Source organism: Asterias rubens, unplaced genomic scaffold (genome assembly GCF_902459465.1).
Source record: "Asterias rubens unplaced genomic scaffold, eAstRub1.3, whole genome shotgun sequence".
In the NCBI taxonomy this organism is placed as follows: domain Eukaryota; kingdom Metazoa; phylum Echinodermata; class Asteroidea; order Forcipulatida; family Asteriidae; genus Asterias; species Asterias rubens.
Genome location: NW_022985728.1, coordinates 26,355 through 98,443, shown reverse-complemented (window position 1 = coordinate 98,443; position 72,089 = coordinate 26,355). Strand labels below are relative to the sequence as shown.

At 37.9% G+C, this 72,089-nt stretch overlaps 1 protein-coding gene and 2 long non-coding RNA genes across 3 annotated transcripts in view; 2 read left to right on the top strand and 1 right to left on the bottom strand.

The window, feature by feature from the left end:
- Positions 1-19,493: 19,493 nt before the first annotated feature.
- LOC117306430 lies at positions 19,494-22,466 on the top strand. The gene is made up of 3 exons (XR_004520936.1): positions 19,494-19,657; positions 20,502-20,594; positions 21,460-22,466. It is a non-coding gene; the product is annotated as an uncharacterized LOC117306430 (long non-coding RNA).
- A 21,400-nt stretch (positions 22,467-43,866) lies between these two features.
- On the top strand, positions 43,867-46,530 carry LOC117306427 (putative nuclease HARBI1). The gene is made up of 2 exons (XM_033791008.1): positions 43,867-44,621; positions 46,257-46,530. Exons 1-2 carry the CDS (start codon positions 43,867-43,869, stop codon positions 46,528-46,530), a joined length of 1,029 nt encoding a protein of 342 aa, XP_033646899.1.
- Positions 46,531-68,791: 22,261 nt separating this feature from the next.
- LOC117306429 overlaps positions 68,792-72,089 on the bottom strand; it is a 5,705-nt gene continuing 2,407 nt past the window's right edge. Inside the window, exons 2-4 of the long non-coding RNA XR_004520935.1 lie at positions 71,550-71,659; positions 71,140-71,208; positions 68,792-69,964 (exon numbers count right to left, since the gene is read on the bottom strand). This is a non-coding gene — a long non-coding RNA (uncharacterized LOC117306429). The remainder of the gene's footprint in view (positions 69,965-71,139; positions 71,209-71,549; positions 71,660-72,089) is intronic.

Here is a 72,089-nt window from a genome sequence, read left to right as displayed (position 1 = left end):
TGTTTCGATCAAAACTGTTCAACGTTAATATTTTTTGCCTGCAATAATTGCGATGTTTCTTTAACATGTGTACTTACCGCTCCTGGAGAGGATGGTACAAGAGTAGTATGTCTTGTTAAGTGGGTCATATGCACTTGTCCCATCTTCATCGGTTTGTTTGATTAGATGCTCTGGAACAACTCGCTTCACTCCATCCTCATGAAATACGATGAGGGCATACTCTGTGAAAAAGTTGGAAATAAGTTCAACATTTGTAACACACAAGTTATCCTATGTTAACGTTTTAACGTTAGGCCTAAAATTTCAAACGAAATGTAAGTGAAGGCCTAACGTCGATAACATTAGGCGTAAAACTTTGATTTACATGACATGACAACATAAGGTAAAAATAGGGGAAGATAAACTCATGTAATTTTGTTCGCATGGTATTTTAAAGAAGCTTTATAAATTACCCAGGACGTCAGCAGTGGCAGTGGTGTGCAACAGACTGACGTCCTACTAGTACATGTACATGTCCTACCTGGGCTATAGAACAAACCTACTTCTAGAAACTATAAGGCTCCCCCGTGAGCCTTAAAGGAACACGTTGCCTTCAGATTTCAAAAAAATTTCACGTTTGAGGGTGTTCCTTATACTTATTAAGAGTTGTTCTTGCAATAAAACACATTTAATGTGTTGTAATTAGTGAATGGTAATTAAAAAAAACAAACACTGACCTCTGACCCCAAAACATGGCCCGCGAAATATATACGTTTTTCAAGCCGTCAAAACGATCGTCCGTTTATGCGCGATGCACAGCAGTTAGGCTGGCGCCGTAGCCAATGGCCTGGTAAACCTACCAGAAGAACACAAGGTAATATACCGTTCTCTACCATACGACGTTGTGTGAAATGTAAACACACCATTTTGCTGTCAAAATGGATCGCCGAAAAACACAGATTCAGCTCATTGCTCTACGCAAAGAGATGATTGAAGACACGTCCAAAAAGAAGGAAAGGACACCTCGCCAATCAGGGTAAGAATAATGTAGTGGGACATGGACTAGCCGACGAGAGAGAGAGAACGGACCGTGATTGTTTATACCCAATGCAATGTTATTGTTAGTTATTATTGTGGACATGACACGTAAATTCACAGCCATGAGACAGCCGCAGCACTGAGTTGTGAGAGTACATAATGTACATGTACTATGACTAGTTTACATATAATTTTGTAGATCTATTCACTCGGTGCAAAGATGGGGGTGGGGATTTGAATCGAGTGCCCAGCGTACTAATGACTTGGCATAATTTACCCTAATTTACTTTGATGCTACAATTAAAAGAGTCGTTTATCTGGCTGGGAAGGGGAGGGCTTTTGTAAAAATTGTAGAAGTACATTTTAAAAATAGTACAGATTTATGAAATGTTTTTTGTATATTTTTAACAGTTTACCCAAAATATTGTTCCCAAGTCAACTCGTACCCAAGTCAACCCGAATTCTTTCAAAGAAGTGTGACCTTTCAAACAATAAAAAATAAAATTTTCGAGAACTAATATAATAAGTTATATCATTGGTTTTCAATTTCTTGTTGAAGGTACTATGTGAGCAGATGCCAGGACTTGGCGTAAACATCTTGGAGACCTCATCAAACCCGGCACCTCCAAGTCCACATCATCCACCTCCGCAAAGCTCTTGCCAAGCTGGTGGGTTTGTACCAACTGTAGGGAGATGCCAACACAACAGGACAGGTCATGCTGCAAACAAAGGCCGGATGAATGCTTCTCAAACTTGGCAGTAAGAAACTGATTATTTCATACTGTCAATGGCATGTGCATGTATAACAATATACACATGTACTGTCAAAGCAGTCCAGTTTTGTTACATGATATTTTGATCTGTGTCCCCCCCCCCAAAAAAAAAGGAAACAAAGTAAATGTGTAAACAAACATTTAATAAGGAAACACAAATTTAAGCTTTCATTCATTGTAGTTACTTGTAAACAGCCTCCTTCGCCAACGTTGCATTACCAAAATACTTCACACTGAACAGCCACATCCTAATAACATGTCTTTGACCAGCAGCCGATTTCACGAAACTTTACGCAACTGCGTAAGTCCACTTGTGCAACATTTATGGAGCAACTTGCGCCATTAAAATTGCGCAAGTGGACTCACGCAGTTGCGTAAAGTTTCGTGAAATCGGCTGCAGGGAGGTAGTATTTGCTAAAATGTCACTTTAATGAATCAACATCAAGTGCATGGGTTTTATATTCCATATACATGTACAAATAACCAATTTTTATTTTGTTAATTGTTTCAAAAATGTTTGTGTTTATATTTGAAAAGATCTTGAGGCACCTTGTTCTGGACCACCATTAGAGTTGGCACGACATCACAGGAATGACATGTACACCAGGGCAGCATGATGTACACAACAAATGACTTTGCCACCCAGCCAGCCTTCACAGACAACATGATGTGTCATGTCAGAATGGTACTGGAAATAGAGTAACACTACCTGGTTACTGTGTTTGTAAAATCAGGGGTATATTTCCAGATAGTTTCAACTTTCATTTACACATTATTTATGCAAAACAGGTTTAACAAATGGCAATATTTCCCGTTGTCAACAAGTAGATTCTTATTCCTAAATTAACACATGTCAATACTTAAACTTGTTATTATTTTTTTTTTGCACATTACTTATGTCAACAAATCATTGAATGTGATGTGAGCAGAGTTTGTTTTCATCACAACGACATATGATTAAGTTTATTTGAAGTACATGGCCAATTGTTTATACAATCATATTTATTGTATTATTTGAGATTTCGATATTTTGTAACAAAAAACACAAGAACAACAAAATGCAAAAACATAAACAATCTGTATTCAAATAAATTTATCTGAAATATCTTTATTCTGTATTCATAAAGAGTTATGGATCATAGATGCAACAAGTTTGATAAACACAGTGCCATTTCAATTTTTTAACCTTAACCCTTGCAAGTGTATTTTGATTTCAAACCACATGCCTGTTATGAAATGCTGTTTTAGAATGATGTTTTAGAACTAGTCATATTGTTGACTAGCAGACCATGTTAGTTCGAATAAGTAAAAGTCTAAAGGAAAACCACCCAGTTTCAAGTCATACTTGTGTTGATCATTCTATTCTACTTTTAAAACATCCTTTCTAACCATACAATGCATTTTACAACCAAATCACTCGATTTAAGGCATTGGTCTCTCTAAAGGGACTTTATACCTTAGATGTTGGTAATTACTAATTTGTGATCATAAAACTCACTTGATAAAGTCTACATGATGAGAGGCATGTCAAAGGACTTGTTTCTATACTGCAATGGTGTTTTTCTTTCACTGTTTCTTGCAGCTTTAATTGCCAAATTTAGCCCAAATTGTCACAGGTTTATTATTTTTATGCATAAATATTGAGGAGATACACCAACTATTACTAAGGATACTGCATGGGACTATAGTGTTCTTTGACAAAGGACAAATTTAATTAATGTTTGCAAATACATCGTGTACTGCTGTGAATTGTAAAAACATGTCTCAATAAATTGACCATATTGTTTTATAAAGTTCCTATAAATTTGTGACAAAGATTCTATTTGATTACATACAAACTCTAGAACTTGCCAATAATGCTAATAATGCACTGACCTTATGTCTTATGCACACCTGTACAGACATTTTTGTAGCCAAATTGTGGAAATTAAATTTAAGAAGTGGAAAATCTGGATTTGTGTTTTGCTACAAGTTCTTCTGTTGGTAGTAGTGGTGGTGGTATTAGGGGGGGGGGGATGGCGGCTGTGGGTAGAAGCCATCCTTGCACCATTAGCAGTAAGCCTGGGCGACTAGTGTCGGACTCCAACTATTGAATCCTTAGTCGAGTCGCGACTATTGTTTTCAACTATCCGGTTAAACGTGCTACAAAAATAGTTTAAAAAAAATTGTGTCTACCTGTTTGGTGAACCAATTTAGTCGCTCATTACTATTCATGACAACATAATTTACTTACAGAACACAGTCAGACATCAGTGACACAAATCTTCAATCTTTTCCGCTTGAATTAGACTATATTGTGCTTGCGGCAGACATTGCCACAGTGCATCGTGATAATTAAAAATTTGTCGCGACTAGTGTCGTAGTCGCAACTATTGGATGGAGGTGCGACTAGTCGATTAGTAATTTTCACTGGTCGCCCAGGCCTAATTAGCAGAGTTTTCCTGTCCTGCGAAGAAGCTGGTTGTCATCTAACCGTGCTTGGAAAACTTCTTTGATGTACGTGTACTCTTTCTTGTCCATACCGGCTTCAATAATCACATCACCACCCAACTTTCACTGTGACCTGGCAATCAAGTATCAATACAAAAATGTTACAAAATAATAAAATTGTTCCCCGTTTCTGATTTTGTTTTGTAATTTTTGAAAAGAGTTCTTCTAGACTATGGCCCTTTTTGAAACCACTGCTTTGGCTTTGGATTCAGCTCGGGCTAGCTTGGCCCCGCAGATGTTTGGACAATACTGAGCGTGCTTTGCGTAGGGATTCAGACAAGAGGACGGAGTCTGAAGCCGAATCCAAAGCCGAAGCCGTGGTTTCGAAAAGGGCCTATGGAAGCTTCATTTTTGTGGACAAGAGTATTACTTTATTTTAGCTTTCCTTGCCAACTACCATTTGCAGTATGTGCTCCCTGTTCAGATGCATCGCACAGTAAATTTTGCTGTCAAATGATTCTGAGCAATGTAAACAGGAGCTACCTCAAATAGTACCGTCCAAGACCAAGGTCAAGGAATTACATCCCCATAATAGACATAAACATTATTTTATAAAACATTGAATGTACACCCCGAAGAAAGGATCATGTTGGCAAATAAGACAAGTGACATCTATCCTATGGCGATGGACTAGTATTAGATAGACACCACTGTCCTGTTGCCCTGTGACTCTACATGTACATGCAAACAGCATAGAGAAAGGACAGAGAAGTAAAGTCCCTGTAATTTTGTATCTAAAAACGAACTGTGGGGTATATGTGACTCGCAATTGCATACTATACTTACGCGGTAAACACGGTAAACGCCTCTCCGACATGTCTGAGCAGATGTTTTATGAGAGGATGAATTCTCTAGCTGTAGTTTTGTTTCAACTCCACTCGCTAGTTGGTATTAAATATTCTCGTCTTTTTGCTGCAAAGGCCCGAGGCAAAAAGAGACACACGACTACAGAATCACATGCACTATTAGTATTAGTAAAACGGGTACTAGACATTCTTTCGTGTACAAAGTATTCGCATTACTAGACTGGCCCCGCTAAAATCCTACATCGTACGAGCAAGAACGGGGAGTTCAGTGCGTCTGGGGAGGTCTGGCCGCGGGGGATGATGGCCCGCTGGACGGCAGCCGCTCGGCCCCGGGACGTGGGCTGAACTTGCTGCTTAGATAGATTTATAAAAAGTTAATTCAACGTAGGCCCTTTTATTTTTGTTCATGAACTGTTTTTTGTTGTTGGTAACCATGGAGGAAGAGATAGATACAAATGGGGTTCGTAAAATGGTTAATAATTGCTCAGTCGTATAGTTCAAAGGCTGCGACTGGAAATAAGACTAGTGAATTTGGCGGCCATTCATGGGAGTGAAAATCTTGACCCCCATAAATGGCGGAGCGTTTTGTTTCGAGAAAGTTAGCAAAAGCGAAGCATTTCTAAGGCATGTTTGTGTAGATCAATATATTCTACTTTTTTAACATCTTTCCAACCGTAATCATTTTACATCAAACGCTTGTCATAGCCCAAAAACGCCCAATAAAGCGCAACCCGAAGCCAACGTGTCCCTTTAATAGGGGTCTAACATTTTGGGTCTCCGTAACGCTAAACGCTATACGTTTTCAAAATGGTCGTTGATAGGTGAACATTTCAATGGTCGTTAGCCAGCAATAACTTCAGTTTTGTTTATACTACACAGCTAAAACTTTCCCATCACACTAAATATACATTCACGATGCTTGTGAGGCCTTTTTGTTGAGTTACATGCAAAAACATCTTCAAAAAATGAAATTTACCCCGCAATACTCACGGTTGTTTTTTCCTCATCGCGGCACTCGCGCGGCGTTCGCGATTTGCGCAAAAAGTTAAGACTGCGCGGTGTGCGCGGAGCAAGAGGGCGCGGTGTGCGCCGTAGAAGCCAAGCGGAAGGCTCCGCGCGCGCACACCGCGCAGTCTTAACTTTTTGCGTAAATCGCGAACGCCGCGCGAGTGCCGCGATGACATGGATGGATGAGCAAAAAACAACCGCGAGTATTGTGGTAAATTTCAGTTTTTGAGGATGTTTCTTTTTCAATTGATGATAATATGACAAACATGACAACGGTTAACCCGCGTCATCTTGTTCAAAAAATCATTTATCAAGGATAAGGAACAGAAGTTGGAGGATTTTTAAGTACTTATGCTTTAAGTTTAAACGTTAATGTTACAAAAGTATAAAAAAAATAAGTAGGGCTTTTGCATGGTCATCATTGGATGGAAGTTTTGTGTAAGGAATTACCTACCTGGTTCATCTGAAAATCGCGATGGTTTGGAAGTGTTTCTATGTCGACTGGAAGTGTTGCTATCCCTCGTTGACATTGTGCTGCAGATCTTGGATTGTTCAATATTTCGAAAAAACACAAACTGTTCTCAACTGTTTTAAATAACGTTAAAATTGAACCCTTTATAAAATACGTATGCAACCCGAACATAATCTCATAAAGTTTTATGTCTCCTCAACGTTACTCGCGCCTTTTGTTTCAATTGGTTGAGGTATGTCACATGGCCAGTTTACGTATAAAGCCGTAGCATAATATGTATACACAGTCGAGACACCAGTGAAGGTAGCGCGGGGATAAAGTTTCCCTATTAGATAACACTAGGACAGTGGCAAAATTGCAGCCGAGCGGGGGGTGGGGGGCGGGCTGCACAACACCGTGAAAACGAGGTTTATATTACGACCATTGATTGATCACGAACTTGTGACGTCCACGGCCTCGTTCACAATCATCCAGAAGCTTGATGATGCATCCTTTCACGTTTGAGATTGACCATTCACACAGTATGCAGTGAAAAAAATTCCAATATTGTACTTTTTTTAATAATCAGGACACCATCTTGAAAGTAGTTCCGTTTATTTTTATGAATGAAACGATTAACATGGGTTAAATCTATATCCCTCCGCACCACCGATCTCTCTATAGCGCTGTACACGTTGAGGTGGTCACAGTTTCCCATTAACAAAAAGTGGCTGCGCGGTGAACAGCGCCCTCACTCGGTAGTGATTGACACTAACTTACCCCATCCATCAATGACCAGAATCTATTTTAGGCATTATATAAAGTAAATATAGAACATTTTCATTCTGTAAAAGATGGAATGTTCCATTCAGCTTGGCTCCGCCTCATTGAATGGAATATTCCATCTTTCAACACATGAAAATGTTCTTGTTACCTTGTAATGAAACTCATAAACAATCATTATTTGTATACTAAATTAGTTAATTAATGGTGGTGTCAATTCGAGGGTAAAAGTTTAGCGAGTTCATGTGGTGGGTACATTAGGCCCCTATTGTGTCCAAATTTCGGGTAAAATCTGAATGAACTGTTGTTCGTAAAACCAAATGGGTGGCGCGCATGTGACTGACAATCACACATTACAGCGGTGGTCACCAGCAACTGTCAAATGGAGCATTTTTCAGTCACCATTTGTTTTGGCTATGCATGTAGTGTCCATTATTCGAATTATAACAAATTTTATATTATAGGACTATAGGCTGAAATGATATTGAACTTTGCAATTTACTTTAATTCACAGGTGTAACAACTTTCAGTTTCCACCATCATGAGCGAAACAGTGCCAGGCAATGGCTTACCATCAAGTAGGAAACGTCATTACAGGGACTACTTATCACAACCAAATGCTAATATTCTACACAATGGCGCATCAGTATTGGAACATGTGACACAGAAGAGATGGATGGAATGGAGTCATGTATGTCACCGATGGATCAAGATATATCTGATGGAAGTGAAGTTGATACATCACAAAATTGTATTCGTTCTAGTGACCCTGATGATCAGCACAGTGAACTTTTTACAGAAGAGGATGTATCATCAATACAGTTTGATAGTGAAAGTGAAGGAGGCCAAGATGACCATGAGAACTTTGATGAAAACTTTGTGAACTGTGAAACCATAGAGTCCGACTCTGAGGATGAAGTGGACAAACCGGATAGCACCAGCAACTTCAGTGATGCTGATCAATACATCTACCCGGGTGCCCAAATAACCATTGCAACAAGTATGCTTTTGACTGTAGCATTTGTATGTAGGCATGGTATATCTGGGCAGGCACTGCTGGACCTCCTGACATATGTGGAACTACACTGCATGGCTGGTAATCTGTGCGCTGGCTCAATGAAGTTGCTGCGACAGTTTTTCAGAAGAAGCAGAGCACCAATGGAGTGTCATTTTTATTCTTCTAACACTACATGCAAACTTTATTTTGGGAATGACAAGGACAAAGTACCAAGCGTATGTAAAGCTTGTAACTCAAGGCAAGACAAAGAATCACCACGTTACTTCCTGATGAATCCACTTGATTTGTCATTGAAGAACTTTTTTGCAAGTAAGTTAAAATCATTGTACTTTGTATAATTTTTATCTTAATAACTATTTTTTTCTCAGTGTGAAATGCAGGAGTAGTGTGCTAGTTTGATGTACATCATTTATTTTTAAACAAACTGTTTTTTCTGTAACAAATCAAGTATAAAGCTAAAAACAGCACAAATGGTTGAGTGCATTGTACCAAAAAGAAATTGCATCCAAAAGAAAATGCTAGGCAAAATTTGGTTGGGTAAGGTTATTTCTCCCAGAATTCATCAGTATTTACCACAACTGTTTATATATTTTCAGGGAAAAGACATAATAAAACATTGGGAAATTGTAAACCGACTTTTAACCTGTTGATAATTTGACCAGCGTTGGGCAACATATCAACCGAAATTGCCAAATTTTTATTAGAGTGTATTATATCCCTCCTTCATGTATGTCTTGAGGTTTATTTTGGATTTTTGCAAATGTTTGTTACCTCTTATATGCTGAAATGCCATCTTTATGCGTAAAAGTATTCTTGGCAATAAATAAATAATTTCAATCAAATCACCAACAGCTGCAGGTTTTGCAGAGCTCCTGAAGTATCGTTTCACACGATCCAAGAAGAAAGCGTCAAACATTGAAGATGTTTATGATGGCAGGTGGTATCAGGAACACTTCACATCTGATGGATTTTTCAAGAGTCAGCCCAACAGTTGGGGCAGTACAGATGAGGTGCACATTTCTCTCCAACTAAATACCGATGGTGTTTCAATCTTCAATAGCAGCAAGTTCTCTGTGTGGCCAGTATTCTTGGTTATTAATGAGCTACATCCAAAACTTCGGTAAATCTAAATGCTTTTGTTGGACATTTTTGTAGATCCAATAGACAAAATTATTAAAGTCAAGTACATGAAAGTTTGCAACAGATCAATTGTTCAAATGCAATTAAACTAAAGTCAATTGTTTCCGTATTTATATTTTGTGCAAGCTCATTATATTGATGAGGCAGTGCCAGAGTCTATATGCTTTCTGCTGATTATATTAACACTTATCTAAATCACTTTTCTCCTTTATATGTGTGCAGGTATTCAAGATCCTACCGAATACTTATGGGCATGTGGTTTGGTGCTGACAAGCCTGATTTTGAGACGTTTATGATGCCATTTGCCAAGTCTTTTAATCAACTTTACACAAAAGGTAAGACTTTTTGTCTTGTAAACTTATTGAACATGGCCCTGTGGCTCATAAAACACACCACATATACTGGAAAGAGCAGTGGAAACTAAAACCAATGTTTGAAACTTTGTATTAGTCCTATAATTTTACTGAAATTGTTGTTAGAAGCAGACCTGTTCACAATATACAATTGAATAATACTACATGTATGAACATGTATGCATTAGCATGTCCAAGAAAAAAAACAATACTTGCTCCATAAGATCAAGTGATAAAGGTTCACAACTTTATATTACAGTACTACATTGCTTTTCATGAACCAGTTTATTTGATGCTGAGATGCTCTACTGAACACTTTTTGTACTTAACACTGAGAAACTTGAGAGCACTCATGACTTTTAATGACTTGTAATAGTTTTTGAAAGAAAAATATAGACAGATAAAAAAGGAAATGAGATCATTTCTTATTTTTACACCAACAAAAAAGTAGCTGACAGTTTTAAAACTTTACCCTCTTGAACATAAACATTTGCATGGGTGCTTAAAGAGAGTAAAGCTTAATTGAATGGATTGTATTTTTGATACATTTTCTTTAAGGAGTTGAAGTGACCCTACCAGATGGATGTCAGAAGATTGTAAAGGCAATTGTGTTGAGCTCTGTGTTTGATTCTCCAGCACGCTGCCTCTTTCAGAACTTCACTCAATTCAATGGCTATTCAGGATGCCCGTTTTGTTTGACTGTGGGGGAGACAGTACAAACCAGTGCACGAGGCCACACACAAACCTACCCATTTGATTTGAATTCTGATACAGGTCATGGACCTCCAAGGACACATAAGAATACGACAGAATTTTTGCAAGAGATGCATAATCACATGCTGAGAACAGGAACAAAAAAAACATTACATGGTGTCAAAGGGTACAGTTGTTTTATTTTTGTTAAGAAGTTTGATATAATCCGTAGTGTAGCATTAGACTATATGCATGGTGTTATGCTTGGTGTTGTAAAAATGTGCACAAAACTTTGGTTTGACAGTTCGTTTAGAGGGAAACCATTCAGTATTTACAAAAAGTTGAAAGATGTTGATATCAGACTTATGAATATTAAACCTCCAACTGTATTTCAAGACCCCCAAGACCCATTTCCTCACACATCAAATTCTGGAAAGCTTCCGAATATCGGTCATTTCTACTTTATTATTCAATTCCCTGTCTCTGGGGAATTTTACCATCAGAATATGTTGAACATTTGCTTTTACTTGTGCAAGCTTTATTTCTACTTCTGTCAGACAGTATAAGTGTGATCGACTTGAAAACTGCAAATACACTTCTAAAGCTTTACTGTTTGAAGATTGGTCAACTGTATGGTGCAAGGTATCGTACCTCTAATGTACATAGTTTATTACATTATACCGATAAGGTACGTGATCTTGGGCCACTTTGGTGTAACTCTTGCTTTCCATATGAGGATTTTAATGGGGATATTTCTAAATTGTTTCATGGCACAAGAGGTGTACAAACGCAGGTTTTGTCAGCTTACGCAATCAATCAGCAAATACCACTTTTAGCTCTAAATTTAAAAAAAGGGTCACAAGAGTTTGAATTTTATAACGCGATGGTCTCACATGGCAGAAACATAAAACTAAGGGAAGAGCTTTCTGAAGGGACTTATCTAGTTGGTTCATTTACGGCAACACATGACTCTGGTGATTATTTTGCAGTTTTATTTCAAAAATATGGTCAAATTAAAAATACAAAGTATTTCAAAAGAGTTTCTATCAGAGGAGTTGTATATCATAGTAAAAGTTATAAAATAGTAACAAAAAGAAACAGTTTCACCATGATGTTCCAGGCGAATGACAAACAAATGTTTGGTATGGTGTGTATATATGTAAAGTTTTTCCTGCAATGTGTAAACCAAACTTCCTGTTCAGGTAAATGTAAATGCAAATTGCCTAAATATGCCGCCATTGTTGAAGGGTTGAAGCCAGATGAAACGCTGCAGTTGACAGGTAATACCCTTAGCAATACTGTAACCAAATGTATTGTGCCAGTTGTAAAAAATTACAGAAAGTTGGTGGTGGTAGAACTCAAAGATATCCTTCAGAAATGTGTCTGGTTAGATGTTGGGCTAACACAAAATAACTTCATTGCTGTTTTTCCAAACACTTATGAGAAAGACTAAGGGTATGTACTAGGCGTTTTATTAAAGCTCACTTATTATGTTACAAATTGTTGACACTACTACCGTACACCTTTTATTTAAATTGGAGGATGTTTCTACAATTGTAAATGAGTGCTCATCATTTATAATCTTAATTTTATAAGCTGTCTGTCTAAATTTTGAAACTTTCTTGTAAAACCTAAACTTTGGCTAAAAATACATGTAGGAGAACTTCAGTTCTTTATTAACAAGTTTTTGTAACTCTGATTTTTTGTATGCTTTTATGTGACCTCACATGTATTTGTCAAGCATGTATGCAAAAAAGTTTTTAGAAGTTTTAACTGTTGTAGACTCGAATACCACCTCAAAAGCAGCACTATTGTAGGACAGACCCTATGCGCGTGAAGCAAGTATCAATGAAGCACGCAGTATTCCTGGTTTGATTTTTATGGCACGCACATGCCCACAGACGCTTTGTTGTAAGTCAGACAGTTGAGTCGTATAGTCATTTTTGATACGGTCTAAATATGAAACATTTACCTGTCATTTTCTTAACAATTGATAATTGTTTGTAATTTTTCTGAGGATTGTTTATTTACATGTAGCATACCCATAAACCACACAACAGGTCAGAATATAATTGTTTCACAGATTCCTTATAACCAGTCCAGAATCATTACAGTATACAATGAACCTTGTCGTATAATAAAACGGATAGTTTTGAGACTTTGTGCAAAAAATATAATCTGTGGTTTCATCTCAGGTTTTCATTAAGTTAAAATCCGAACATACGTAAACCAAAATTTGACTTATTGTGTGTTAATGATATCACACTTCACATATATTATTTTCGTTAAAAAGTTAATGCAAACTCATTTAACATTTTCAGCTGATTTTTGTATGAGGGTTAGTCATGCATGTAGGATTTAATTCTATTTGGTACAAATTTCAGAAAACAAGACAGCAGGATTCAGAGGAAAATTGCAAAATCAACCTGCAAACAGGACCACAGGCTTCAGAAAAATTCTAAGTCTAAAAAAACAGTTAGAAAACAGCACAGCGAGCTTCACAAAATTTCTAAGTCCCAAAAAACAGTCAGAAAACAGCACAGCAGGCTTCAGAAAGATTCTAAGTCCAAAAAAAACAGTCAGAAAATAGCACAGCAGGCTTCAAAAAAATTTTAAGTCCCCCAAAAACAGTAAGAAAACACAGTGACTTGGGGAAAAACAGGAATAAAACAGGTTTCTGTATGAAAAACAGGGTGAAAACAGGGTCTAAACTTGTAGTATTTCCATGCAAACAGGATAAAAACATGTTCTTATCCTGTTTTTGAAGACAAAAACAGGATAAAAACATATTCTTATCCTGTTTTTGAAGACAAAAACAGGATAAAAACCTGTTTGAAACAGACAAAAAATAGGATTTTGTACAGCGATTTCTGCGAGGGTACTTACAATAACCAGCCAAAATCAGACTCGGATGAAACTTGTATCCCAGATACATCAGAGAGTGATGGTGAATTGGTTTGTAAAGAGGAGTTAACATTCATTCCTGAAACCATTGTGGACTCTGACCTAACATCAGACGAGGGTCAGGTAATATTTTTTTGCATGTTGATTTTTGAACCTCAAAAATAACATACTCACTACTTCAGTAAAAAAAATCTGTATTCAATTACCATTGAAATACAAATTCAATGTAGGTGTGTTTTATATTACAGCCACCGAAAAAGGTGTTTAAGCCGAGTGGTGAATCTGGTCAAGAGGACAGCTTATCTGGTCAAGAGGAAAGCTTGTCGGTTGAGAAACTGAGCGGTGAGTGTGGTAGTGAAGCAAAAGGCATTGTGTTCATCAGCAAAGAGGACTTCAGTCAACTGACCTGGGAAGAAAAGGTGACTATACATAATTATAAACAGTACACTTAATAGTAATATTGAAAGGTGCATTTTGAGAATAACATCCTACACTTTCTCCACAAAATATTGAGATTTTTACACCATAATAAGATGTACGAGATGTTTACCAGTTGTTTTAACCTGTATTGTATTATATGTACTTCCCTTTGTAAAAAGGGCACAAAGACAACCGCACCCTTCTTTGAAGAAGCAACTGTGAACCATCTCATCGAAGAAAATAGGAAACTGAAAGAAGTACTGAGTGCTTTGAAGTGTCAACTTGACAAGTTCAATTAAAAACCCTAACAATAATACAAGATGAAGAACAAAGTAGTTGTAGATATGTTAAAGAGCAAATCTAATGCTCGTGTTGTTGATTTTATAATGCAAGCTCATGAAGTGGACCACAAAGCAACCAGATCATCCTACCAGAAAAATCTAAACATTTTGAAAGTTAAGCTTAAGACCCTAAAAAAAAACAATCCAGAGAAGGACCGGAAAAGATGAAGCATTTGCTAAAAACTGACTTTGTGTTTCCAACAAAAGCTGAACAGCCTAGTCAAAGAAAAAAGATTTCTGGAACACAAACTCTTATCTCAGGATCTACACCTACACGGTATATTCAATCCCGCAACAAGGTCCTTGAAACAAGAATAGCCAGGAAAAATAAAGAATTGAAGCGAAAATCATCCCAGATTACACATTTGATAAAGAAAAATTCAAAATTAGAAGAGAAGCTGATAAAAAGAAGAAGCACTGTGAAAGAGATAAAAACCAAATGTGAAGATATGAAAGAGATGGTAGAGAACACAGAGCAAAAATTGAAAGACACAGTAGATGAAAACGAATGGTTGAGAGAAATGGTACAGAATGACTTAGTAACTATAGATAATGGCGGCAACTTTACGGTACAGATGAAGGACTGTGTTTGTCAACTTTTAAGTTGCAACGTTTCAACTGGACAAATCCCACCAGTAGTTGAAAGTGTGCTAAAACTGGCAAGTAAAAAAGCAACTGATCTCCCCTGCAAAACAACTATCAATGATTGGAACGTAATGAGACGGTCCATTTCCCAGCAACAGTTGGCAGAGGAAATGCCACAAAAAACACACATGGCACTTCTCTCCGATGAAACTCCCAAGTATGGCCAGAAATTTGAAGGGTTTCATGCTGCAGATGAAAGCGGACGAATGTACGTACTTGGGCTGAGAAATATTGCGTCTAAGTCAGGAAAAGATGTTTTAAGTACATTGCAATAAATTTTGAGAGACATTGAAGATCAGTCAAATGATAGTCGGAATGACGTTTACAAGCAAATATTGCTGAGGATTACCAGCACTATGTCAGACAGGGCATCCACGCAAATAAAGTTCAATGAACTTCTCGAGGAGTACAGGAAAACACTTTTGCCAGCAATTGTGGGCAATTATGAAACCCTTTCAGAAGAAGAATGTAAATCACTTGGAAAGTTGTGCAACTTCTTCTTTGGTCTGCACGCCTTAGTCCACCTCGCTGAGACTGCATCTGCATCATTAGTACAAAAACAGACAATGCAAACTTCCAGGAAGAGCCCCAAATCATGGACAAGAACTTCAGGAACAAGAAGGAACCTGGAGCAACACGGTTGGTACGCACAGCATGTAAGGCCATAGCAGAAGGGGGTGACGAGAAAAGTGGTTGTCACGGTTCCTTTCTAGAATTTTTTCGGCCTACACTGAAGGAACAAGGATTCCGCAGCTTGCCAATACAACCTTTCAGAGGAAACAGATTCAATATTTTATTTCAGAATGCCGCTAGTACATTCTACTTGGCAGAACACATTGAACAATACCTGGAAGGTGCAGCAAGCAACAAACTTCTGAAAGCTGTGCTGTTTGACATTAAGATCCCAGAGTATCAAGCAGGCTGCAAAGCACTTGGACTTGTGTCGTTCCTGGTAACAGTACCTTTGTGGGCATCAATTGAGGACTCAACCATCCATGTGCTGGATATTGGGACACGATATCAAGAAGTAATACATTTCTTGATGATGGCCAGCAACCGCTCTCAAGAATTTATCAGTGGAGATCTTCACCTGTCTTTCAGCAACCTTCATGCCCTGGAAAACAGTGTCATCTATTGTCATCTGATAAAAGCATGGGATCATGATGACAAAGTGGACGTAATACTCCAAGTCATGCTTCCAGCAATGGCTAGACTACTGCAACGCATTTTCAGTGATCACCTTGAAGGAGGAGAATGGAGTGACGTGTCTGCAGAAGAGAGAACACGCTTAATAGGTGTACCAAAACACAATAAATACTCAGAGAGTATATTTGGCCACTTAGACCGCATCATGAAGGAGAAGCCTAACATATCTGCCATAGCCAGTGAAGCATACATAATGTTCTCACATAATAAAACAATGGAATGGCTGGATGCTAAGACAGCAAATGAGAAGGTACACATTTTTCAAAATGCTAGAAGATCACTGAAAGATGTCAGGAAATCCTTCCAGGCACGCAAACTTGAAATTCAAGCAGCATGTCGGGCTAGTGTTATGAAAAAGTTGGCACATGGTGAAGAACTCAATCGTAAACGGCTTCAGAGGAAAGACAAACAAACACTGGCCATCATGTACTGGGGACTATGGCAGAGCGTGAATCAGGTCGACGAATACCTAGCAACACTACAAAAGAAGTCTGAGGAAAAAAAAGCACTGACAGCCCAGCTGAACTTCCGCAAGAATGTCCTAAAACAAAAAGCGGCTGAACAAACAGATAACCTGTACGCGTTTTCAAAGAACAAGAAAGCTTTGACTGTGGAAGAGTTGGCATTCAATCTGAAGAAGCTCATAAGTCAATCACTGCAAGAGAGTCAACTTGGCAGCAGCAGTGGTGATACCTCTACAGGACATGATCCAATCCTGGTTGGGAAACGCATCCGGCATCTTTGTTCCACTGATGATGGTGAAGAAGCCTGGTGGACAGGAAAAGTCATCTCTCAGGTTAGCTGCAGCAGAAGTTTAACAGTTCCTGTTCCTGTTATTTCCACACCACCATCAACATGGATTCATCTCTTCATCGTCATATGTTATGGTTCACAGTTTAATATGTTTTATGATAACGTATGCGATTTATAGTTAAATAAATTGTTTTTCAAAATTTTTCCTTTTTATTTACTTAACAAAATGTTTAGCATTGATTTTATAATGTTTTTGGCTTGTTGTCACTAACATGTTGCAGAAAGAAAAAAAACGTGTTACCTTGAATAAGTGTTGTATTTTTAACTGTTTCACTAACAATGTTCAATTAATAACCCCAAAATGTTCTTGCTTTGAATGTGTTATTTAAAAATTATGTGTTCTACTAACATGTTTCAGTTGTTAATGTGATAATGCATAGAATTGGTGAGTATTATACTGTTTATGGTGTTATTGATACATTTCTATTTTCTACGTACATAGAGATTTACATCTCATGACGATTGTTTGAATTTAAGCACGAGTTGTTATGTTCTTTGCTGCTGTTTGAACATTCATAGCACTACATATCTGCAGAATGGGATAGAATGAGGTAGATATGAAAGGGGAGAATTATACAGAGCAAAAATCTTTTGAAATAATTTGTTGTTCTTAATGCATGTTTTGTTATACAGGTTCCTGGCTACCCGGAATGTTTCAATACCAAGTATGACAGTGATCCTCAGGTGTACACATTCAAACTCATGGAAGACTACCGCAACGAAGACCTGGAAATACTAGTTCAATAAAAAAAAAAAACGGTAATTACTAAACAAGTAATTTTCTTTATTGAAATTTATCAAATATCGGGCCATCATTAACGTACCAAAGTGAATTGAAAAAAATAACCTACATTAAAAAATAATTCTCATAAAGAAAAAGAACTATAATGCAAGTGGGTATGTAGTTGATTTGTACACTAACTGATGCCTTTCTCATTCTCGTTTACTGTGAAAAAAAAACATAACAAAATAAATTGACATTTAGGAGGAGGTAAAGTAACACTTAAGGAATAAAAACGGCAGATGTAAACCGCCCATTTTTCAAATTGGATTTCATTTTAAATTCTCTTTCCAGTGATGCTAAACTTGATAGGGTTGTTAAAAAAAATAGGAACAAGTGTCGGACTCACTACTTATGGGGTACCTATATTGTTAGTTCTATTATTCCTTCTCTTTAGAATTCTCCTGTTGGTACAAATTTTTCTAACAAATTTTTCTAATTCCTTGTAACCTACCAGGTTACTTATGGGGTCCAAAACGCAATATTGTGTTTTGGACCCCATAAGTAACCTGGTAGGTTTGCACTATTTGTCCAAGCGATAACTCAATGATTGTGGATTGGTATTGGGATCCTTTAGCAGTCAGTTGATTTTGGACCCCCAACCCAACAAACATTGGGTAATGGGCCCCGTACGGGTAATGTTAGGGCGCGTACCGGCAGTACCGCTACGGTACTGCCCTTACTCAACCCGTAAAAAGCCAGTATAGGTTTGATTGTGGCGGACGTTGCAGGACCTGTTAGGGCACACCGTAAAGGTTCGTTACAGGCCCCGTAACCGTAACGCGGCACGGCAGATCGACCCTCAGCAGCTGAATCAAGCTACGGACGATACCATTATCAGACTGAGCTAGGGGCGGGTGATGGCAACTTCAAATGCTATGACATTTTAATGCCGTTAATAATGTCTTTGTTTACCATGCACATTAAAAGAAGAAACAAATTTTTATATTGTGAAGTTTTGAAATATTGTGCATTTTTGGTGTCTAAAAACAATAATTGTTGTTTGACTTATTTTCTATACCCCTTTCAATAATGCTTTGATTCACAAATTAGGCCCCGCCCCTTGACCGATTTTGTTGTAAACATACGGCACCGTTCCCGTAAGGGACCTGATCGAGTATTTCGGTACTTGCCAAAAAAAGAATGCGCAGCACCGTATTGCGCGTTGAGTAGCGCGCGTATACGGGCGCAGGCCATAGATACAGAATATAGTGTTCTATATCTATGGCGCACGCACGGACGCAGGCGTGCAAATTCAAATTCGTGCGCTGGGCGGTAGTTTTTTCCTCACTTTTCTGCCGAACTTTAGATTTGCGCACGTACGTTCACCCGAAATCTGACAGAATTGTCCTCTTGTCCTCTGTATGACCCTGTTCTCTCCAACTGCTTCGTGACACCTGCTTTGGGAACATCAACACGGCAATATTTGGTGAGTTGGTCACGTTGTCGTGACGTTAACTGACAGAAGTTTTTGGTATACACAGTCATTGACGGTTGTTGATGATGCATGCATTCATAGTTGGTTGTTCTGTGACACACTGACGTTCTATCACTCTAAGTATTTACTCGGGCTCAGCTTGTTATTTTTTAACTATTTTATTGTGTTTAATCGTTTTACTAAGCTGTTGTGTTTCGAAAGTCTTCGTATTATTTACGGTTGTGTTAAAAATTTCATTAAAGTTGTAAAACGAACCTAACTAAAGTATTAAATAAATATATAGGAAGATAATATTTCTAAGCCACTGCTCTTTGTTGGTATAATAAGACCTAGAGGGCGCACTCGGCTGTATGCTGTGCCGACAAGGACGTCGCGTCGACATTTGGAAACCGGGCATAAAATTCAATCGCGTGTGTTTTGCCCGTATCTGTTGTTCATGTGAACCATTGATTGAACGTAGGAAAGCCACTAATTTTTCCCGCACAGTCTAACAAATCGTTAGTAAAATGCCTGAAAGTTGTGCAGCTTATGACTGCACCATCCGTCGAGTCATGGGAGGTGTTGTCTCATTTAATAAGTGAGTATTTCAAGGTACTTTTCACACTAATTAATAAGAATAAAATATGAACGTTTTTTTCCCCGTGTCCGAAAACTGGACAGAATTGCCGTATGAAAATGTACTAGGCCTATCATGACTATATGTAACTTTCTTGTTGAGAAAGTTCGCGGATGATGGGTCCTTCCTCCATTGTTAAACATGACATATTTTTACTAGAGTTATAAACTATGTGGTACATTTTTAACGTTTTGGGCTAAGTTTAATTGTTGATGGCAAGCAGTGGCAAGTTCTATTCAAATCAATTCTGAAGTGCTGAACAATGAATGTTGTACAGAAACAGATAAACATGTAGATCCTTAGCACGGAAATCATGGCCATGCATGCATATGGGGAGGACTATAGACAAATTATGTTGACAAATCCCTGCCTTGGTTGGTCGTTTTTATTTATCCGAGTTCATATACTCATCATACAAATAAAATGAGTGAACTGTTACTGTTGAAAAAGGATTTTGTCAAATTTAATTGAATAGCGTTTTCTAGACCAAAAACCTATCTTCAATCTCAGGATCTGACTGGGTGCTACTTTTCGTGAATGTTGTCTCCAACTTCCAAGTCTAGTAATATTGGGTCTTGCCAGGTGGATATACACGTGACGTCAACATTACACGTGACTTCAACAATGCGTAAAATTATTCCATTTCATCAATGACAACTAGTTTTTTAGCACAAAATTTGTATGTCCAATCACAAAAGGGGTTTATGGAATTCATGCCTGCAGTAAGATGCAATCTATCCCAGGATTATAAGATGCCTTCATTAAAACATGGTTAATTTATTGTGGGATTTTCTTTTTAATTCAGATTTCCTCTCGGAAAGCAGGCTATACTCACTTAAGTGGGTGATGGCAATCAGGTTGTGCAGCGAGCACTTCAAGAAGGATGACTACATGAGAGGTTTGTATTTACTTGTACTTATTTAATTTACAGGGTCATTCCGTGTCAACTTAACATGCTTTGGAATCTGACTATCCCGAGAATAATACAACGAAAAAGAACACATGTTACAATTGTGGTTTTGTTTTAACCAATGAAGGCTACTTCAAGAGCTTTAAAATTATGTTTAAAGGCAGTGTACACTATAGGTAATATTACTCAAATTATATATTAGCATAAAACCTTTCTTGATTACGAGTAATGGGGAGAGTTGATGGTATAAAACATTGTGAGAAACAGATCCCCTGAAGGGACGTAGTTTTCGAGACAGAAGTAATTTTCCACCAATTCCACGAATTTGATTTTGAGACCTCAGATTTTGAATTTGAGGTCTAGAAATCAAGCATATGAAAGCACACAACTTTGTGTGACCAGGGTGTGACAAGGGTGTTTTTTTCTTTTTATTAATATCTCGCAACTTCGACGACCGATTAAGCTCAAATTTTCACAGGTTTGTTATTTTATGCATACGTTGAGATACACCAAGTGTGAAGACTAGTCTTTATAGTGTCCAGTGTCTTTAAGTGTATTTCTGATTCGCTTTCGGAGATATGGATGTTCGAATGTGGCTGGTCATGTTGGTTAGTCAAAAGTTCTTGGAGTTTCTTTAGGGAGTCCAAGAACCACATCAGAATGTTGATCAGGTTACAATGTGTGATTTGATGGTCATGTTACAAAGGTTGAATTGACACGGAATGACCCTACAGAAGTGTTGTTGGCCATTCCTACTGTGATTTACAAAAATAAATCAATTGAAAGCAAGAATTTGTTATATTATTTCAAAACCTATAAAATATGTTATAAACAACCAAGTTTACATTTACAGGTAATCATCCCAGAGATGACCGAGAAAATATCCAACATGGAATCAGGAGTCTGCTGTACCCTCCATCTTTCCAGCTTACCCACCACATAAACAACAGAAGCAAGCAAGTAAGAGGCCTCCACCTAGAAGAAAAATGATGACAGCGGATCCTGGCTCACAATCTCCTCCATTAAAAACTTTTAATGTTGCAGAAGAGCACATGTATGCAAAGATCAAAACATGATAAACCAGGGACAGTTGGAGCTGTTGAAGCTGAACTTCGTACTGAATACTTTCACGCTGATTGAAAATGAGCTGAAGTAAATGGAGAAAGACAAACATGGTCACATGTTCTCTGAGGAAATCAAGCAGTTCGCGTCACACTACATGTCTATAGTGCCCAGGGTATGATTTTGTTAGACAGTATTTACATCTCCCACAAGACTGTCATTATGACATCATCACCTGTCGTGTGACATCATCTTAAAGGTGTTTTATTTTAAATATTTGAAAATCTGTAACAAATCAGCCACAAGAGACCGTAGGTTTTTGTTTGCAGGATTGGGTAGGGATAAATTAGGTCTTCATTTTATTTCGTGTGCGTGACCTTTCATCTAAAAATGGCAAAAGTTATGAAGTGGCTTTCAACGATGTTAGTGCCTGGCAAGGGTGAGCAGTTAAGAACAAATGTCAATGACGTCACAAAGTGTAACTCTAGCGACAGGTTGAAAACTCAGTGGCGAAGTTTTGTGTAATCGCCTCAAAATGTACACACGTTGATTGCTGGCAGCCGTCATTATGTGTGAAGTTTCAAATTGATGACGTCACCAGAGGTCACGTGATGTCGTTACCAGAGGTCACGAGACGTGGCATTAAAGGTGCATTTTTTGAAATCGTATATCTCCCGAAGAAATTATGCGATTAATTGAAACTTGGTGGAATGTTAGATACATGGCAAGTTCTTGTAAATTCTCTATTTGTGCACAAATGACATTGTGTGTAGTTTGTCATTATTATCATAATTATAATTTTTTTTTTTTTTTTTGGGGGGGGGGGCAGGAATACTCTTTTTTCCCCTTTTTTTCCTTTGGGTCCAGGCTTTCAATGGTTGATGTACATCTGTACAATATATTATCTGCGAACGCATTGAATTATTTCAAATTTTTAGTTGAATGCAGGGACCAGTCTTCAGATTTGAAAAAGTGGAAAGTTTGTGTTGCATGTTGATTTACATATAAGAACAGGGTTTTTTCTGTTGGATTTACCAAGTTTTATTTTAATTAACTTTCATATAACATTTTGTTTATGTTTGAATAAGGTTCGTTATTTAACCTAATAAAATAATTGGAAATATAAATTCCATAGCGTTTGTTGTGTTATGCTTTCGTTTTCTTGCAATATCGAGTCCCATCAACGGGATGTCAGGGTGCTAATTGATAAGCCCAAAGGATGTACATGTTTACCACCGGGTGGGTAAGATTTAAAGTCTCTTCAAGAAAGTTCACAAAATTTGACTTTTACACGTAGGCCTAAACAAAAAGTATACATGTAGTTGTGGTTATCACATTTCCGTACATGTAGTTTTTTCTTCTAAACCCTACAACCAAATTTTTTTCGTCGCCAAAGTTCATTTGGATTGTGGTAGATCAAATGTTATTGGATGTATTCATGCAGTCCTAGATTTCGTATCCTTAAGCCCTCTCTTGTGACCCTGTTGGCACACGTTTTCTGTTTGTAACTTGCAAGTTGGATCCTAAAAATTCCAAGTTTGGGTACGACACTACAAAGGCTAAACGCCGAAACAATGTATTTTGTTATTTTTATTTGCACACTGACTACTACTTATCCGGGAAGAACGTCCCCAGCCCTCATAAAGTCCGTCCAGCATGACCTAAACAAGAGTTTGCGGCTCGGTTTTCGACGATCTAGAAGAGCATTTCCAAGACCTGACAGAGGCAGACGATCACGGCACACAACTTGTCAAGAAAATCAGTGGCTTGCCTCTGTTCATAAGAACTGTCCTGCATCACCGTGACCATGGAATACTGTTTACCGAGCGGCTAGAGACATCAACTTACAAAAAACATCTTGTTTTTAGGCCAGTAACTGGACTTTCCCTGATCAACCTCTTCAATCTGTTCTGTGGATTATCTATTTCTCTTCACAAAGGTATTGTAAATATCCTTTCAGTAAAAGCCTGGTCAAAAACTATTAAATTTCCGTTCAGAATCAATCGCACAGATCGGGAACTTCGCCCGTCAATTTGTTTTGTTTACGTTTTGTGTATACCTAGCGTTATAACATCCGGGTACTTTCCGCGCTGTTTGCCCGGTCTCACAATGCCCGACGGTGCTCCGTGTGCGCACAGCGGTATAACGTTGATGCCAATGGCCAGTGCGCCCTCTAGTTCTTTTATATAGCTCTATGATATAGCCCTATAGGCATACGTACTTACAATGGGCTTTTGGGGGATCCCTAGACCTATCCCACAAGTTTGGAATTGATACGTCGAGGCCTTCTTGAGTTATCAATCCAACAATGATTACATGCATACTAAATGTAAACTCCCCAAAATGGAAGGACAAGGCAAACACTATGCCCCTTTGGCTAGCTTTGCCCGCAGGGCATATCAAGGGGCTGGCTGCTTTAACTGTTTTTAAGTGATGCCACTTGGTTAACCATTATATTGGTCTCCATATTTAATGTTAAAAATTTAAAAAGTATCACCAATACACATTTCATACCCTATCACATACCTCTTCCATTTCAGCCTCTATCTCGGGGGGTATAGGGGTGCCCTTGATGTGCTTTGATGCCATGGATTTTAGTAATCTTGCTGCTGTTGTGACGTCACATTCATTGGTTGGTTCCGAGCCGGGTAGGGGGTCACTTGCGTAACATGTAAATGCTGTGGGTTTTGGCTGCTCTTGTGCGCATATGTGGGTTTTCATTAGTTCAAGCTTCCCTATTGTTCCACAAGCTATACAAACTGTTGGGAGGGTTGTCAGCTGAACCCGTAGAATTCTTGAACAGGGATTTACATTATGAATTTCAACTGATGAATTACAAACTGGACATGGGACAGTCGTACTATTGCTGTGCTTAAACCAAGCAAGTAAACAGTCCGCACAAAAATTGTGTTCGCATGGTGTTTGAACTGTTGGTTTCCCTAGAATACACTGGCATATGGTACAGATGAACAATGTTGCCTCTCCTGAGTTACTAAGGACATCCAGATTATGGGGCATTTGCTCACTGGAAACTTGAGAACAATTAAAAGAAAGCGGGGGAGGAACTGTTGCTTCCTTTTGGTTGAGCCCATTGCCATTCCGCTTTCGTTTCTGGGGACGCCCCCCACGTTGTTGCGTCTTGTATGTTTCACACACATTGCAGCGTACACGCGAGTGTTTTTCCCACTTTTGAGAAGCACTCTCCCTTGTTCCACTTCGAGAGCCAGATCTTTCATGCCTTAGGGAACGCTCACATCTCCAACAAATTGTACTTGGATGAACAAGGGCATCATCTCTCCAAATATTTATAGAAAATACAGTTTCGAGTTCTTTAGCATAGTTGATGCACTGGTATGTATGCTTTTCGGCTGTTGAACTTGTATGCTTAGTAGTTAATCTCCTACATACCCTACAAAGTTTATTTAAAGCTTGCTGATGTAATAAAAACTCATGTTGTATGGTGTACAGTTTGTAGTATTATGAAACACATTGCTGAAATAAAGTCTCCATCTTCAACGTACATTCATCTCACTTGCCTGCTTATTGATTTCATATTTAGATGCTCAATCTAGCCATCAATAGTAAACTTTCATTCCCCCAAATAAAATGACAAACCACTTCGACGAGGTTCGTCTGTAGGGTTAACATAATTTTTGTACATTTCCAGAGATGCCAACCTCCGTCTCCAAAAAATAGTACTCCAAAGAACAAAAAATAGTATTTTCAAGACAAAAATAGTATTTTTTGAAAACGGCAATTACATAAAAAAAAGAAAAAGACTTACGCCAATATCAACGCCAAAAATCCATCCCGCACAAAACTTTCATCTGCTTGAGGTCACATTCAAGTTAAAAAAAAGCCCTACACTATACAGTCTTTTAATCACATTGTTCATATCTGGTGCAACAAAAGTTTGTTGTCTATTGCCTATTGTAGGTTCTGGCTGCCTGCTTGCATTTTACCAAAAGTTGGTCGTCCAGGGTCATTTTATGACAAACTACTTTTTTTTGCTTGGCTGTACATTTTTTTAGTAAGAAAGTCGGAGAAAGTCTGTGTGGATAAGTTGGGTCTGAAGTCTGTTGCATTTTTTCTCACAAGGCTGAAAAGACGTTCATCCTCGGCATTGCTGTGTGCAAGAGACAGGATCATTACCATGATCTTGGAGAGGTACAAGTATTTCTCCTTGCCAGTTGTTTTGTCTTTGATACCAGATATCTCCATCCACACTGTATCAACTCTTTGGTCTAGCACTAGAGATTCAAGTGGATCTACCTGAAACTGACCAAACTCTTCTTCCAGTGCATCCATATTGTCTTCCATATAGTGAAACCTCTTCACAAAGTAGGCTACTGAGCTAAACTTCGTGGACAATCTCCTACTTGGATCTGCCACACATGCATTAAGAAGGACTTCAAGGGAAATGTCTGAATCACATAATTGCAGACGGTCACATAATCATTTCTCACGGAAGTGAAGAATTCTGCCACTTCTATTGAAGAAAGTTGTCCTGATGCCAGAAACTCCCTCACTGACTGTCCAAGAATTAGTTCATCATCTAATTTCTGGTTATCAACAACTTTGTATTCACATTGCTCAAGACTTGCACTTGCTAGTACACAAGGCTTCACAAAGCGAACCATGACATCTCGTAGAAAGTTTTGCAATTTCTCATGCACAAGACGTATTTTAGGGGCCTCCTCTTGCAATTCTACATTAAGTCTATTGAACATCGGAATAGTGTTCAGGAGAAAGATGCAGTACATTTTGTACTTGTTATTCATATTTTACTCCGGCTTTCTACGACAATTTTTTTGGACGCCATCTTGGATTTCTCTTGACTATGTGATGTCACGGGAGAGGGCGCACTGGAGTAATGAAATCAGTGCAAACAAATTCAGGATAGTTTATAACGTTGTGCTAATGGGGGTGGAACGGCCGTGTGGTCACCACACCAGATGGAGAAAATATCATCAATAAATCTCCACCAAACTAGTGGTCGGTTGGGGGCGGAGGACAGGAGTCTGTCCTCCAACTGAGACATGAATAGGTTGGCATATGAGGGTGCCATTTTGGTACCCATGGCAGTACCCTGTACCTGTAGAAAATGCCTGTCAGAAAATGTGACATTATTCTTCATTAGAATGTGGCTCATGAAAAAAAGCGGGTTAAACACAATCCTGTAAAACAAATAGGTTAACAACCTGCCAACAAAATTATGATTTATTAATAATCTGTAGAGGAAGGTAAAATGTTAAAAATGTTCTGAGAAGAACAGGTAGGAAGTGGGAAAGGATAAAATGGATATGGTTATGACAATTAAAAACAAAATACAAGCAAATCAAGGGGATCACCCCGAAGGGATACAACAACAGACAAATACTAGACATAGTGTTTTTTGTTAATTACGGTTGGACGTTACGTGATGACGTAGTTCAAAAACATTGAACCATAAAGATGTTTTTTATACAATGCGTCGTTATTTTATAGCTAAGCTTGTATCACACTTTTGAACGCCTTGTTTCTTCACAAATGCAATATGTTTGTGTGAGATTGACATCAGTTTTTTTGTTTGCAACTTATGAAAGCCCTTTAAAAATCTAGCTCACCCCTGCACTGGATGCTGTACACAGATTTGATAATCAACAGCGCCCTCTTTGGTGGGCAAAAAGAGCGCTGTTGGGAATTCCCCCACAAACTTTCGCGCCATATGATTTTTACACATTTTATTGTTATTCAATACCTGATGACGTCATTATGACGTAATTAGGCCTGTGTTGTCTTAAAAATACTAAGGTTCAACTATCTATTGAGTTTCAAGGTTCAAATCGATCTCAATCTTGAGTTATGCCGTAGATAAGCTCAAAAGTTGTTTTTTTATGAAAAAAACACGAAGGCGAACTTTGACCCAGGGTAACGACCCGGAAGTTAAGGTGGTACGATTTTAGCGTTAACTTTTCAAATGTTGTCCAAGTCTTTATCTATCCGATGCCCAAGTATGAACATCATAGCTTTTATATTCGTTGAGATACAGCAACAAGCAAATGGTCCTTTTTTAACATTAAAAACCCTGTCATGACGTCATCATTCTAAAAAAGTGGCGGTTTCATCAACTCACTGGTGCCTATGTACATAGTAAGTTTTAAGTTTATACAAGCTTAACTTTTGTTTAAAATTGCTTGGGAAGGTTCAGAGGTAAAGAAGAACACGAGGAAAATTAAATCTATGAACAGATTGTTGATAGCTTTTTAATTTTCACAGAAAGTAAAAGTGTAAATCTATTACATTTATACCTTTCTTTGCACAGAAAACAAATGCTAAGTTTAATACTTGTTAAAGCGATGTATTTTATTAGTAAAGAGCTAACTATGTGCAAAGTTTGAAGGTTTTGTGATCCTTGTGATGTTTAACTCAAGAGTAAACTTCTTAAAAGGTTAACTGGATTTGGGGAAACTTTATACGAAACAACAGTTTACTAATTTTAGACTTATGAAGTAAATAACTGTAAAAGACTTATTTATTAAGTATTACAGAGGTTTCGCAAGTGTACGACACGGGTACAGATACAACTAAGATAACTGGGATGTACGTTAGATTTTGTTAGGCATTAAATAAACACTTATTTTGAAAAGCAATGATTTGTACACAAAGCTTTACCGTGTAGCGCGCTAAACACTGCCGTGAGTGCCGGATAGAAACACCCTTCACGAGTCGATGTCACGAATCCGCTTCCCGGTGTTTGATCAAAACATAACCAATGTTCGTCTTTTTCTGGTTGCATTTTCTCACATAATTAAAAGTCATACGAATCGCTGCAGTAGGTGGCCATCTCAGCGAAGCTTCGTCTTTAATTCCGTTTTGATAATTAAGCCATGAGAAGGGCGAACAGGGGAACAATTTGACGCCGAATATGATATGAGCGGACTTCAATTGTAAAATGTTGGTACACCATTAAACTAGCGCTACGTTGTAAGTACAATGACCTGAGACTTGTCAAAACATGAATCGAAATCACGCGTACAGTCAAACGATGCACTATTCCGAGCAGAACACACAGGCCTCGCGGACTGAACAAGGTGTGATCAATGGAGCGGAACGGCCAGCCAAAGCGCTTTTGCAGTGTACGCAGTTATCACGCGGGTCAACACATCCGTGGGCTTTATCGTCCGATTTCGACCAGAGTTTCAGGTCAAATTGGTATCATCTCTGTGGGAAAGTTTGAGCAGGACCACTCATCTATAACGGGATGCAAAATTTATGTTGAAATGTTACGTAGTTTTAGAGATCAAAAATTGTAAAATTGTTCAACCTTTGGTTTGAACCAGAAGTCAAGGTCAAATGGGGTCATTTTGTGTGTAGCGTTTTTTGAAGTTTGATCGACCTGTCCGATGATATGTAGATTGTCAAAATCCACCATGTGGTTCAGGAGTTATGATTTCTTTAAAATATTTAACTTTGATTTGTTGTAATTCAAAACCTGATGACGTCATCATGACATCATTAAGTTTGTGTGGTCTCATTATTAAGGTTCAATTGTCTGATGAGTTTCAATGTTAAATTTCGTATCAATCTTGAGTTATGACAACAAATTGTCTTTTTTTACAAAAAAACACAAAAAACACAAAGGCAGAGTTTGACCTTCCGGTACGACCGGAAGATGAGGTCATACGATTTTGGCGTTAACTTTTCAAATGTTGTCCAAGTCTTTATCTATGTGATGCCCAAGTATGAACATCATAGCATTAATATTCGTTGAGATACATCGAAAAGCAAATGTCGTTTTTCAACTTTAAAAACCTTGCCATGACGTCATCAATGACGTCATCATTCCCAAAAAGTGGCGGTTTCGTCTACTCACTATTGCCGATGTACATAGTAAGTTTTAAGTTTGTACAAGCTTTACTTTTGTTTAAAATTGCTGGAGAAGGTTCGCAGGGAAAGAAGAACGCGAGGAAAAAAAAACAAACAAAACAGAACAATAACAATAGTTGTTCGGCTGTTGGCCGAACACCTAAAAAGTTTTTTACTACGACTTGTGGAGGGTCTGTTGAAACTGTTGAGTTGCAGACAGGAAAATCCTGGTGACCGGGAATAATGAATAGGGTAGATGGCCTTAGTTTTCGATCCAATCCGGACCTTCTTCAGAGGCATAAAACAAGTACAAACAAATACATATCCATTTATAGAAAAAGAGAGGGGGAAAGGGATTAAGGAAAAGATGGTGTTGCTCCTATATATATATATGGTTTGCTCTTATATATATGGTGTTGCTCCTATATATATATGGTGTTGCTCCTATATATATGGTTTTTCTCCTATATATATGGGTTTGCTCTTGTGTATATGGGTTTGCTCTTATATAAGTGGGTTTGCTCCTATATATATGGGTTTGCTCCTATATATATGGGTTTGCTCCTATATATATGGTTTTACTCCTAAATATATGGGTTTGCTCCTATATATATGGGTTTGCTCCTATATATATATGGGTTCGCTCTTATATATATGGGTTCGCTCTTATATATATGGTGTCGCTCCTATATATATATGGTGTTGCTCCTATATATATATGCTTTTGCTCCTATATATATATGCTTTTGCTCCTATATATATGGGTTTGCTCTTGTGTATATGGGTTTGCTCTTATATAAATAGGGTTTGCTCCTATATATATGGGTTCGCTCCTATATATATGGGTTTGCTCCTATATATATGGTTTTACTCCTATATATATGGTTTTGCTCCTATATATATGGGTTTGCTCCTATATATATGGGTTTGCTCCTATATATATATGGGTTTGCTCCTATATATATGGGTTTGCTCTTATATATATAGTTTTGCTCTTATAATGGTTTTGCTCTTATATATATGGTTTTGCTCTTATATATATGGGTTTGCTCATTTAGTCATAAACGGCCCCTCATAGGTTTGAGAATCGTGTTGTGCCGCGTTTGGCACGCCACTTGGTGCAGTCCAGTCAACAGGGACCACTATTAAATGAGTGCACATTGGGAGTAGCGCGCCATCAACAACTTACCTGCCCCTATTTTTCTCGAATTTAGGCTTGAATATGAATGTCTTACTTCACTGTTGACTTCTTGCAAATTGATCATTTTGAAAATTCAACTGGCAGGGCGTTGGGGAGACACTGGGCTAATATTACCAAATCATGTACAGTGGCTGTTTTAGATCCCCAAAAGTCCGGCGCGAACAAGACTTACTTACGGCAACAAGGCGGCTCAAGAAAGAGACGTTTGTCTTTGATGGCATTCCGACTTTTGCTGGCCACCATTATTGCGAGCGCGCATCCGAAGCTCGCATCCGGGGAAAAGAAAGATTAGAAGTTCATTCACACGGCCACCTGATACAGGTCCAAAAGCACTAGTGTAGTGAGTAGTGTAGTTTTATTAGTTGCAAATGCAAATAAGTAGAAAGTTGTGTAAACTTCTTGGGCAAAAAATGGATTTCAGCGACGATGACTTTATTGGTGGTGGTCGGTCTGATACGGATTTTACCGTTCAAATGGAAGGAAAAGATAGAAAATTCAAGCTAAAAAGAAGTCAAATGACGTGTGAGACTCTAAGCAAGATTTTTAAACTTGTTCCGCTATCTATTATCCTGTACGGATCCGATGACACGGTTGTTGTACCAAACAGAAGCGGGGTGTTTACTGGAATCCGAATCCATGATACTAATACTTGGATAGTATCTGGCGATGATCTTCCTCCTACTGTCCAAGCAAAACCTCCCAGTCCATTCTCATTCAGCTCTACGGCAGGATCATGCAGTGGATTTGAGGACTTGGGCCTACCGGCGACACGCCAACCTGGGAAAAGATTTCGTGGACAAAAAAAGTCGCGTTTGGCAGGTACGTTTACACATTTATTTTACAACATCAAGGCTTATCCTATTTTAATTACCTGTATTAAAGGTACTTCAAACTGTCTTGATTGTTATAAATGCCTTAAATACCCAAACTGTTTGCATTTACAAGTGCAATTACCCAGTGGAGCCTTCTAAGTTTTGGTCAAGGGAGAGGAGACTCTGCTTGGCAAGTCAAACCACAAACATATCTAGGGTAGGGGGACTGATCATCGCGCACAGAGAGGCAAAGATTTGCCTTGATTTTATTTAGGGACACCTTGAAAACAGTATGTCCTCTGATATAAAAATTATGATGTTTAATTATTTTTACATTTTGCTTTTAGCCACTGAAGAAGCGACTCAATTTTGAGGAGGGGGCCACCAGTCTGCATCATCATGGTCTGGTAGAAGCTGAGGTAAGGGAAAAATTTACATTGTGTAGACTGTAGGCCCCAACTAAAAATTTGGAAAACCTAGTGATGGGGGATTTTGGATGGATATCATCATGATAGACATGATACTAGCCTGAATTTCAGATGTAAATTTCAGTAGGTTTACAGTAGACTACAGCAGTGGCAGGCCTTACCATGTAACTAATGACAGTGTAGTCACAAGTGACTGATTTCTTTTACACTAAACTTCAACATGTAGCATTAGTAGTAGGGCCTACCATTTATTCAAAGAATTATTGAACAAAATGAAAATACACTTGAATTCTCTTCCAATACAATAACAAAGTGTCTACTTTATCATTAGTCACACAAATCAAGAGTACTACAAAAATCTAAAACATGGTTGTACCATGGGTCCAATAAACTCTTTAGTTAATTTCTTAGGACTTCTTTCTAGAAGCAGTGAACCCCCTATATAGCATAATTATTGGTAGAGTGGTTATGAGTGAGTCAGACCTGTAGATTACTTTAGCACAAGGGAACACTCTATACTCTCTGTACCTTTCCTTATCATTAAACATTTTACATTGTTTGTATCACTGTTTATTACATGGGGCATGGGATATGGTGTGGATGCTATTGTAGTAGGGGTAGAAAATTCATTGTACATGTATTATTATTCAAGTTAGTTAATTCCAGGTTCTAGTTAATTGCTTTTCCTGTTTACATTGTCCCTTCAGCTGTTTTATTGCACCCCTGTACATGTAGGTTGTTATTTCTTAGAAGTCTTTTGTTACATGTTGGTAAACAGTTTCGTAATCCTTTGGTAGTGTAGTGACCCATCCAGTGCATTGTATATAATTATAATCAGATAGCAGCCTGGCAGCGAAAGAGGAACACTGCACACTTATGTGTGCCTCATCACAAGTTTTAACTTCTACGATTAATTTGACATCTTCAAGTATTTTCTGCTGTTTTGGACTCGGTATCCTAAAGCCATTTTGATTTTAATTTGTAACTTTTCTTTGACACTGTGTTTCAGGTTTAGGTTTAACTCTGGTTTAGTTTTGGTTTTTGAGTTTCAGTTAGATATCTTGGTTTAGGTTTGACTGGTTTAAATTAAGGTTTATAAGGAAGAAAGTTTAGATCCTGAGTTTGGTCTAGAGGTTTTTATTGTTTAATACTGCTTTTGTTGATTGATTTATAGTCAATAAAGTTATTTTTTATTATTTTGTTGAGAAACCTACACTTTGAGTCACTGTTCCTATATTTTTGCATCTCCTCGCGTCTTAGCCCTACCGATCTTGGTTTTTCTCATTTGTTCAAGCGAGTGCCCCCATAGTTAGCATTTTTATTTAGCTTTATTCATTCTTTTTCTAAGTGTACCCATTTTCCGGGTTACATTTTTTTGGTGGAGAATCCGGGTAGGGTTTATGTTCCTTAAGAACTTAGCCAGGTTTTGTTAAAAAGTAGGGACAGTCGTTATAGTTTTAGGACAACACAGTGTCAAAGTTAAGGAGCATTTTATTTCACTATGGTTGAAGGGCTGAGTCCAGTCATTTTGCCAGATGGGACGCCATGTATATCCCCACCCCCAGGATTTGGATGGGATAGTATCCTTCAACCACCCCCTGGATTTGGTTGTTTCACCGAAATTCTCCAACCAGTGGTCGTGCCAGTGTTGACCAATCTTCAGATGTGTGGGTTCGACCCACCATCATCATCATCAGAACCAGCAGAAAGACCCTCAGTTCCGTCGATGGAGGAGCCTGCTAAGGAGAGGAGCTTGTTAGAGACGGTGAAGGATCTCCTTGGAGACATCGTTGCTCAGCAGCAACAACAAGGGGAACTGTTGCGGAGATTGCTAAGGCAAATGGACCAAAGCCACAGAGGATCTTCTGCTTGGAGCAGAAGGGAAACCACGAGTTGCCAGGGGCAATGGCGTGAGTTTTATGGCCTGGTGTCCAAACCCACAACAGTTTACTATAGTCCGTCACCACTCCAAAAGAAGGAAGATTCTACTCCAGTAGCAGCAATCCAGACTACTACTCCTCCCCTCAACGTGAGCTCTGCACAACAGGTAGACCCAATCGTCGCAAGAGTCAGAGAATTAAAGTCCTCCGGTGGGAAGCCAAGCCACCATCAGATGGAGCAAGAACCAGGAGCAGTGAAGAGGCTTTTACGCTCTTGGGACAAACTTGAAATCAAGGGAGATACCTTGTGCTATCGGCAAGGCAAGGAGGAGCCGGTGTTGGAGGTTTTGCCCAAGACGATGATGTGGCCGATTTTACATAGTATACAGGCTTTATTCAACATTAAGGGTTTCCGGGAATTAATACGTATGGCTCGTCTAACTTATTTTTGGCCTTGATTTTGTATCATTGTTTTCTTTGTATTAAATTCATTTTTGCTGTTAATTCATTTCAGTTCTATTTGTGTAAATTTAACATTGTTGAGGACAACAATGGATTTAAGTAGTGGCGAGTGTAGTAGGGGTAGAAAATTCATTGTACATGTATTATTATTCAAGTTAGTTAATTCCAGGTTCTAGTTAATTGCTTTTCCTGTTTACATTGTCCCTTCAGCTGTTTTATTGCACCCCTGTACATGTAGGTTGTTATTTCTTAGAAGTCTTTTGTTACATGTTGGTAAACAGTTTCTTAATCCTTTGGTAGTGTAGTGACCCATCCAGTGCATTGTATATAATTATAATCAGATAGCAGCCTGGCAGCGAAAGAGGAACACTGCACACTTATGTGTGCCTCATCACAAGTTTTAACTTCTACGATTAATTTGACATCTTCAAGTATTTTCTGCTGTTTTGGACTCGGTATCCTAAAGCCATTTTGATTTTAATTTGTAACTTTTCTTTGACACTGTGTTTCAGGTTTAGGTTTAACTCTGGTTTAGTTTTGGTTTTTGAGTTTCAGTTAGATATCTTGGTTTAGGTTTGACTGGTTTAATTTAAGGTTTATAAGGAAGAAAGTTTAGATCCTGAGTTTGGTCTAGAGGTTTTTATTGTTTAATACTGCTTTTGTTGATTGATTTATAGTCAATAAATTTATTTTTTATTATTTTGTTGAGAAACCTACACTTTGAGTCACTGTTCCTATATTTTTGCATCTCCTCGCGTCTTAGCCCTACCGATCTTGGTTTTTCTCATTTGTTCAAGCGAGTGCCCCCATAGTTAGCATTTTTATTTGGCTTTATTCATTCTTTTTCTAAGTGTACCCATTTTCCGGGTTACACTATCAGCATAATCAGCAAAATAAAACCAACATTGGCATTGTTATTTCCTAGCAGACAGTGGATGAGATAGGTCTTTTATTAGGGCCTAATGTCACCCAGATAATTGTTTTCAAATATAATAGGCATTACAACAACAACAAGATCCTAAGCCAAATTTTGAAACAGTTGGACAACTAGATTATTTACTTAAATGTTGTTCTCTCTTGAATCATCTACAGGTAGTATTACAGTATGTAAATCATGCACAGAAAAGACAGCTGTCTGGCCCATGGATACAAGTTGCTGCCGCATTGTGTGCAGGTGATCACCACAGAGCAATACAGCATGTCATATCTATAAAGGAAGCCAAAGATGACATCACAGCCAGTTTTATTCAATCTGTTGTTGAAGAAGCTGATAACCTTTGTGATCCAGATAACCACTCTCTTTTCAGTGAATCCACCATTGAAGACCTCAATAAGTTCAACTTTACCCAACAAGACCTTGAACTGCAACTGAAAGCACCATTGCTGGTAATCAACTCTTCATGCTGTTGCAGAAAACACTCACATAAAACGAAATATTAAGAAAACTAAAGAAACACTCATCCCAGGTGTGACAACAGCTGCTGGCATTCTCATTAACTGTAGCTCACAAACGATGAATGCACATCAAGTGTTGACATCGCTTGTTCTCAAAAAAAAGTGGTGCAAAGTTGTCTGCCTTCCAGCATCTTCAAAATCGGAACATCAGCACAAATTATAAAACAGTGATGCGACGGCAGCTAGATTTTGGAGTTGATTTCGACAAGGATGTGAAACAGTGGGCTAAGGAAACTTTTGAGGCTGAATGTAACAAACGACAACTACAAGACAGTGGCAGTAAAGAACTAGTTGAAGAATTCAATAAAGCAGGTCTGACATGGGTTATCAACTTGTCATGGACAATGTAGATGTAATTGTCCATCCCCGCTACACATCAAGAAAACAACATGGTACAGATCATCACATGGTCCAGATGATTGCCATCCAAAACAGAGTTAAATCACATCACCTGCCAAATAATGACCACATAACAACTGTAGATAAAATTGATGTTTCAGAGTTTCTCCCAACTGTGTCAGACGACATCATTTGCGAGAACATTCCAGCACATATCACCAGTCCAATTTATCACAAACACATGGCAGAACTGCAGCAGAAATCTAAAATCGTAAGTATAAATTACGTATTATGTACTCTTAAGAATTTTAAAAACAGGAGAATTGAATGCCCTCAAAAAGAAAAACCCAAAAACAAGAAAAATCGTGTTCGGATACACCAATGCCCCGCAAGCCAGTCCGTTTCTGGACATTAGAACAGTGTCTTTTTTGGGCGGTTGTATAGAAGGCTGGGAAAGATGAGTGGGGGAGGATAGGTGAGAAAGGCAGAGGGATAATAGTATGGTGGGAAGGCATTCTTTTGTTTAAGTCATAGTGATCCCAAGACCAATCCAGAAACAGAACAATCCACAAACAAAGTTTTGAGTTGATATGACAAGTATACTTCTCGAGATATTGCTCAGACAACATTTCCTTTACTTTATCCATAAGGACAAATCTGTTTGCCTTAAGTCCAAAAAGGACAGACCACTGCGGATGGGGGGTCCACTTAAATATTTAATGTTATCCGAACAAATTGGCCATAAATAGGCCTAATCATTGCAGAAGTTTCAGTGTTGGCAATAGCAATAAGATTTGAAACCCCAAAGTGCAAACTGTCAAAATAAATAAAATAAGTTGGGATCTGCACAGCTAATTTATTTGATTTTGTGTGTACATAGGTTAATCTTGGAGTATTGATGGAGGGTGAGAACAAGACAGACGGCATATACAACATCATGCACCACCTGCACAATCATGTCCCGGGACATAAAAGTGATAAGGTAACACCCATCATCAGTTCAGGAGATCTTCTCACAGGTGAAAGGGAGAGTTCCTGCAGGCGAGACCAAATTAACTCTACTACATCCAGTGATCGACTTGAGGGCCTTGTTCCTGTGATTGCTGATTTTCATGTGTTGGGCAATTTCTACCAGGTACATGACGATTCTGGCATTATTCTTTGATTTTGTTCAGGAACTGTGCACATTGCTTTTCAGAAATTTATTAAATTTAGCTTGATTGGTGGAAGATGTAGATTTTGGAATTGATAAAACCTTTGTTCCATCCAAAGAATCGGTATTTTATGAAGTTCCCCACTAGATGACTGCCACGAATGTGCTTTCCAATGTCAACCATATATCATGGCTTTCATAAACTGCTGTAGTAAGTTTACAACATGATAAATCGTGTTTGTAAATAAACATCACAGCCAAGATACATCATCCCATTTTAAAACGAGTACAGTCCTTACTCATTATTTGAAAAAATGGGTGTTTAAGTATTCAGTCTTGCCATCAATAAGTATGGAAGAAAAAAAGATTAAAATCACCTGGAAGTGGTATTTTTTTAAAATAAAACGAAAATGAAGGGCAAGACTATGTCTTTGAACACAGGCAATCCATATCAAATTAAAAAATTTATGTATAAATTAGGGCAACTAGCCTGTGGAATTTAAGAAGAATGCTGACTCTAGAATTCTTATCAAAATCCAAAAGTATGTTGGGTTGACACGGAATTAATATTAAAATTCATTAATTAAACTTCAGGGTTTTGTACAAGTTCTAAGCCACTCTTATGAAGGGTGATAGAGAGGAACTGTTGGAAAGTGCGATTTAAGTCCTTCAAAGACTCGACCATCGCTTCGGACACTTCCAACTGCTTCTCCTCTACCACCAGGCGTTCCCTTTCAATCTGAAGGATGGAGTCCTGCTGTCCGGTTGTTTTGATACTGTTTTTGGTTGCCCCAACGCTCTTCTCAATGGTAGGCCTACTTTCTTCTTCCACATGAACCGGTCCTTCTTCTTCTCCATGTACCTCCTCAACTTCCTCCATTTCCCCATCTAGCTGTTGTGAGATGTCTGTAAAAAGAAGATCAAAATAATCAACAACCATTTTTATTTTGAAAAACCTTTATTAAAGGTTTAGTACCAAAATTATTGGTTTCGGAGATTGATTTGCTCAGGATTTTTAATTTTGCTCAGTGGTAATAAAATAAACACTGTATGTGCAAAACACAATACATTTCATTCTATGAGTTGTGGTTCTGAGAAGAACGCCCCTGCTAAAACAAACTCAAAACACTATCGTCATCAGCATATATTTACAAAGAAGATCATTCTGTTTCAATTTCACCAGGTTTCTTTCGTTGTTTTACTTGTGGTCTGTTGCAACCATTTTATAATGTTTTTTAATACAAATTTTCTAGATGACGGCAATTTTTATGTTTTGACCCTGAGCCACAGCTTCTAAAGCCATTTGAAAGTCCGGACAGCTTTCTCCATCATCTTTGGATAAAATGCCATCTTTCGCAACCGGAAGCATGGCCGATAACACCAACTCATATGTTTGTAGGTGGTTTACTACCTCCTCCTAAAATTAAATCTGGTATTGCATTAATCATTCATATGTGAAAGAGTTAGTGATTTATTGGTAATGATTTGATTTGTTTTCATGTTTTCCTATATATAGTTTTGTGTTATGAGTCATACTTCATGTACATGTACATGTATAAATGGTATTTAAACCTAAATTTATACATACACAAAGTTTTCTCTCGAACCATAGTTTGATTGTAAGTCACATTGTCATTACCTGTAGTATGGCAGCGCCTGTAGTATCCTCTTGACTGACTGCAAACGTCCGCCACTTTTTTCTAATTTGGGTCCGGTCTCTGGCCCTCCCCCCACACGCCACCAAAACCTCCGCTACCTCCCTCAAGTGCACTTCCTTCACTCGGTCATCCCGTGCAGTCGACTTGCATCTGGTCCCACTGCCCGGTCGACGGTGTGCTCCCGCACAAACTGGCTCAAAATGTTAACTTCCTCGTTGGACCAGTTTGGTTTTCTTTCAACCTACCGCTTTTTTGAAGCCATAATAGTAGCATTTTTAAAAATTTTAAACAACAGACACTGCTTACAATCGGCAGGCCATATAAAGCAACACATACTCTGTTTTTGTATTCATGTTATTAATGTAACGGATTTCATGTTAAAAAATTTCAGTGTTTTCTTACAAGCTGGCTCAACATTTTCGTTGGACCAGTTTGGTTATCTTTCAACCTTCCGTGTTTTTGAAGCCATAATAGTAGCAGCCTTTTGCAAATTTGAAATAACAAGGCAAATTAATTGACAAGGCAAATTTCATAGCAAAGAATTACTCAACTTATCATTACACTAGTGAAAAACTGGATAATGTAGGTCTAGGTTGGTCCACACTTACTTATTATTTATTTATTTATTTTATTTCATGGTTTATTAAAAACATTCAAATTAGTTGCCATAGGCAAAATTACATTGAATTTACAAAATTTACAGATAAAACAATAAAATTACAGACATAGATGAGCAGAAAAATATAACTGCAAAAACGAAAAAAAAACATTAAAAATTAATAACACAAAATTATCATTAAGGAGTTTTGTCATGTAAGGGATTGCACTATTAGCATGTCGCTTGGTATGTACATTAGGAGTTGTAAACAAATGTGAGTTACGTAGTGAACGGCCATTACTATCTCCTCTCGTCTTAGGAAGCCACTCACTTAGTGTTCTGACAAATATAAATCAGACCTATTTATATTATGCCCTTAAGCTTTACGCTACTGGCATGAACAAATTTGTGCTGTCACATTTATACTAAATCTAGTATTTATTTCAGGGTATCTATGGATCCATTAATCCTTTAAATAAATAAATTGGTTGGGCCTGGAGGAAGAAATAACTCCTCCTCGGAAAATTTTCGCACGTCGCAACTTGGCAATTGTCAATGACTATAGCCTTCACAGTTAGCGTATCTGAACATATGCATAACATAACAAACCTGTGAAAATGTTATTTCCATCGGTCATCGAACTTGCGAGATTAATAATGAAAGAAAAGAAAAAACACTCTTGTCACACGAAGTTGTGTGCGGGTTCAGATGGTTGATTTTCAGACCTCAAGTTCTAAATCTGAGGTCTCGAAATCAAATTCGTGGAAAACTACTTCTTCCTCGAAAACTATGGCCCTTCTCTTTATGTTTTATACCATCAACCTCTCCCCATTACTTGTCACCAAGAAAGATTTTATGCTTACAGTTATTTTGAGTTATCACCAATAGAGTCCACTGAATATTTTTCTTTTAAAATGTGCCACACCGTTTGAAATTGATGTTATTTATAAATGTTGTTGTTGTCGGCCCCATCTCATGTATGTATACTCATGGAGGTAGAATAATTGCATTTAGGTTAATAGCAGGCTTATGAGGTTAAAAACCAATGGCCTAGCCTAGTATGGTATACTGTACCCTCTCATGACCATACCCCCTCCCCCTAGTAGTAGTAGTAGCTAATTTAATAATTGGTTACAATAAATTACACTTATAGGCCTAATGTAGCCTATTTCTAGTACGTAGTAGAGAAGGCCTAATGATCAAAATAATAAAAAAGTATAGTTTATTTAGAAAATCTGCCAGAAATCAAAACAATCAAATAGCCTATTATTTGCAAAACAACTACTATATACACAAATCTGAACAAAAAGCATCGGTAACGTACGTAGTAGGGTACGCCTGAAAATACAAACAGTAAAAAATATAGTTTAATAAGTAAAAGCGGAAAAAGCCAAGAAAAACGAAATCAAACAGCCTAAGCTTTGAAAAACAACTACTATATTACAAATCTGAACAAAAAGCATCGAAAACACGATGAGTATGCATGATTATGGCTAGTGTATTGGCATTTTGTCAGCAGAAAACATGTTACATTGCACTCCGGTTGTCAGATGATGTTTCGCACGAACGAAGATAACCGTAATCGTAATTTATGCCAAAATTAGTGCCCTCTCGCGAGTATCACATATGCTACATACAAAGTGTAATTCGGAAAACAATATCTCACAGCACTTTCTTAACTTAGCAACAACGATGAAGAGCCGAAATCTTCCACTTTTTTTCTTCCCGTGCTATTGTTTTCTCTTATTTTTTCACCCCTGTATACCAATGGCTCTTTCAAGAAATAGCGTAACTGACGTGAGGGAGACACGCAATAGTCACGGTGTAGTCGTCACGCGGCAAGGTCAACCTCGTTCACTCATTTTTTTTATTAAAAACTGTTAATGCGTTACATCGCAGTTACAACGCATTTCGTTAAATGGTTCATGAGATAAGTCGCAGCTACGATACATCGCAGCGCTGTGGTTCTTTGTAAACATTGCGATGCTTCGTAATTTACAGTGAGTTTGGTGAAATCAACGGCTGGACACCTTTGGTCATATTCTCAAAGACCAGTTACTGTATCCTCATTTGATGTTTCCAAACTTATGTGAAAATTTGAACTCAATATTGGTCGTGAAAGTTGCGAGAGAATATGGAGAAAAAAAACAATCTTGTCACACAAGTCGTGTACTAAGATGCTTTAAATTTAATCACTCAGCTGAGGTCTCGAACTCAACATGAGAAAATACTTCTTTCTCACAATTGACTCCACTTTTCTCTCAAAGTTTTATTCTGTCAACAGCTCTCCATTGCTCATTACCAAGTCAGTTTTTATGCTCACAAATATTTTGAGTTTATTACTAATAGTGTCCAGTGCCTTTAAAGGAACACGTTGCCTTGGATCGGACGAGTTAGTCTATAAAAATGCATGTTATAAAATGCATATATGGTTGGAAAGATGTTTTAAAAGTACAATACAATGATCCACACAAATTTGCCTCGTAATTGCGTGGTGTTCCTTTTACTTCCTTGTTAAACTAACACGGTCGCCATTTATGGGAGTCATGTTTGTGTGGATCATTGTATTCTACTTTTACAACATCTACAACATATGCATTTTATAACAAACGATAACAAACGCTTTTCCAAGGTTAACTCGACTGATCCAACGAGGCAACGTGTTCCTTTTAGCCATTTTTTACACTTCGGTAAAATCAAAAGCATAAATATTGACAAACACAAGAACATGTAACATGACTTACACATATGCTGATTAAAGCTATCCCTTGTGAAATTAGTCAAACAACAATTGTTAATGTTTTGTTTTTCATTAGCATAGTTTATGCTTTTCATGTTTTTTCCACTCCTGATTCAGATGACCTTGACAAATTGAGCTCAAAGTTTCAATTGTTACATCATCTTTAGTGTTGAATTAAACCAAATGTGGGCACCAAATGCTGTGCACGCTACAAATGTATTCGTTGTGGCCTAAAAAAGGGGTGCATTGTACGATGTCTGTCCCACTTCTCTTCCTTCCAATTCTTGTGTCATTTTCGGCGCAGAGCGCTTTGTATTGTCATCAATGTCATATCTAGATCCTTGGTGAACATCAAGGCTGCCATTCTGCGTCTCTGAAATTTAATTATGCCAATTGCCTGTTTAAGTTAAAGAATGCAGTGTCATGTTTTTTTTTTTTTACTTTTTTTTAAATTTTGTTACTAGGGTTTATTCTCAGTGTTTTTTAATCCATGATTGTTGTGTACAAAATCTGCATTTAATACATGTTAACTGTATTTTCTATTGGGCGTTTAAATTGTATGGATTTCATTATGTTTTCTTTCAATTGTTCAGCGCCCAGGAGCATGTTTACATGGATAGGCGCTATATAAATTTTCATTATTATTATTATTGATATTATTATGTAATTTTGCAGAAGTAGGCCTATATAAGTGGCCACGAGCAAAATTAGGTGCCATGTAATTTTATTAAATCGTTTATCATTTTTCCATTATACAAATGCACATGTATATAGCTATATCGCTTGTGCGTCCAATATCTATTCCAAACTATCTAACTTTGTAAATTCCCAAGTAATTTTGTTCTGCTTTTGCTGTAGGCATAAAAACTTTCACTGCACTTTCATTTCATCAATCAACATCGTTATTGTTGTAAAGTAAAACCGCTTAATTTATAAGAGGGTCTAGGCTTTGTGCCCTCTTCATATCACCCTTTGTTCTTATTTCTTATATGTTTTAAGATTATTTATTGTGATTTTTGAAAATTAAAAACAAACAAACAAACACGTTTGGTAATTGTCAAAGACCAGTCTTCTCACTTGGTGTATCCCAACATAAGCATACAATAAGCCTTTGAAAATTTGAGCTCAATTGGTCTTTAAAGTTGCGAGAAAATGATGAAAGAAAAAACTAATTTATGAAAACCTTGTGAAAACTTTAATCGAAAAACCCGAGATGAAAGCCCTATTACGAACTGCACGTCGTGAATCCTCTGCAGTTAATACTCACGAACCTTCACCCCCTCTTGGTAGGCCGATGTGGGAAGAGGCACCTAATGGATGGGTTGCAGGGGCCGATTTCACTAACGCGTTTTGGTCATCGCAAACGCCGAAATCGATCGCTAAATCTAAAATCCATCGCTACTTAGCAATGGATTTTAGCCAACGATTTCACTAAAACTTAGCGATGAATATTCTCATCGCAAAGGTTTATTTAGCGATGACAAGCTTGCGATGACTCGTTAGTGGTCGCAAAGTAAAAGTTCATCGCAAACTTTTGACAAATTGCGCCATTTTGTTTGTTATTTTCATTAGCGGTGTACGTATTGACGTGCTTTTAGCGGATTTTGTCTTAAATTCGAGTAAAATGGCGTTGTTCTTACTCTATGTTAACAATGCACGAGCTTTGCAGAGAGAACGGGTGTTCAGAGACCGAACAAACCCGCTGGATTCATATAGTGACAAAAAAATGCATAAATACTACCGATTTACTCGGAACGGAGTCATGCGAGTGATTGACTTGTTAGAACCACACCTTCGGCCACAGACTTTAAGAAGTCACGCTATTGACGGAAGAACTCAAGTATTTGTGGCTCTTCGATTCTTCGCCACTGGCTGTTTTTATTCCACTTCGTCGGAACACCACAATATATCTGAGGCAAGCACTTGCAGAATAGTTCACAGAGTCACGAACGTACTTGTTGGAATGAAAGATAGGTATGTGCTGTGGCCTACAACACCGGCGGAAGTTGCTGCAAAGCAGATGGGCTTCTACGCCTTGGCGGGTTTCCCTGGAGCAGTAGGGGCCGTCGACTGCACCCATGTTCCCCTCGACTGCTGCCCTTATGGCCCAAACGAATTTGCATACGTAAACCGGAAAGGCATACATAGTATTAATGTGCAGCTAGTCTGTGACACCAATTACAAAATAACAAACGTCGTAGCAAGATGGCCGGGATTTACTCACGACAGTAGGATAATTCAGGAGAGTGATGTCGGTGTTATGTTTGAAAGGAGCCAGCTTCGCGGGCTTTTACTGGGGGACTCGGGATACCCACAACGAAGTTGGCTGATGAAAACGTTCGGCAACCCAGCGACTGCTGCCGAGAGAGCATACAATAGGTAAAAGAGACCCTTTCAATAAAACAACAAACATTGATTTATTTATTTATAGGCCTTATGCGTCCCGCAAGATATAGTTTTTCCGATTGGCGAAAGCTTTTTGAATTCCAGGGTACAAAACTTCGGCGCCGCGTCATAAGTTTTGTTTTGACGGATATTTTGGGCATTTAGACATGATTTCTTGTTGCCAATTAAATAAAAGGCCTGTTCGGAAAAAGTTATTTTAGGTAGCTTTTTAGACTAGACCATAATTAGCGGACGAATAAAATAATCGTGTTGATGGTGAATGCGTCAAAGCTTGACAACTGGTGGCGCTCTTCACCTTCACATTGGATAGACATTTTTTGGTCGCACACTGTCGTTGCCTCTTCGTAAATAAGAGGGTTACTTTGCCAGATCACATGGCCAGATTTATGAGTATCCTGTCAATTCCATGACCTGAGGGCAGAGGTAAAGTCAAGTTTGATTATAAGCAATATACAATTTTTGTTTATCATGTTTATCGATTTGATTGAAACTGAAACTTCACTTCAGTGAAAGTTGAATGGACGAACACGCTCGACTCTCGTTATATGCTAGGCCTAAATTTAATAAGAACTAAGATTTTTGGAAGTTTGACCTTGAATTTTTTTTTTATTAAGGCTTATTTATTATTAGTAATTTCTGCTTCCCATTTCATGTACATAAAAGTAAAGGGATTTGGACAACTTTCCGTATCCTGCCACACTGACCATGATGACTTTTTCACTCATTTTTACAAAAAGGGATTTTGTATCTCATTCATAATTTACCTCAATTTTTGAAGTAAATTAGATTTTATAATTATTATATCATAATTATCACACAAAAAAGTAGTTGCGCTAAATGTAAACTTTTCATAATTTTCCTTCAATTATTTCATATTGAACGAAAAAGTGGTAGCGTGTGAAAAAATTTTTTCCATGGAACTTTAAAACTAAAAGTGCCATGTTTCTACACAGTGGTTAAGTCACATTCCAAACAAATAAGTTATAGCTCATATTTCTTTTTATTGCAGTTTTACGTGAATTGTAAAAGTGGCACAGCACTCACACATCCATGTTCAGACTCACGGCAGCAAACCTGTATGGGATTGTGCTGGTACCATGTTTAAATACCATTAATACAAACAACAAACGTTTTGTCACATACTTGTCCTGGGTGTCAGAAATTTACAAATTTATTGTTTCAAAGAAACAGAACCAGAATTTAAGTTGTAACAAAGTTTTGTCAGATTCATCAATTAATCAATCTTATAATGTCCTATTGGTTGTTTTTTTGGATGCACCAGCATGTAAGAGATGTTAAATTTGCATGGGGGATAAAGGATATTATTTATTAATTTGTTTACCCATACACCAATGTATGGATTGGAACTGCCTCTAGCTACCACGACCCTTACAATGCTAGAGCATGGTCTTACACACTAGACTACCGGTTGCCCTGTAGCTAGAGGCAGTTTGAATTGAGTATACATGTACATGTACAGTGCTAACACACATAGGTGTATTGGTAAAAAAATAAAATATGCACCAGCATATAAATTATATAAATATAATTTAAATTAAAACTATGCTTTAATGCATTTCTTTTTTATTTATTTTATGTGTACCACAGCTCCCATCGCCATACCCGAGTCATCATTGAGCAGACTAATGGGCAGCTCAAAATGAAATTCCCATGCTTAAGGAAGGGGCTCCGAATCTCTCCAGATCGTGCTTGCAGAGTTATCGTAGCATGTGTTGTTTTGTACAACATCTCCAAGGACATCAATGACCCCTATCTGGGAAGACAGCACCAACTAGAAATCATAGAGGTACCTGACTATGTTGGACCCGCAAACATTCAAGGCAATATTGGTAGAGACCGTCTGGTAGCTAATGCATTTTAAAGGGATTGTATACATTTGGTAATCGGAACCCATTGCTATCACACAAGAGAAAAATATAAAGCGTGTCTGCGTCCCATATCTAACTCAGCCTTCAGCCTCGTTGGATACGGGATACAGAAGCGATATATTTTTCCATATTCCACTTGGCTTATGTGATAACATTATAATATCACAGGCTTTTTTTTGGGGGGTTTCTTTTGAGCCCGTGTGTGATAGCGTATTTATCTTCAAGCAAACTTGGTCTGTAATTACGATACACAAGTCGCAGGGTGTGATATGGGCCATGCAATTTTATGCGAATAATGAATGTTTATGAGTGCAATGGTGCAAATATGTTCATGAGTTAAAAGATGGAATGTTCTATTCAACGAAGAAAAAGTTTCGCACTATTACATGAATGAAAAACAGATCTTTGTCATTTTGATTGGAGGATACAACTTTCAAAACAAAGAAAGTGTAGGCCTACACTTTTGAATTGTGAAATTACACCCGGTTCTTTTGGGTCAGCCTGTTGGATTCAGCAGTGACCATATGCATTTTGTCAGCTACATGTATTTTGAGACACGCAGACGCCAAAACATTTGCCTTGCAGTAACACTACTGCTGCATGGAACGCGGATGGAACGCTGAGTGACGCAGCATGCAATAGTACTTTTAATTGCTATCACATGACTGACAATCCTCCAATCAAATGGCAAGGATCTGCTTGGCTGAATAAAAAAAGGTTTATATCACACTGTTGTTGCTATGGTTCAACCAATCAGTCAGAGTCAAGGATTCAAGCCAACTTGAAGATAAAATACCATAACACTAATCAATGAAAGAATTTCAAAAGGGGTTTAATAGCAGTTTTGAGCTATTAAAAGCCACTTTTTTGAGTGGTGGTATGATTATCAAATGTATACAGAACCTTTAAACATCGGTGCTAACAGTGTCATTACTATTATTCTGTACAGGTGATTAAAAAGGAGGGAATTCTACTTTACACAGCGAACTTTTTGAGGAAATCTGAAAATCTAAATTTCAAGGTTCATTTTTTCCAGTGTGAAAACAGACTAATTTACACATATTGACCCATCAAATAGTGCATGTCTAATCCCCTGAGGTAACTTAGAGTGACCAGAAGAGGGACCTATTTCCGAGGCTGAAGGTGTGTTATAATAAACACATATTGACTGTCAATGAGGTAACTAGTGTACATCTATTCCCCCCAAGGGACTTTGAGTGACCAGAAGAGCAACCTCTTTCCAGAGACCGAAGGCCGAGGGAAATAGGTCGCTCTTCTGGTCACTCACAGGCCCGAGGGGGAATTGTCGTACACTAATTACAGAATTATGCCAGTCAATATGGGTTTTATAACACAGCTCGGTCTTAAAATGTGAATTAAGAACAGAAACCTGTAAAAGATAGGAAGTTTTGTAGTTGCTGTTCACGATTCAAGTCAAGAGAGAGCACTGTAATCCGGGAAATTAAATGTGTGACCCCAAAAAATAGGTCCTTCTTCTGGCAACTGGAAGTCCCTCAGGGGAATAGACATATACCATTTAACCTCATTGCCAGTTAATGTGTATACATCTATCACTCAAAAGAGATCAATACACAGAATGCAGTTTAACAGTGAGTAGAGATTCATGTCAAGGGCCAAACAGTAAGCAAGTAGTTTTAAAGACACTGGACACCTTTAATAATTGCTGAAGGCAATCCCAACATCTGCATAAAATACAAACCTGTGAAAATTTGGACTGAATTGGTCATCAAAGGTGCAAGAGAGTAATTAAAGTAAAAACACACTTGTTGCACAAATTAGTGTGTTTAATAGTTGCCTTTTGTTTTAAAGGATTTGGGTACTTTTTCCAAATGTCCACAGATTTATATTAAACTTCAGGGGTTAGAAGTTAATGATAGTGTAAAGCTTCCCTTCAAATATTACTTATTGAGGTGCTTTAGTTTTTACAATATGAGTAAAACAATGTCATGAAAATATGTTTTTACATGCTTAAAATAATTTTCGTCTCATGATCTGTGAGACGAAAATTATTTTCATGACATTGTTTTACTCATTTCCCCAAAACTACAGCACCTCAGCACGTATTATTTTCAGGGAAGCTTTCTACTATCATTATCTTCAAACTGTGTGAACTATTTGTTTTTCTCATCAAAAGTTGAAATTTCAGACAGAAATATTTCAAGGGGTGTTTTACTCGATCATTGGACAGTTAAAGTTTTATGTAAACCCCGTGATCTTAGACTAGTGTTTCTCTTACCAATTCTGTAATGTTCCTTTATCAATTAAAACAGAGCAGATTGTCAGTTTGCTGTTTATTGTTCGGGGTCCAAGAGAATTTGAAAAGGTGATGGAATTAACTTAGCTAAGTTTGCATTTATGTCTTGCAAAACATTCACTATCTCCCTTTGAAGACTAAGCTTCTCTGCTCTATACTGCATCTTCTCCTGTTCAAGGGACAAGAGTTGGCGATTAAGCTCGAGCAATTCTACCTCTTTACTTGGCTTGTTGTGTTTATTTGGTCTTGTTTGTTTTTCCTGTCGCTTGCGTTTACCTTTCGGTTTGAGCATTGATGTTTGTGACACCTGACTCTGTGACTGTTAATAAAGAAAGAAAATGTTAGTTGTTAGTTGAGATTATTCTCTATTTTTAATCTGTATAGGGCATCCCACAATTCCAACACACATTTACTGACTTTGGATTTGAACTGTTCTACTCCGATTAGCCACAAGAAAAAAAAGTAAGTCTGTCATCAATGCTGTAACGCTGCTCACTGACCCACACTAGCACATGTGGTCAGTGGAACACAAAGCAATACACTGGTACGCCTCGCATCACTGGTACGCCTCTTATAAAAACAATATAAACCAAAAGGGAAACTGACTGGGTAAATTTGTAAATGATTTTTGGGGTTGAACAAAGAATTGACTAGAGTGGGATTCGAACCAATGACCTCCGGATTAACGTGCCGGCGCTCTACCAACTGAGCTATCTAGCCCTATATTGGCGGTGTCCCTATTTTGTCAATATCTTTGTTCTGGGGTACCAGTCAGCAGCCATACAACCGTTAACTGCCGTGTAGCCAGGGATCACACCCAAATTACGATACAAGCTGGGAAGCGGCAGCCAGAAGATCACCTTAAGGGTAAGGTGATTCCCTGAATGTATTTTTTGCATTATCCGTATACAGAGCGTGATGCATTGACATTCACAATACACACTGCAATAAAAAAAGAGGATTTAGTATATAGGTTTTTAAACCACCTACAGTTCAAGCATCTGATTGGTTGATTAGCGCGTACTGGAAGATAAGTGACTGTGTTAAAGCATTGCCCGTATTTTAACCAATCAAATCCCAGTACACTTTTAGACCCGCCCACTTAACAGCGCCGTTGCATCAAACAGTTGAAGCCAACAATTCATCACAATAGATGGATTGCAATATGCGTCATCAACCGCCATCTTTGATAAATTTAACAAGTGAAAAGTGCATGAGAGTCACGCGCAGCACATACACTTGTGCACTTTTCACGTGTTAAATACATTAAAGATGGCTGTCGATGACGCATTGCAGTCCATCTATTGGTTGACAACATATATAAATGCCAGAATTAAGAAAAGCAGGTTTTACTGGTGTTTAGCTCAAAACACAGCATCTTATAAACCCAACATGACACACAAAGCTGTTCTTTACCTTTGGTTTTGTTTCGCAGACACCGAGGGGGACAATGCCATTGGCTACCTCATCAGGCAATGCGTTGAGGACAGCCTCCATTGCTGGGTTTTTCTCTGGCTGTTTTCCACCTCCTAAGTTAGAGGAAAATTTAAAGTTTGCTAACTATTCAAACATTCTCTTTAGCACCTTAACAACAGTGAACTTGAAAATTTATAAACAAATTTATGAAAAACCGTACCTGTCACGTTTCTCCCCTGCAATTTTCTGCTGTAAATTTTGGCTCGGTATGTTGCATCCGACCATTTCCTGCGTATGGCATCCCATCCCCCAGGATGTTCTGGGCCACCAGCTGCCCGTAACTCCATCTCACACCTTTGCCACGCTTTTCTCTTGACGCTTTCTACTGCAGCACAGCCAGTGCTGCCGAACAATTCCCTGGCATTATCCTTAACGAATGTTGCATTATCCTTAACGAAGGGCAATCGTCTCCCATTCTTCCCATCGCTTTTGTCGGGATTTCTAATTTAATAAAGAAATAAAAAACAAAGCATCAACAATCCTGTTACAGTTATTTGCAACAGTTGTATTGTGTAAATAATCAAAATCTTCATGCATGTAGTACTTTCATATAAAGAAAAGGTAACATATGGAACCTACAATTCATTGGATACTTTGTCAATACTACTAAATCTCACCTCAGTCAAAATTCTGCAATCCGGAAAATAACCATATTCAAATAGTGAGAACACAGGTCATAATATTTGGTATAAACTTATTTATTATCGAATTAATAATAAATTACACGTAATAAATCTTTACAACTAAAGTAGGCTCTTTTATATAAAAGTTATTAGGTTATAGGGTCCAGACTACACCATAAAAGTCTAGTGCTTCACTGACAAAATTTTGTTCTACCCTGGCTCGATTTTTAATGTTATGGCTGCCAATGAATGATGTGGTTCAGCTCAGAGATTCTGGTGATTTAAAATTCTCCATTTTGTTAAAAATATGTTATATTCAATACAACATATTAAGAATGAAAAATGCACAGTTTTAATTTGTTATGTGCAACTACCGGCCTGAATAAACTGCCTTCACACACAATAACCAACTGACGTGACCAAGCAAGTAAAACATTCACTAGTTTTGAATTTTTGAGAAGAGTAGGCGAGAGAAACTTTTGGGCAAGGGTAATATTAATAAACAGAGTATTGTCAACTATTGACAGTGACAAAATACGATCATCATCATCATCAAGCTCCCAACTATTAAACTAAATACTGTAAAATGGGTTGTATTGTAATAGACTCTAGCGTTAGCTACCTAGATTACACCATCGTATTTTTATGAGCCAATCTAAACAAGTACTGTACACTGTAATACACTGACAAAGTGCCAGCTAGCTCGCATCACTACACAAGCAACATTGTTGTGTACGTGTTGTCGTACCGTAACCGTAAACCGAGGATTCTCATCTTCTAATCTGTGTTTTAATTCACATTATTCTGAACGTAAAACTACAGCCGTTTAACACAACAAATGAAAACAAAATATAAACTACAATCCTATGGGTTTCATAGTTGTTTTGCATTTTAACCTACCGTTTGCTTCTTACTGGACGAACCCGTCGACTTGCCAGCGACGTCGGACGAACAACACGGAGCAGAATCCGAATCCATTTTTCACCGTGCCGCTTTTTTTTCAGTCATGGTCATGTCAAAGGTCATGCCATCAAAGGTCACTAGTTTTAGGCCTCGTACAAAACGTTTATTTTAATTTTAAGCCATCGCTATCGCGATGACTAGCGATGACTTTTGTGAAACGCAAAATTAGCTTCATCGCAATTGCGATGGATTTGAGGTTTGCGATCTCATCGCAAGCGTGTTAGCAATGATCGCAAACATAGACGTTAGTGAAATCGGCCCCAGGTCCCCTCTGTGCTCTGATGTTCCCTCGTTGTTCACGGCCCTTGGCTCCTCTGGAGGAGGGTACACGCCAGGAGGCAAAGAAGGAACAGTTGACGGACATAATATTCCGGCTAGAAGACGAATAGAGGCACACCACTCGCTAGGAGGCCTCGTTAGATTCTGGCTTGGACACTAGATTTGCCTCCTCTGCAAAGGTACAACAGCGCCGGAGGTCACAGGAGGTAATCGGACACCTCCAAGGAGTATCATGAAGAGAAAATTGAACTGGTGAATTTTAAAAAAATTGGAGATATTAAAAAATTATTATTATTATTATTATAATAAACATGTTCATAAAACCGAACAATAAAATGTAAAGCACAATACAAAACCACGAAAAAATTGTATATTGCTAAAATTACAGCGAATGATTGGAATATATTACTGACAATACTTACAAATTACATTAAAATTATACAAAACATTTGTGGTACAGTTAAAAAATAAGTAATTACCGTTTGACTAAAGAATTAAAAAGATGAATTGAATTGGGAACAAAGGATTGTCGAAAACGAAGTGATTTTGTTTGGGGTGGACGGAGTCTAATACCAGAGCGATTAAAAACAAAGCAATTAAAAAGTGGGTGGGTCGGGTCCTTCATTGCTGTACTTAACTTGGCAACCATTTTTGTTTCAAATTTTATATCCAAGGATGGCAAGATTAAACCTATGATCCGCTGAGCATTTTGCTTTACCCAGTCAAATTTCTTCTTACTCTGCTGTGAAAGTAAACCGTATGTACATATTAAGTTAAAAGTTAAAACACTCTGTATCAAGGACTGATAAAATAAACGCAAGATAGATCGGTCTACATGAAATTTCTTCAGTTTTCTCAAAAAGTACAAACGTTGGTTAGCTTTACTGTATATCGTTTCAGTATTCCTATTCCAGTTCAGTTGATCATCCACTTCAGTTCCAAGATACTTATATTCATTGACTCTTTCTACAATGCAGTTATTGATAGTGAGAGGGTCATGTGTCTCAGCACCTCGTCGAAAATCAAAAATCATCTCCTTAGTTTTCTGTACATTTATCGAGAGATAGTGACGATTACACCAGTCAATAAAATTCATGACCTCTGTTACATACTCGGTAGAGTCATTTTTCAAGTACCCAGTAATTACCGTGTCATCTGCATATTTAATGATGCTGCAATTTGAGCTGGAACATAAACAGTCACTGGTATATAACGAAAATAACAAAGGAGAGATGACACATCCTTGAGGAACACCAGTATTGATATATTTTACATCAGAACAAACACCTCCTACTTTGACCCACTGTGGCCTATCTCTTAAAAATTCATGTATCCATCGCACAATTTGGGGTGAGATATTCATTTGTAATAATTTCTGCGTAAGGATATGAGGTTGTATTGTGTTAAAAGCACTGGAGAAATCAATAAACAGAGACCTGACGTATGTTCGGGGTGAGTCCAGGTGATCTTTCCAAGCATTTCATGATATTGGATTTTAATGCAATCGGACGATAATCATTTAACACAGTAGCCTTCTTTTGCTTTGGCACTGGGACTATCATTGACATTTTCCAATTTTGGGGGATAGAACCTTCATCTAATGTCATTTGAAAAATTGATGTGAGTACATTGGCAAGTTGATGGCTACATGACTAATACCATCAGGTCCAACAGCTTTATTTAACTTCAGACCTGAGAAGACATTCCTAGCATCAGCTTCATTAATGGTAACATTGTCAGTTAGTGAAACATTTGTTAATGAACTGTCCAATAAAGTGTTCTCTGCAGTAAAATCGCGAATATCAAATCTACAGTAAAAATTGTTCAGTTCATCTGTAAAGTCCTTTGAGCATTCAGGCAAGCGTTTCTTTGATTTGTATCCCGTTGTTGTTTGCATCGCCTGCCACGCGGCTCGAGAGTTATTTTGTTGAAAATTCTTCTCTAGTCGACGTTTATAGTCTGCTTTGCAAAGTTTAATTTGTTTTTCGATGGACCTTTGCAACTCCTTCACACGTTGTAGCTGGCCAGCTGCAAACAACCGTCGTTTCTCTTGAAGTAACGTTTTCAGTTCACGGGAGATCCATGGTTTGTCGTTAGGGTACACCTGTTTGGTGCTTGATGGTATTAGCATATCAGTGCAGAACTTAACGTAGTCAGTTACAACAGTTACGATTTCATCTATTGAGTTCGAAGTGTCTGTGAAACTGTCCCTGTTGGTGCAGTCAAAACAAGCACGCACGTAGCTTTTCTACGGATTCACTGGACCACAGTTGTTTCACCTTTGTCACAGGTTTTGATCTTTTAAGGACCTGCCTATACGTTGGTAGCAGGAGAATGGTATTGTGATCGGAGTTGCCCAGTTGGGGACAAATCCTGGTTTTATATGCAGATTGTACATTACCATAACAGAGGTCTAAAGTTGCGCCATTCCTTGTGGGTTTGTCGACATATTGGTGATATGATGGCAACACTTTATTCAATCTACACTGATTGAAGTCCCCCAGTATAAATTTGGCAGAATCGGGAGAAACTGTTTCAAGTTCTTGAATAATCAAGGAAATTGCATCGCTCGCTATTGTAGCAATTAGCGTTATTGTTATAGTTATTATTATTAAAATGAAGTATTTTCAAACACTGGATAATAATTATGTTTACATGGGACATGTGTGTGCAGAACACCTTCATAGCTTTGTAGATTAAGGCATGTGTTCAATTTGCTATTCCGAATGTCTGTGCAACTTCTCGCATGGACTCATGATTGGTCATGTACCAACCGAAGACCAGGAGTTGTTTTCTGGGATCAATTTCCTCATCGACTTTGATGGTGTGAAGTTAAGAGGTGAAATCTGTTGATGAATGTCATCAAATGCTTCCCTTAACAAGCGATAATTGTATCTGAAGTCATCTAAGTTGTAGCTCGGTACAACAAATTCAGCATATTCTGTAATGTACATTGAATGTAAGATGCTAATTGTCATCAGTTAGTTCAAGGTGTGCAACAGAAATTGATAATGACGAAGATCTTTGCACTAATAGTTTGAGTTACTCAATAGAGTGTGTATACATGTACAAGGCATGCTTTGTAGTAAGTCGGCCCTAACAGGTTCGGTCGGTAATTGGTTGTGTCACAGTGTGACATTTGTTCCCCTCCATTTCATGTCACCCGTTGTACATTTTTTTAGCAAACTCAAAGTTATAATAAGTTGTGTACTTTACTTTGAATTCATTTTTCACGGTGTTCTCTAGGTAAGGATTGTGATTGTTTCTCTCATTTGTTTTGATGAAATGTTTTAAATGTTCAACAAGCACCTGTATGCAGTTTACTGAAATAAATTTATTATATTTTATATATTACATTAAATTATACAAATTAATAAATTACAGCGTACCTAATGCCAATTTTGTGCTTTACTTGTGAAAGTTTTTATCTCATTATCAATGACTTTATCAAGGAAATTCCCTCAAGCTACACTACAAATGAACACATGGTCCAATTTTAGGGTTCTGATCTGTTCACTGTAAATTAATTGCATTTCCAACACAACTCCAACTGAAGCAACTTTGCTAAGCATCGGTTCCTTTGAGAACAATTTACTGAATAACTACTGAATCTCAAAAATTATTTAACATCACTAAACAAACTTCACTAGATTTTTTAACAACCCATTAGTCCCACCTACAGAACACACCGTGATGACAGGACTTTAATGAAGCGGTATTTAAGGTCAAATTCAGTGATGTACAAATTTTTCAATCGACAGTGAAACAATTATGAAAGTAAACAAACTATCACAAGTCTCTAATTTTACGTGAAAACCGGTAATTTTGTATGCCATTTCAGTGCAAAATCTTGAACACAACTTCATTCGCTGCCAACAATAACTTTAAGAGGTACATTCCAAAGAGGAACTTGTTCGTACAAAAGTTTAATTTAACACAGTTTAGACGCAATATTGTGGACATTTAGTATACAGAACCATTTATTGGAATTACATGCACATGCACACGTTTTGGGGGTGCTAATTAAAGATTGGTTCGATTGACCTTCCACACTTTCATAAAAGGGTGTTTTACATTGGTAAGAATGAAAATATAAATGCTGACAGATTTGCACAAAACTTACATGGTATAAAGATGGTCATGTAAGAAAACTTCCATTGAAATAGCTTTGCTTGAAATGCCATAGTTTTTAGGAAATGAGTAAAACCAATAGTCTTTATCCTGCAGGATAAATTCTGATGTTCGAAAAAAAGTTCAAACACATAAGTCTTATTGAGCTTAAACTTTCACATGTTTGTTATTTTATATGCATGTTGGGTCATATCAAGTTTGTTTTCACATTTTCTGTGAAAGTGACCTTTTCTTAGTCAAACGTGCCAATAGGCTTAAAACTGACATATGAATACCAGTCTGGTCGTCAATCTTAAGGACACCATATTGATAAAAAGCAATTGTCTCCACTAGTTCTGGGATGTACTGCAGGTGAAATATAACAAACATGGAAATGTAGCACGCGACTGCTGTCGTTACATCATCAACAACAGAAACTACCTCGCCTTCTGCAACTACTTTAAACTCTGTAGACACGTGCCGATTATTCATCCATTTCGATGTACACAGGATGTGTGCCGTCTTCATCCTTAAATAAATAAAAGTAAAAAGTAAAGTTACTCAATATTGCTGCAAGCAACCATATGCCTTATTCATACTTCAAGTACTAAATGGCTAAAACTTAATTAATGCTACAATACAGCACATCAGTGCTTAGGGAAGCAATTTTGCCAAAAAGAAGTTCTACAATTTGCGACCATTGCATGACATAACATAACACTGTTAGTTACTATACAAGCATGATTGGAATACAGAAAAACACAGTGCTTTCTGCGTCCCATGTCAACATGGGATGCAGATTTTTTTTGGGGTGCATATTCCGCGAGTTTGTGGGTGATTCCATATCACACACCTCCCCGCCCCCCCCAAAAAAAAAAAAAAATCAAATGTCTTTAAAATAAGAAAAAAATAAGCATGACCTTTGACCCAGATTTAAAAAAAACCCGTCATCATTCCAGAAACTTCATGAAAGAAAGATTCTGCTTGATAGAGCAGATTATCACGTACAAAAGCCATTACAATGTATTTGGGGTCATGCAGAATGAAGGTTCTGTGGTGGTTTTGCCAGAAAGGAGGTGGGGTGCATGCAAGTAGTATTCAGTTGACACACATTACCGCTTACACTAGAGTGCATGCATGCTCCATGCTCCATCCATAAGTTAACTAACATATTACTTCATAAAAACATGACTTCTTATAAATATAACCTACCTTTGTACGGAACATAATCTGGGGCATTTTCTTCAGCAATGATGGTAAAGCACAGATTGCTTCCGTTATCTTGAAGTCTGTATTTAAAAAAAATATCAGGAACATTGACATTTAATTACAGTTTTGATAATACAAAGCTTCTTCATACTGCAAGTATGGTACTTCACGTGTACAGTGAAGTTGACAGCTCTACGGAGCAAAAAGATCTTATCTTTTACGGCCTTTTTCGGGAGTTTAGTAAAGATATTTTTTTTTTTTACTACGGACCAAATGCAGTCTACAAAGCAGTCAGCTTTTGATATTTTTGTCTTTGATTCAAATCAGCATATTATTTTGTCATTTTTCATTGGTGCAAGATGGAAACAAATTGGCGATACTCCCGACCGCCCACAACGTGCACATGGTCCACATTTGCTCTTTCCACATGGAGGAGTTTTCTCCCTGGTCTTGCCTCTGCGTCGACTACGAGTAACACCTTCACATCTAACTAACAAACTTCACATATGTCATGGAAAGAGAATATTCGAGCTATCATTTCACACTTTTTCCATAAAACCACTGAAAAACGAAAACCCATGCAGTGAAATTAATCTTTTACAACTGTTAATTAATAACTTTATTTTTGCTGCAGTAGATCTGCTATTTGTCTTTGGTACATGGTAACATTTATAATTTGAAGATCGGTTTTTCACTTTCTACGTCATGAATTGCACTCTTGCCATTGCTTTAAGATTCAATGCCTCGTTTTGTCGACCCTTGTGAAATAGCAATTAAGACAGCATAAACACAGCAACGAAAGCAAAACGAGATACAACAAACTTTGCCCTTTTTAACAGAATCCAAATGGACTGCAAATTTATTTAATCGTGTCCAGCTTCAAATAGTAGTTACTGCCTAATTTGTATATACAATGAGAATGTGATAATTAGTATACACGTATATTATAATACAGGTCAGCCTCACTCAGTCAGTACAAGATCAGCTATTTTGTCTATCCCTCGTCGAGTGTAGGGCTAGATTTGTCTATCCCTCGAGTGTAGGGCTAGATTTGTCTATCCCTCGAGTGTGAGGCTAGATTTGTTTATTCCCCTTGAGTATGAGGCTAGATTTGTCTATCCCTCGAGTGTAAGGCTAGATTTGTCTATCCCTCGAGTGTGAGGCTAGATTTGTTTATTCCCCCTTCAGTATGAGGCTAGATTTGTCTATCCCTCGAGTGTAGGGCTAGATTTGTCTGTCCCTCGAGTGTAAGGCTAGAATTGTCTATCCCTCGAGTGTAAGGCTAGATTTGTCTATCCCTTGAGTGTGAGGCTAGATTTGTCTGTCCCTCGAGTGTAGGGCTAGATTGGTCTATCCCTAGAGTGTAAGGCTAGATTTCTCTGTCCCTCGAGTGTAAGGCTAGAATTGTCTATCCCTCGAGTGTAAGGCTAGATGTGTCTATCCCTTGAGTGTGAGGCTAGATTTGTCTATCCCTCGAGTGTAAGGCTAGATTTGTCTATCCCTCGAGTGTAAGGCTAGATTTGTCTGTCCCCTTGAGTGTGAGGCTAGATTTGTCTATCCCTCGAGTGTAAAGCTAGATTTGTCTGTCCCCTTGAGTGTGAGGCTAGATTTGTCTATCCCTCGAGTGTAAGGCTAGATTTGTCTATCCCTTGAGTGTAAGGCTAGATTTCTCTGTCCCTCGAGTGTAAGGCTAGAATTGTCTATCCCTCGAGTGTAAGGCTAGATGTGTCTATCCCTTGAGTGTGAGGCTAGATTTGTCTATCCCTCGAGTGTAAGGCTAGATTTGTCTATCCCTTGAGTGTAAGGCTAGATTTGTCTGTCCCCTTGAGTGTGAGGCTAGATTTGTCTATCCCTCGAGTGTAAGGCTAGATTTGTCTATCCCTTGAGTGTAAGGCTAGATTTCTCTGTCCCTCGAGTGTAAGGCTAGAATTGTCTATCCCTCGAGTGTAAGGCTAGATGTGTCTATCCCTCGAGTGTGAGGCTAGACTTGTCTATCCCTCGAGTGTAAGGCTAGATGTGTCTATCCCTTGAGTGTGAGGCTAGACTTGTCTATCCCTCGAGTGTAAGGCTAGATTTCTCTGTCCCTCGAGTGTAAGGCTAGATTTCTCTGTCCCTCGAGTGTAAGGCTAGATTTGTCTATCCCTTGAGTGTGAGGCTAGATTTGTCTGTCCCCTTGAGTGTGAGGCTAGATTTGTCTATCCCTCGAGTGTAAGGCTAGATCTGTCTATCCCCTAGAGTGTAAGGCTAGATTTGTCTATCCCTTGAGTGTAAGGCTAGGTTTGTCTATCCCTCGAGTGTAGGGCTAGATCTGTCTATCCCTGGAGTGTGAGGCTAGACTTGTCTATCCCCTAGAGTATAAGGCTAGATTTGTCTATCCCTTGAGTGTAAGGCTAGGCTTGTCTATCCCTCGAGTGTAAGGCTAGATTTGTCTATCCCTCGAGTGTAAGGCTAGATTTGTCTATCCCTCGAGTGTAATTAAGGCTAGATTTGTCTATCCCTCGAGTGTAAGGCTAGATTTCTCTGTCCCTCGAGTGTAGGGCTAGATCTGTCTATCCCTTGAGTGTGAGGCTAGACTTGTCTATCCCTTGAATGTAAGGCTAGATTTCTCTGTCCCTCGAGTGTAGGGCTAGATCTGTCTATCCCTTGAGTGTGAGGCTAGACTTGTCTATCCCCTAGAGTGTAAGGCTAGATTTGTCTATCCCTTGAGTGTAAGGCTAGATTTGTCTATCCCTTGAGTGTGAGGCTAGATTTGTCTATCCCTCGAGTGTAAGGCTAGTTTAGTTTGATATCTGCATTTGCATAGGATTAAAGCAATCGAACGGTTATACACACATCTGTGTAATTAACATTATAAGCCGAACTTTTTTTAAAGGAACATCACAGAATTGGTTTTTGCTAACAGAATAGTTGCTGGCAGTGTAAGCACTTTATATAATCCACCATGTACCTAAACTGACAAACCTCTAGAAGTTTGAGTTCAATCAGCCATCTGGGTCGTCACAAGAAAATAGTAAAAACCGACAACATTTTTAACGATGCAAAAACTAAATGGATAACATGCTCAGAGAGCGATGAAGTGCACACGGTGGATGTAGTTTTATTTATTTTTCATCAAACTTGAAATTTCTGACAGTACCATTCTGTAACATTCCTTTAACAGTCCTCTTAACAGTCCTTTAATCCTCCTCCTCTGCTTCCCCCTCCTCTTCTTGTGTGCTGTCAATTGATTGGCCATCTGGGAACAAGGCTGCCGTGACTCTGCGTTCTATGCAGTCGCACTGGTCCCAGTCCTGCTCCACTGCTATGCAGCTCACTCCTTGCAGGAGGCAAGCAGTGATTCCAGTTCCTGTAATCACAAAAATACTGCTTTTTTTTTTTACACCGTACAAGCTTAGTCATAGAACTGGTATGTTTCGAGTTACTTAATTCAATTGAGGAAATAATTTTTACACCTGTTTTGTTTGTAATCTTGTCTGTTGTTAATAAGTGTGGAAAAAAATAACTGAAAAAAAAAAACCTAAAACAGAACCTGATAACTTACTAATATAAATGCGCGCGCAACAATATTCAGAGCCAGCATGGCCTAGGCCCTACTCCTTTTTGTGAGACAACATCATTGGAGTTCAAAAAGAGTTTTTTGTGTGTTTTAAATGAGTTTAATTGTTAGCAATGTTTACAAATACAAGGGGACGTGTCCATTAATTGAAGTCATCCATAAACCTACCAGTGCCACTGCACGCATCCAGCACCCATCCTTTGGAAGGGCACATAGCTGCCACAAGATCCTGAAGAAGCTCCAGTGGCTTTTGTTTTTGATTACAGACCTTGCCATTGTCGTCCTTCTGGAAAGAGATGGCGTCATTAATCAGAAACAAGTTGGACCTGGCCTCTTGCAGTTGGCTGCTATGCACCCTCCCACTCGCCGACCAATATGCACATACCAGTGCACCGACATCCTGGCTGAGAGTCTGGCCAGTGGTTGAAACTCTTGCAGACGTGGGTCTTGAGGCTGTATAAAGAAAAATATATATATAAATAGTACACAGTCATGTAAATAGGCCTATCGTTAACTGCATTTCAGTGAGTGTTCAAGTATGAAGTGATTAACGTAACTGACGTATTTTGTCTGCTTGTCGGATTCGTCGACAAAGCCTTTGAACCGTTAGACGCTGTGTCAGATTTTTTGCCCCAAACATTAAAAAATCGAACCATGAGATAAAACTTAAAACGTTACTTATAAAACACATAAGAATTGGTCACGTGATATCCCGACAAAAACTAATTTTCACTGTACTAATAATGGGCGGACTTTTTCGAGCAATGGCTCAAATGAAAGCTTGTAACTTTCTCGACCCCATCAAAATGTTGGGTCAAATCGGCAAAAAATCTGACATAGCATCTTTAAAGTTAACGAAATCCCAGGAACCAACTAGAACACCCGAGATTGCCCGATGGCTAGAGGCAGTTCAAATTGTATGTTTTAGCAAAAAATAGTGATAAAAAAAACAATTAAAAAAAAAAACATTTACATTATCAATAATTGAAAAAAAAGAATTTAAACTAGTTTTTGTCAACTACAAAAAACAGGTGTTCGGCTTCCGGGAGTACAATAGAACGAAGCATGGTGCAAAAATTGTCAGAAAAACTCAACACGATGATGCCATCATGATGTCACTCAATTTAGCAGGTATGTCCTTGACTTACATAATACACCGAGTTTCACCTCAGTCAAACTTTTGGTTTGCCAGACACACAGCTTTGAAAAGTGTACCTTTAAAGGAATACCACTTACTTGACACGTGATGACATCATCAAGCTAAGACTAAAGACTCCACAAACATGTTGCTATTTTGAAGGAAATTATGTATACAAATTTCGAAACAATTATCAAGCTCTGAAACAATTATCAAACTCTGACACAGACGTTTAGAAATTAAGTGTATTTTTAAATTAAGCGATGTTTTTAATCTGCCGCTAGAGGGCGCACTTATATTAGGTAACGATATCAGTATAATTTTTTTTAACCGACCTTTGCCAGACTTGTATTCTCTGTGATGTTAAAGCAGAAAAAGTGTACAGTTGAACCTTAGACAAGCTTTTTCGAAGCATTTTACAGTCACTTTCGGTTAAGACAGGTCAAACGGTCAAGAAAAGTTCACCAACATATCAATTTGTGTGAAGTACATAACATAAAGCGCGTTCATATGATGATGAATAGAATATCAAAATGGCTTATCTGGTTGAGGAAATAGGAATTCATGAGTAGTAGACTGTAGCAAAAGGGAAATGTTTGTTGAAAACGCCTTGAAAACCGACTAAAATCAAAGCTATTTAAAAAAAAAGAGTGCTTTTGATAGCCGAGACAAGGTGTTCCAGGCCGTTGGTCCGAACATCTCATAAATAAAATAAAATAAATACATTAAATAAATTGGGAATAACCTTATTAATATCAGCTAAGTAATTATTTTTCATACCATTTTGGTAAAACGCCACTTCAACTTTACAGAATGTTGTTGATTACTGCACATGCATACCAAATTATATTTGGACAGTGGAGAGGTCAGCTGCATGTTAACGAATCTGAGCATCACGTACAGCTTTTGCAGCTCTGTTACAGTCCAATTCTGTGAGCAAACAACAACATTGTTTAAAATGTCAACATGATTTATACTCCATGTAATTACTTTGAATTGTTGTTTGAAATGTTGGCAAAACAAATGGAACTGCCCCTGACAGTCAAGTCACTTTACCCCATGCTTTGCCATACATTCCCCATTCATCAAGTCCGTCCATTTGTCTATTAATGCTGTTGTGATTAATAACACCTTGCATGAAAAACAAACATATTAAGTTTGGGCTGATTTCTTGCTTTCGTTTGATTCAATAATGCATATTTTTTAAAATAAAATACAGCTTCTTAAAATACACATTTGCACCTTTCCTCTTGTATACAAGTACTATGTGGTGTCAGTTGGTGGAAATGTATTGTTGTTGTTGCTGATTTTTTTATTTTTTTATGGTGAAGGTTTCTCTTTTTATCCACAGATGTGCTTACCTCAGGGACGTCGATGATTGTTAAATCAAAACCAGAGAAATTGGTGGTGTTCTTGCTGATAACATTGTCGTCTACCTTTAGGATGTCCATATTGAGAACATGACCTAAGGCTGATCCATTCAACCCAACAAAAGCACCTGTGACCTCCCGTCCATTAGCCACTGATGAAGCAGGGTTAACCTGCTCAAGCACCGCTGCCTTGGCAAAGGCCACCAGGGATGCTGGCCTATTCCCATGTTGGAAGTTACATGACAGAAAGGCGGACAATCGCTCCCGTGTTGTTTGATGAGGATAACTTGTGACCGCCTCCTGCCACGTTTTCATGTTGACGTCCCTCAAGAAGGCAGTTTGTATCAGCTGTGTAAGTGTAACAAATGAAAATGAACATAAAATTAAATTTGCTAATGATAGGTCATTCCATGTCAATTCAACATGCATTTGGACGTGACCGTCAAGGATTTAAATGAAATTTCGTGTGCTGCATGATTGGACTCCTTCAGAAGCCCCAAGTACCAAATTTATTATGTCATGTTTAATAATTTTGTGAGATAAGGCAGGGGTCAACATTAAGTGTTCTTTCATGGTAGTCAGCAGGGCTAGCAACCAAGAATTTTTGGTAGCCCTAATGAAATTTTGGTAGCCCGAAAGCACATTATGTCTATTGGGTCATAGCACAAACTACAGTTCATCGCTGTTTGTGATATTGTTGTTTCCACTATTTTCCAACTAGACTATCAAACCTGAAAAATGAGTAGCCCGGCTGTAAATCTGGAAGTCCTGGGCTAGCGGGCTAGTTACAATTTCGACCCCTGTAGTCAAAAGTTTGTTGACCCAAGTCCTTGTGTCCAACCCCTTTATGGTCAAACTAAAGCCCTTCCCCGGCACCCCCCCCCTCCCTTTGTCACATTCTTCATTGCTCATCCCTTACTTTTTCTTTGTGCTTTCTGCCTCCCTTCTTTTTCATCTCTTTCCACTTTACTGCTATTGTTACGCTTAAGTATCCTGTAATATTTGTGTTCAATTGTCAGTTAGCCCTCGAGAAAGACTCTGCTTGGCTCAAAATTGTTTTGCGTTTTGTAAATGTGGTAAAACATTCCAAAATAAATTGTACTTAAGAATCAAACACTTTTTATTTTACCTCAAGCTTATGTAGGACTTGGGTTTCTTTCTTAAATGATTTGAGATCTCTCTCTCTCTTTTCCAGTTGCTGGAGGATGTCCAGCTGTGTGTCCTGCTGCTGATGGACGAAAAACCTGAACGTTATAGGCTTGACGCTAGCTTGGCCACACATCCTTTCACCAGAATAAAGTTTTTGGCCTTTCAATTCTCCTTGTTCTCCCATTTGAAGAACACGGTTCAGGACAGAAAACAGATCATCAGGGAGAGCAGCAAGCTGGATTATAATGTTGGCATCCAGTTTACTCTAAGCAACAAAAACAAAATGGAAGGTATGTAATGATTCTTTCATTTAAAGGAACACGTTGCCTTGGATCGGTCGAGTTGGTCTTTAAAACACGTTTGTAACTGTTTGTTATAAAATGCATATGGTTACATAGATATTTTAAAAGTAGAATATAATGATCCACACAAGTATCACCCGAAATTGCGTGGTTTTCCTTTCACCTCTTCGACTAACACGATCGGCCATGAATGACCGATGGCCAACCGTGTTAGTTTGTAAAGTAAAAGGAAAACCAAGCAATTTCTAGGCAAACTTGTGTGGATCATTGTATTCTACGTTTAAAACATCTTTCTAACCATATGCATTTGTATAACAAACGGTTACAAACGCTTTTCAAAGACCAACTCGACCGCTCCAAGGCAATGTGTTCCTTAAGCTGTAATCAACTATGAGTGCTCATATCATTTCATGCAATGGTTAATTTGTCATGTCAGTGCAGTTGAAAAAAATATTTTACACTGACAAATTTGGTGCAGAGATGAAGTGTTTTCAAATGGATTGCTTATAGAAGGAAAAAACTTGTTTTTGCCAGTAAAATACAAAAATACAAAGTCATTGCAGATGTGTCAATATTATGATTATATTGAAGGGCAAGACATCCACACATGTACATATGGCAGGCAAACACTGCACAACTCAACAAAATCTTGTGTATAGCTTTATTGACTTTTATTATATATTCTTAAATACGTGGGACAGTGGATTTTTCTGAATGGTCGAGGAACGTCACATGGCCATGTTTACACCTGTGATTTTAACACGGCTAGAAGCATTTAAACATGTTCTGACATAAAATGCAACCTGCCATCTTGGGATTCAAACTGAATACAAGAATCATAGAGTTGACTCCCTTACTTCCCTAACTGAAAGGACGCGCATCTTATCTGTTCATGAAGATATTTATGAATGGGAATCAAAGTGTGTTGATAATTTTACCATGACAAAGTCGGCGTAAAACTTTTAAGAACCAGGCCTCGGCAGGTTTAAGCTACTAGTTTGAAAGCTCTTCACTACACATTAATTCCCCAAGTATTTCATATAATGTGTCCTGTAAAGCTAGGAAAAATGTATGTTGTATTATAAACAAAATCCTTTACTTTGACTCACCTTTTCGTTGAAGATAGCCGCACATATCTTCCTCCAATTGTCCCCTTTGAAATTATGGCAGAATGCCACCTGTACAAATGGTGTTCAAATCGACCAATTATACTGGTTTTAAATTGTAGTGTTCACTCATACAAATGTGTTAAACTGCATAAGAAAGCACTGCCACTATAAGAAAAAATATAGCGCGTCTGTGTCCCATATCCAACTCGGTCTTCGGCCTCGTTGGATATGGAACGCAGACGCGCTTTTTTTCTTTTTTGTATCCCGCTCGTGCCGTGTTAAAACGAATTTTTCTTCCAGTCTCACATGCAACCTGCAAAGTTTAAAATTTCAGAAAGTATTTCGCGGCAAACATTTCGCGCAAAGTTTCAAATGTAATTTTTGCACTGTCCGTATACGGAGCGTATCATAATACGCACTGTGTAATAAAGTGTTGTTATCCCCCCGGAATTAGTAGTTTGAGCTTCTGATTGGTGGATTAGCACGTACTGGAAGATATTATAGGTTATCACACAAGCGTGAGTGGAATACGGAAAAATATAGCACTTCTGACATAGAACACACAAGACGCAAGTAGTGATATTATTGTTAGCCGTGCAATAATAGATTTTTATCACCACTCCATACTGCGAATCTGATTGGTGGATTAGCACGTACTTGAAGATAATGGTTGTTAACACTGTACTTCTTTTGATCTGTTTCATTTACATTACAAACTTCATTGTCGTCATGTTTCACTTCCTCAGATTGGTTCTTTGTACACGGTGCTATGCAAGTTTTTTCATAATTCATACCATTTCTGTTTGAAGCGTGATCATGTCTATCCTTCTTCGCACACTTTGATTTACAAGACTTTGTGTCTGTTTTGCTTTTTTTACTTCCAATTCCATCTACAAGAGGCAATCCTGATCTCTTTCTACTTCTTAATTCATGTTGTCCACATAGGCCAGAGACTGCATCAGCCACTTTTTCATCCTTTTCTTTCATATTACACTTCCGTTTTTTCACTTCATTATTTTTGCTCTTCATTTGTCTCTTTCTTGGTTTCAACTTTGTACTTACAGTTTCCTGCATAGCCACCTTTGACTGTCCAGTTAATACTTCTTCCATTAAAGGCCGGGTACAGGTCTGGTTTTTACTAACAAAACAGTTGCTGGCAGTGTAAGCACTTAATGTAAGCCACCATATACATAAACTGACAAACCTGTAGAAGTTTGAGATCGATCAGCCATCTGGGTCCCGAGAAAATAGTGAAAAACCGATTACACATTTTGCATGAAATCATTGAATAGCCACGCACGGTCCAGGCTTGCAAATTTCCCTGTATAGATTTTTGAATATCGCCCTCATGCGTCTCAGCGCCGTTGGTACACTCATTCCCATTCAGGCTTTAGGGCGGAGGTGGCCGGCCGTTTGCGGTCGTCTACTGAAAGGCCACTGAAGGGTCATCCGCATATATAATGAGCTCTTTCACGTACGGCCATGCAACTGCACGTCGTGTGTGTGTGGAAATGTGTATGTATTGCAAACTGCGTGTAGGTGTACGTGTATAGACCATGTTACCCTTGTACAGTCAGTCGGATGCATGACCGTTATCAATAAATAATAAGCTTGGAGAACATGTTTTCAAAAATTCATTTCGGGAAAATAAAACACTGTAACGAAAAAAAAACATCACACAACGAAGCGATAATGTTTTATTGTACCTAGAAAATTAATAACACGATTTTTTGTGTTAAAAATACAGAAATATGAGACCAAAAACATCACGGATTTTGTGCAGAAATAAGGGTCTCCGTAAGTCTATCTTATGAGCTTCTGCTTGGAGGACACGTTTTCAAAAATTCATTTCGGGAAAATTAAACACTGTAACGAAAAAAAACATCACACAACGAAGCGATAATGTTTTATTGTACCTAGAAAATTAATAACACGATTTTTTGTGCTAAAAATACAGAAATATGAGACCAAAAGCATCACGGATTTTGAGAAGAAATAAGGGTCTCCGTAAAAGTCATTTTCATAATATTTAACTAAATTGGGCAGAATAATTTTCCTTAATGAGTGTTAGATACACTATTCATCTAGTATTTTACTATGTTCGTTTTTCCTAAGGAACCCCAAAACAGTCAAAAACCTTTACAGAATATGTCTTCGTCAGCGTAATCGTTTGAATCAAAATGTCCAGCATGGCTAAAAAATGAGAGCCCGATTGTGATTGGTCAGACTGTACTACGTTGCCTTCTTGACTAATCAGCTGCTGCGTAAGAAAACGCTAGGCAAGTTGATTGTGTGCGGCTTCCTACTTACTACGAGAAATCTGAAAGCTGTGTTTGGTAAACAGTGAGGTACCAGACTATTTAGCGTCTCGTGGTTTCGTTGTGAAGAAAAACTTGTACCCCATTGCCAGTCAGCTACTGGGAAAACAGTTTTGTTTTTCTTACATTTGGTCTCACAAACTTTTCACTTTAACTTTTCACTCAATAAATAACAATTTTAAAGCATTTTTCAGATGCTAAAAAAATCTCATTGGTTTATACTCTTATTTCAGATGCACTATTTTCTTGTAAGGCATCACCGTCACGAGCCCAATCCCACATATTCATTTATTTATTTATTTATTTGCACCTCTTGTGGGGGTTCAGTAGTCAAATTAATAGTTTTTAATACCAACAAAATGAAAACTCTGTCACACTTTTTCCTGTTTTATGGAAACATTTATTTGTTTTCGGTTTCTTCTTTCAGCAGCATGAATGTCTCACACAGTTACCAACATTTCCATGTACACACAATTATATAAAACAGAAAAAATACAATTATATAAAAGATTTACACACAAGTATTGTGGCAGTACAATTAAAAGTAATTGCAGGGACACCCAAGTAATTAGGAGACCTGTTAATTACCCAAGTTAAAATACTTTCCACTTGATACTTATTTTCTTGCTTTTTGTAGTATCACATCCAACTTGTAATACAACTGTTAGGACATTTTGGAATGTTTAGTATTGCATAAAATAAGTTAAATATTAATAATGAAAACCCTGTAAAGCAATCATATGAACATTGCTTTTTACCTTCAAGGTACATTTTTGTATTACACAGAATCGGTAAGGATACAAAAATGTTGCTTTATTTCAGTTTTGACAATGAAATTCATACCAGAGACATTCTTTTCTGTGAAAAACTTCCCTCTGAAATTAAGTCATGTTCGACAAAACTGAATCTGAAAACCTCAAGAAAAAAGAAAAAAGGCATTAGCTGATCCCATCACATTCACTACTACTATTTTGTCAGCTCTACCAATCCTGTATAGTACCTTAAACACAAAAATCAGACACCTAAGTCCATGTACCTTGCTATAATAAATAACAAATAACATTAAGGGACACAGATTGGTTTTTGTCTATGTGACAGCCAAACCAAATTTTAAAAAATATCACCATAATATGTTCACATAAACATAGAGTTCATCCATGTTTAGCGCTGCCAACCACATATCTGGCAACAGCGGAACGATTCATACATGAATCAAATTGTTTCTCAGCTTCACATATTTTCTGATGACCAATTGTCCAAACCATATCATTTCGAAAATAATCTTTTCTCAAAACTATCAACAGCTGCAGTGTTTCCTACAAAGTATCAAGTAACTTTTTTATGGTCATTATTTGTTGAAGTATTTACATATCTATGACACTACATTTCAAGGAAAATTTTTCCGATTTTGCAAGAAATATGTTACTCCTGGCTGGGTTACAACATCAGGAAGAAACCAGTCACTGTTTAAGTTCCTCGGCAAGTACCTCGTGAAGGAATCGCCCAATACTTTAACTTGAAAAAACGGTAGGTCATCAAGAGTGCTAGGCCTGAAATTGGAGGGAAATAGAAACAATAAGATAAAATTTTCATTTTATTAAACTGTTGTTTTAACCAAGCCACATTAGAAAAAAGAAAAAACTAACCTTTTCTCCCCAACCAAACTTACCATGATTCAATTTTCTTCAAACAAATTTACAATACAAAATAAGCATGACCAGGGCCTAATTTCATGGCTCTGCTTACCGCAGTATTTTGTGCTTGCGATCACCATTACTTCGCTTACTGTGCAAGCGCAGAATTTTTGCGCTAGCGGTGTAAGCGAATAATGACTAGTATTTTAGTAACGTCGCGTACACGCGTGCACATGCAAAAATTCACTGTTAACCTGTTAAATACGCTTGACATACGCGCAGAATTCCCTGCTTAAGTAAGCGCTGATTCTTTGCTTACGTTACGGTAAGCAGAGCCATGAAATTGGGCCCAGATAACGAGCCAAAAATTTCATAAAATCTAAGTAAACTACTGTCTGATCTGATAAAACTGAACGCTGAAATTTACTTGCATTTTTACACATCAATTTCAATAAAAAAGAAAACAAAGAAGGCTTAATCAGATTGGAGTACCTCGAGGTGAATTACTGAAACAAACTCTGACTAAAAAGGCTTTAAGTAGTGACATCTTTCATCATAAGACTGCGGCAAAACAAAACAAAAATCAGTTACATGTATGTTTTTTTTTTTATTTTTTTTTTTTCACCTAAAAAAGCTACTTTCAACATGCATAAATTGTTTAAAGTGCACAAAACATTGTTCTACCTAAAGTATTGTAAAGCCCGGTTCATACTTCCTGCGAATGCGAATGCAAAGCGAATGTTGACGTCACAAATTCGCAACAAATATTCGCGGAAGTTGGCCTGTGCTCGACTCTTGCAAATATTCGCAGCGAAAACGGAGTTGTGACGTCAAATTCACGACATAGTCGCTTCGCTTTCGCGTTCGTAGGAAGTATGAACCGGGCTTAACGTACTCTAGCACTAGCAGGATGGCTGTTATAAAAAGGTCAAGGTTAATTTCAACTGAAAAATGTCAGCCATTTTTTATTTTTAGGTACAAAGTGGCCACTTTAGGAAGAAATAAAACTATTTTAAAAATTGCAAAGATTAATTTATTAGTCAATTTTATTATTTTTGCAATGCAAAAACAGAGAAGCATACTGAACTTACAATCCAGAGGAAATCGAGTCACTGTCTTCAAAGAATTCATCTTTACCGTTGGTAGTTCCCACAGGGTTGCTGAAGAAGAGAAAGCCACACCAATAAATTTCTTTAAAAAAAACTTTTTATAGTCTCGTCTTGTCATGTTAGATGCCTTGCAAATAAACTGCATTTACTCTGCCACATAACTATCTTTTGTTTTCCTTTTGTGATTGAGCTTTCACCTCAACCATCACATAACCTTTTAAAATAAATCAACACCTTTGAGTTTGACTTGTGTTTGATGAACCACCCTCGATAACCAATTAAAAAACATTCCTGGTTTCATCCATTTGATAGAGAAAGTGTTTATCACAACTTGTTTTTTTGATACAAACATTACTTATCTTGGAAAGTCTAACACAAATTTGATAACTTACATTTTAATTAAAACAGAGGGAAGGGTTTGTTGTTCATGGAACTCCTTATCCACAGGTGTTGAAACAGCATGGTAGAGTAGGCCTATCTAGATGCACTGCCACCACTAGGACTAAAATGTAGGAATAAAAAAATAGTTTATTTTCAGTGACTGACTGAACAAATTCACAGAGACAGAGGCCAGTCTCAGTTTTTGTCTGGCTTTTTTTTCAAGGCCCTAAAATTTTAACAAGGTGAAAGAGAAATAATTTCGTAAAACTGTCAAAATCATGAGTTCACAGAGATTTCAGAGTGCTTTTGACGTAGCTAAACTGTGACCAACGATACTATTATTAGGCCGGTCAACAGAAATTACAAAATTCATAATATATAGCTAAAAGTGTTACCATTAGAAAGATCTCTCCAAGGCGATTCCAATTTTTTTTACCTTGTATCTCTAGGACATACGGTTTTCGAGTTATGGTGATTTAAAATGTCTGGAAAACGTCGTTTTGTCATACCAAAACTCATCGTTTTGACAAAAAGTGTCAAAATACTGTTTT

Bases quoted from the DNA above. Each gene is read 5' to 3' on its own strand.
- LOC117306427 (XM_033791008.1), top strand. From the start codon at position 43,867: ATGGCGTTGTTCTTACTCTATGTTAACAATGCACGAGCTTTGCAGAGA. The intron at 44,622-46,256 runs GTAAAAGAGACC...TGTGTACCACAG, and splicing joins GCCGAGAGAGCATACAATAG to CTCCCATCGCCATACCCGAG.